General features: G+C 36.3%; 5 protein-coding genes and 2 pseudogenes across 6 annotated transcripts in view; all 7 read left to right on the top strand.

The window, feature by feature from the left end:
- Positions 1 to 1,375: 1,375 nt before the first annotated feature.
- LOC132183203 (G-type lectin S-receptor-like serine/threonine-protein kinase At4g03230) lies at positions 1,376 to 5,841 on the top strand. The gene is made up of 8 exons (XM_059596605.2): positions 1,376 to 2,768; positions 3,084 to 3,545; positions 3,866 to 4,018; positions 4,136 to 4,347; positions 4,440 to 4,650; positions 4,776 to 5,013; positions 5,122 to 5,272; positions 5,358 to 5,841. Exons 1-8 carry the CDS (start codon positions 1,394 to 1,396, stop codon positions 5,652 to 5,654), a joined length of 3,099 nt encoding a protein of 1,032 aa, XP_059452588.2. The 5' UTR covers positions 1,376 to 1,393; the 3' UTR covers positions 5,655 to 5,841.
- Positions 5,842 to 12,948: 7,107 nt separating this feature from the next.
- LOC132181685 (G-type lectin S-receptor-like serine/threonine-protein kinase At4g03230) lies at positions 12,949 to 15,450 on the top strand (annotated as a pseudogene).
- Positions 15,451 to 27,684: 12,234 nt separating this feature from the next.
- Positions 27,685 to 32,312, top strand: LOC132181683 (G-type lectin S-receptor-like serine/threonine-protein kinase At4g03230). The gene is made up of 9 exons (XM_088516568.1): positions 27,685 to 28,193; positions 29,801 to 30,033; positions 30,224 to 30,304; positions 30,509 to 30,780; positions 30,873 to 31,083; positions 31,210 to 31,450; positions 31,541 to 31,603; positions 31,690 to 31,837; positions 31,923 to 32,312. Exons 1-9 carry the CDS (start codon positions 27,685 to 27,687, stop codon positions 32,223 to 32,225), a joined length of 2,061 nt encoding a protein of 686 aa, XP_088372694.1. The 3' UTR covers positions 32,226 to 32,312.
- Positions 32,313 to 35,024: 2,712 nt separating this feature from the next.
- LOC148585266 (G-type lectin S-receptor-like serine/threonine-protein kinase At4g03230) lies at positions 35,025 to 50,104 on the top strand (annotated as a pseudogene).
- A 3,471-nt stretch (positions 50,105 to 53,575) lies between these two features.
- On the top strand, positions 53,576 to 54,007 carry LOC148585265 (uncharacterized). Its single transcript, XM_088516688.1, has one exon. The coding sequence runs from the start codon at positions 53,576 to 53,578 to the stop codon at positions 54,005 to 54,007; it is 432 nt and encodes a 143-aa protein (XP_088372814.1).
- A 2,230-nt stretch (positions 54,008 to 56,237) lies between these two features.
- Positions 56,238 to 57,227, top strand: LOC148585264 (uncharacterized). Its single transcript, XM_088516687.1, has one exon. It carries the CDS (start codon positions 56,238 to 56,240, stop codon positions 57,225 to 57,227), a length of 990 nt encoding a protein of 329 aa, XP_088372813.1.
- Positions 57,228 to 70,658: 13,431 nt separating this feature from the next.
- Positions 70,659 to 72,089, top strand: part of LOC132181679 (G-type lectin S-receptor-like serine/threonine-protein kinase At4g03230) — a 9,933-nt gene continuing 8,502 nt past the window's right edge. For both annotated transcript variants that reach the window (XM_088516567.1, XM_088516566.1), the window contains exon 1: positions 70,659 to 72,089. This exon is cut by the window's right edge and continues 269 nt beyond it. In XM_088516567.1, coding sequence (XP_088372693.1) covers positions 71,011 to 72,089 — 1,079 coding nt within the window. In that variant the 5' untranslated portion in view covers positions 70,659 to 71,010.

Below are 72,089 nucleotides of genomic sequence, written 5' to 3'. Positions count from 1 at the left end.
CAACAATCAAATTACAATTGTTTTCAAACAAAAATTTTATTAAGGAATTTAAACAATATGGATGAAAAACTACTCAATGGTTAAAATAATATTAGAAGGATTACTTTTTTAAAGCACTCTTTGCAGCTTCATTAAAATAATTTTTTAGTTATTTTGGTGAGGTAATTTAATTAAAATGACTTAAATATCTACTTTTCAGCCTCATTACTTTAATATAAAAAAGTAATGAGATAAACAATACTCACCAAATTAAAAAATTATTATTTATTCACCTATTAATTAAACAAATATAATTTTTCTCTCTCCCTTTTTGCTTTTCATTTTTTTTTTCCTTTCCCTTTTCTCTGCAGCCTCTCTCCATACTCTTTTTCTCTTCTCTCAACATTTGGCGCCATTTCTATGTGCCATTTCATCCCTTCAGTTTGAGTCTCCACATCACCATTAGAAAAATTACAAATTTTTAAAAATATTACTGTTACAATAAGACAAATATTCTTAAAATAGATATTAAGAAAATACAAACATTCAAATATATAAAAGTTAGAGAAAGAATAAACAAATCTTTGAAAAATACTATTTAAATGAAATAGTGAAAATGAATTCTTAAAATAGTGAGGCTGCTGTATGTGCTCTAAAAAGGTGTGTTGTTAAAATAATTAAAAATGTACTTTTTGTTATTTTTGTGAGTAAAATTTAATGAGACCACTAAAAATGCTCTTACAAGTGGTATAATTTTTAAAATTATTATTGCATTTAAAATAATAATTATTAAATTTTAATTTATTTATGATTTTAAAAGTCATATCATATATAAAAGAGACACAAACCCACCCTACCATTACTCCATTTTACTGGGCTTCAGAATAATTAACTTTTGTGAGGCGTGGCAAAAACTTACCAATTTTGTGCTCACCAATAAAAAATTGACACCTGAACTTAGAATAAGAAAAACAAATGCTACCCAAACATTGGATCATACCAAATTTACTAAAAAAAAAAAATCTTCTTTAACCTCAACTTCTCCAAAATTTTTTCTCCCTCTCATGAAATACTTTAGCTAATTCGCTAATTGTCTCACTTTCTCGCTCTCCAAACAGGAAAGTGTGGGCAGCGGTGGTGGTGTTCTATGCTTGCATGGTGTTTTAATGAAATTACTTCTCCTTAACTTTTTTATAACGAGATGTGGGGTTCTTCGCCACATCTCTATTATCTGATTTAGTTATGCCAAAAAAGAAAATCAAAGTTTGTGCGGTTCTAAGGGGCTTTTCAGACACGCACGGAATGTGGGAGAATAAATTTGAAGTTTACGGGAGGTGGGGTGTTCTAAGGATGAGACACTGTACTCCTAGCATTCAAAATGCGTTCTCTCTTTTTTTTTTTTAATAGATTCAAAATGCAATCCCTAAGTCTACTGATAATGGCAAGCCAAAGGAGAAAACTCAACTGCATATTGTCTGTAAGTTTTCTGTCGTCCATCTTGTTCTTGTACATACTCTTTTTGTGTTTCTGTCGTGTCGATTGCTATGCTAGAGATACTTTGAAGCATGGCGAGCGGATTACTGACGATGGAGGAGGAACAACCCTTGTCTCCAGTGGAAGAAGGTTTAAATTGGGATTCTTCAAGGCAACGGGAAGCGCAAGCCCCAAAAGGTATGTCGGGATATGGTATAACGAATGGGATCAACAAACAGTTGTATGGGTTGCCAACAGAGACAACCCAGTAACTGACCGTTCCACTGGAGTTTCTTTTGGAATTGCAGAAGATGGCAACCTTAAGATTTGGGATACTACCGGAAACGATTATTGGAGTACAAAATGTGTTGAGAATTCTTCGTCTACAAATCATACTGTGAAGCTCATGGATTCTGGAAACCTTGTCTTAAGGGATGAACAGTTGGCGAAGAGTCTTTGGGAGAGCTTCCAAAATCCAACTGATACATTTCTTCCAGGTATGAAGATGGATGAACACCTCACGTTGATTTCATGGACAGGTGATGGTGACCCGGGAAAAGGGAATTTCACGTTTAAGCAAGATCTAGGAGGAAAGGGCCACTACGTTATCTCAAAAAAGCCGTTGGATTATTGGAGAAGTTGGATGTCAGGCAACTTCTTGACCTCAGATGAAATGCCCTATGACTACTTGTTGTCAAATTTCAGCAATACCAAGTGCCCACTTTTGCCAAATTCCCCAAAACAACCTCGGCTGGATAATTACGAAAGGATGAATTATACGAATGATAGTTACGCAAGGTTAGTGATGAATTATACGGGGGAATTACAGTATCTGAAGTGGGATGTGGACGAGAGAAATTGGTCTTTGATATGGAGAAAGCCGGAAGACCAATGTGGCGTTTACCATGCTTGTGGGGAATTCGGCATCTGCAATATTAACAATAGGTTGATCTGCAAATGTTTGCCTGGGTTCCAGCCTGCTAACCCCAAGAATTGGGATTCTGGAGATTTTTTAGACGGGTGCAGGAGAAACTCGACATCATCTGACAACAGCGACATGTTCTTGAACTTAAAGATGATGAAAGTGGGCAAGCCAGACTCTGATTTCCCCGAAATAAATGAAACAGAATGCAGAAAGCAGTGCCTTGCCGTGAGCTTGTGCCAGGCTTATTCATATGAGGTAGCTCAAAACAGCACGAAACGAACTACTGGGATCGACAACTGCAGAATTTGGACTTCGGAACTAAGTAATCTCCAAGAGGAGTACACAAACCGTGCTTGTAACCTCTCTGTCCGCGTGCCAAAATCTATTATAGGTACTCCTTTTACACCTTCGAATATGCTGGGATTAATTGCATCCACACATTCTGTTGGAGATAAAGTCGTTATCGAGTTTTTATCAATAGTATATTAATATACATAGTTAAACATTATTTTAGCTAACCCAAAAGTATAAGCTAATGAGCTATGGTCCACTTAATTATATTAACTAATATTTTTATTTGTACTTTTTCAATGAGACTCAAATCTCAAGTGCACCATAACAGATACTGATATGACTAATTTAGTAAAGGTATATAAGCTCATCTTTTAGTGTTTAATTGCTACTCCAAATTTTATACCTTTTGCAGAATCAACAGTTAGGAATTGTGAGCCTTGTGGCTCAAACTTGATCCCCTATCCACTAAGCACTAGAATAAATTGCGGTGACCCCATCTACTTTAGTTTCTACTGCAACACCTCCTCGGGCCAGGTTAGCTTCAAGGCACCCAATGGCACCTATCGAGTCACCAAAATCGATCCAAGTGCACAGACATTTGTCATCCAAGTCAAATATGCAGGATATGATATAAATTCAAGAGGAACTCAACTGCTCAATGTGTCATTGCCGTTCAAGAGGAATTATAGCTCTGAAGTTAAAGATGAAATAGAGATTAGTTGGGACACCCCGCAGCAGCCAAGCTGTAATTCTTCCAGAGATTGCAAGGATTGGCCAAATTCAAATTGCAATATAGCAAAAGATGGAAAGAATAGGTGTGTTTGCAAGCAAGACTTCTTCTGGGATGTCTCAAATTTAAATTGTACTACTAAAGGTAAGGATGCTAGTCATATATATTTATCAAGATATAATCTGGCTAATTAAGATTTCTTTGTTATTGAAAAGTTTTCATTTACTTTATGTATAATCCACCTCTAATTTTACGTAGAAATTAGGTGTTTATTTCCTAGAATTTTCAAAGTCATCTTTTTAGCAATATCATGATCATGACCTTGACCAAAAAATTGTTATTATAATTGCAAAAATAATTCTGTACAATTTGTCAATTAAATTTGATTTATTATCATTTTAATATAGTGATTGGAGCTTATTCAATTTTACTAATATAATGGGTGTCCTATCTCTTTCTTGTAGAAGGTAATACTCCCCAGTCGTCTAAAAAGCCTTCAAAAAGAAAGAAGCGGTTGCTTCTATGTGAAATGGTACCTTTGATTATAAGCGTGTTTGCTCTCACATGTTCCATTACTTTTGTATATGTATGGAGAAGAAAGAAGGCCAAGGAAGAAGGTATAGGCCTCGCTTTTCATAATGCATACTGTGCAGCGTCCATCATTTGAGGTTTTGCCCCTTTGAATGAAAATAAAATTATTTATCCTTTCATATATGATTGTCTTCTTAACACAGAAAGTAGAAAAAGTAGCAGAAGAAATCGAGTATTACGTGCATTAGACACTGAAAAACATGTCAAAGACTTGATGGACTCGGGTGAGTTCAGAGAAGAGGATGAGAATGGCATAGATGTACCATTTTTTGATTTGGAATGCATTCTAGCTGCTACAGATAACTTCTCAGATGCAAAGAAGCTTGGAAAGGGGGGCTATGGGTCTGTTCACAAGGTGATTTTAACAGCATTAATTTCCATTTAATCTTCATGTAAACTAGTTTTTGGTTAGTGGTAATATTGTGAGTATGGTGACTTTGATCCCAGGCCACATTTCCAGGAGGTCAAGAGATTGCTGTAAAGAGGCTCTCAAGTGTCTCAAGGCAAGGCTTACAAGAATTTAAAAACGAGGTGGTGTTGATTGCAAAACTTCAACACAGGAATCTTGTTAGGCTTCGAGGATATTGCATAAATGGAGATGAAAAGATTTTACTCTACGAGTACATGCCAAACAAAAGCTTAGACTCATTTATATTTGGTTGGTTTCTAAACCAAATTCCTAATATATTGCACTGCTTGATAAATTTATCTTGTTTGAGTAAAAGCTGATTCATTACTATTGCTATAATTGTTCTCTTGAATGGCAAATGGATACTTTGCAAGATCAAAAGCTAAGCATGTCTTTGGACTGGGAGATGCGCTTCAAAATCATTTTGGGAATTGCTCGTGGGCTTGTTTATCTTCATCATGACTCCAGACTGAGGATCATTCATAGAGATTTGAAAACTAGTAACATTCTTCTAGATAACGATATGAACCCCAAAATATCTGATTTTGGATTGGCAAAGATGGTTGAAGGTAAACAAACTGGGGCAAACACAACTAGAGTAGTTGGAACTCAGTAAGTTTGCGTTAGACTATAGACAAGTTTCAATTCCCCAACTTTGTTTACACAAAATATATGAGTGCTATATCTCTTTACTAATGAAATATATATGTTGGTAAGCAGTGGCTATATATCTCCGGAGTACGCACAACATGGAATTTTTTCAATCAAATCCGATGTTTTTAGCTTTGGTGTAGTTCTACTTGAGATTATAAGTGGAAAAAAGAATACAGGATTTTATGAGTCAGAACTTGCCCCAAGCCTTTTAGGTTATGTAAGTTTGTTTAATTTTCTGTTGTCATTAATATCTTTTATCATTTTATACTCCCATAAAAATTGTGATTTTAAAATTGTCTCAGGCATGGAGATTGTGGGTAGAAAACAAGGTGTTGGATTTAATGGACCATACTCTACGTGAAGTTTGCAATGCAGACCAGTTCGTGAAGTGCGTAAATATTGGACTTTTATGCGTACAAAATGACGCAAATGACCGCCCTACCATGTTAAATGTTGTTGCAATGCTTGATAGTGAAGTTGGAACAATTTCAACTCCAAAACGGCCAGCTTTTGTTCCTGGGACCGACCATTCCTACGCAGCTAATTCTATTACACTGGAAACAAATATAGAATTAACTATTAGTCTCGAAGGAAGATGATTGATAATGCATGGTACAAATGCAAGATCTTGCCAGCTGTCCTTTACTACATTTGCAAAGGTTTTAGTGGACAAAATATTGGTTTCCATATAAAAGAAGGTTGTATTAGTTCTTCATCTAAATGAAACTTTTCTCCCAATACCCATTCCTTTAATTGAAACCTATTTATGGTAACTGTATTTGGTAATGATTGTAATTTCTTTTGCTATTGTGTATTAGTCATTGTAAAGTAACACATACTTCCAATAACTACTTTGGTCACTCTTCTTTTTCGAGTTCAAGTTTGCATATAATCTCTACTAATTCAAGTGTAATAATTTTTTTTTTTCTTTTTCCTTCTTTTTGCTTTTTCTGGCCGAGGGTTTGAGCAGTGTTATTTACAAGCAAGAATTAAGTTAGGTAAAGTTGAGCCGGAGTTGGCTGCCTAGTTTTTGACTAAATCAAGTTCCTCAATCCTCAATGAGATCCTAAAGCCTAAATTTACTCTTCCACCGTCTATTATTCCAATGTAATATTATAATGCCAATCAATAGTCGTTGCTTGTTTGATTCCTTTCGCTTGAGTCTCATGTTTAGTTAGCAAGACTTGGGCAAGATTGTAACTTTGTTAGATGTAGATCGTAGCTGTACGGAAGATGGAGGCCAGAAAGTAAATATATCACCTCTGTACAGAATTTAACTTTGTAAGTTCTTTCAAAATAAAGACCTATAACCCTTAAAGAATCTCAAGATATCAATTGTAAGTTCTTGTTGGCTTAATTCGGTAAGCAAAATGGTGACCAAAAGTGCCAAGATTCATCATCCATTCAATTACCGTTCGAATGAGAAGAAGTGCCGTTCGGATGCTCGAAGAATTCTATTTTTCTCGAGAGCCTCGTCTGCAATCTCGTTTGCAATCCCATCCGGACGAGCTCGATAAATAGGAATTCCCGAGAGCCTCGTCTGCAGTCTCGTCTGCACCCCGTCCGGACGAGTTCGATAAACAAGAATTCCCGAGAGCCTCGTCTGTAGTCTCGTCTGAATCCTGTCCGGACGACTTTTACTAAAAAGGTCATATCTTGAGTTTCAAGCCTCTGATTGGAGTAATCTTTGCGGCGTTGGAAAGCTAACTCAAGGATCTACAAAGTTATGTTTCACAAGGTTTAGCTAATTCCAATGTTTACTGGGTCAAAACGGGCGATAAAGAGAAGACTACGAAGCTGGGCGGAATGGCTCGTGTGCAATCTCGTCCGGACGAGATTGCAGACGGCCATGGGTTAAAAACACTTTCTGGCTGTGTTTTGTTGTCCCGTCCGGACGGCACATGTTCCCGTCCGGACGCCGCGTACCTGTAACAGTTTTAAATGAATATAAACTCTTTACTAGGTCTAGGGATGATGGGGCTATTATAAATACACCTCTATAGAAAGAGAGAGGTACGAATTTCTGCATCTAGAATTCGCTTTTGTGTGCTAAGAGGGTAGAGTCTGTTCTCTCTCTTAGAGTGATCGTTTGTGTTTACTTGTTGATTGTTGATGCGAAGTCAACCGGAGTTCCGGTGAAGGGAGATCACGTAGAAGGATTGTGCCAGCTGTCTCTGGAAAGGGCTACTGCGGTAGAAGGCAAGTGGGTCGCTTGTCTTATACAAGATCGTGTCAATTGCAAAGGTTTTGTAAGTGTGAACGTCTTGTAATCCTTTATTCTTTTACTGAGTTAGTTGATTTCCTGGGTTTGGCTGCCCCGGAGAGGTTTTACAATTAGAGAGTTCTCTAATTGGTTTCCTCTTCGTAACCAAAATATCTGTGTTGTTTATTGTTTATTGTTTCATATATTTTTGGTTGTTTATTAATTGTTAGGTCAGATCTTTTTCCGCATAAATTGTGTGAAACACCTATACATTCAAAATAGGTGTCGTTTGGAGTCGTAATATTAGGTTTTTTCATCAATGATACTAAGTTAAAACATCTTTTGTCCCCAAAATTTATGTTTATAAGAATAAGTAAATTTAATTACTTAATTATTACTTTATCAGAAAGTACAAAACAATGTTTGAGCCATAAATGATTAAAGTCTGCGTACCCTAGGTGAAATGGAATACGGCAGCTGATCGAATAGCAACTCCATGTTCATGTGCAAGAATGCGTGGACCCAGGTTCCATTTGGCAAGAGCCATTCATTATATATATATATATATATATATATATATATATATATAACTCCTAACATTCTTACTTTTAAATCACAGTAATTACTTTTTACTACTATCCAAATAAAAAAATTAGTACAATAGAAATTTTTTACTTTTTCATACCAAACACTATTACCTTTTTTTCTTTTTTTTTTTTCACATAAATGAATAAAAAAACAAAAAGAACATGTGATATTCGGCTCTGATGCTTTTTTTTTTTTTTTTTTTTTCTTTCACATAAATTCATTTATGTGAAAAAAAAGGGTATTTTTTATAAGTAGTACTAGCATCACATGTTCATATATAATTGGCGGTACGGGGAGGGGAGGGTGTGAAACCAGTGAAGACAAAGGAAATGCATCTTTTCCCACTCGGAAACCCTACATTATGACTCTGAGGCAACAGGAAGTTGTTAAAACATTTGAATAATCACTCAGCATTCCTGGCAGCTCCCCTAAAGCTGCTTCCCTTCCCTACAAATAACATTTTAATATTATAGAAAACTATAAAAAAAAAAAAAAGAAGCTATTGTAAAATATATTTAAATACGAAAGCAAAAATAGTTTGATTTCCTAAACTTATAAATACTAACGAAAAAGCTGCTATGAATGCGTACACCACAAAAATTGCTTTCAACTCAATCTTTCCCTACTACCAACGTTTCTCTTTCTCCGTCTCTGTGATGTTAGAAACGTACACTACACTAGCCCAGCTGGACCCCTCGCCGCAGCTCCTCCAAGGAGTACCGTCCCTGAACCGCTTCTTCTGCATGTAGATGCCACCAGAGGCGGGACCCACCTCTCGAGTGCTTGGACCTTGACGGTTCGGTGAGTGAAAGATGATTTTTGGTTTGATTCGGTGGTTTCTGTTTGGTTCCCTTGAAAATTGAAAAATAAAATTAGATAATAAAAAAATGTGGGCGTTCGGAAGATTAGGAAGGCTGGGAATTGGACTTTGAGGAAGTCATATATTGAAGGTGTTGTCTGCGGCTTTGTTCGGGACTAGTACTCACTAGGTATTAGCAATAACAGCATCTCCCCATCTGCGTTATATAATTATCACTTTTAGGTAATTGGATTCGCACAATTGATTACTAAGCTATTTGCATATTTGCATATCAGTTAATGAGCCTTTTAGGCTTATTTAAGACTTTTAGGCCTTCTTTGGGTCTCATAATGATTTTGAAAATGTTTTGGGCCTTGTTTTAGTGATTTGGGCTTGCTTTTAGTTTTTTTTTTTTTTTAAGCCCTAGTGTTTTAGATGAAATCCATATCTTAATTTCACATTTAAAATTAAAAATAATAAGGAAAATATAAATACCCCATGATCCAGAAAATAGAAACATACAAATTATAAAGTGTGGTCGGTGAATTTGTATATATATATAAATAAGGGTATCCAAATGCGGTTATTAATTGCAGTTGCATACTTTAAAACTACTATCCTATCTTCAAGAAGCTCAATCAATTGGGGACCATACGTCATGAAACAGAGGTCATTAGTTTAAAACCCCATTCTTCTCTTCTATGCAGACATGTCAAAACAAAAAAAAAAAATCACTATCCAAATCCACATATATAATTAGTGATTTTTACTAACCACGTATGTATGTATATGAAGGCTTGGCCTCCCCACAAATCGGCGTGAAGAAATTGGACATTCAATAGTTGGCTCGGTTTGATTGCAATCCTACTGTTGAGCCATTTTTGGTTTTTGCATAGAGCTAAGTCCATGGAGACGAGAGGGGGAACGAAATGGTGTTTTTCAAAAAATATTTAAAATATTTAAAGAAAAAAAAAAAAAAACGTCTCTTAAAGAAAAAGTAATAAGTAATAGCAACAATGAGTTCCTGAGTGATGTTCATCATTGATTCAACTAAGGCTTATGTGGCTTGGAAGGCTACGGTCCTTTGCGTAGATCTAGCTCTTCGCAATGTTATCCTCAAACAGTGGCGGAGCCAGCCATTTTATATTGGGGGTGCCACTAAATATTTTTTTGCGTCTTACAAATTTTCTTTATCCTAAAAATTTCGTAATTCACACAATATATGTATTACAAAAAATATCTATAAAAGTTCATAAATATGTGCTTAAATTAATATATTAAAAATGTAACATGTCGACATTATATCAAAAAGATAAAAATACAAAAAAACAAAAAATTGTCTAGAATTTTTTGAGGGTGCCGTGGGTTAAAACAATTTTTTGAAGGTGCCGTGAGTTAAAACAAAAAAGAATTTTGAGGGTAAAAAGAATAGAATTTTTTGTAAAAAGATTTTTTTTTTCTTTATTTTTTATTTTGAGGGTGCCGTGGGTTAAAACCAAAAATAAAATAAAAAAAATAATAATAAAATAAAATTAAAATCCTTGGGGGTGCAGTGAGGGGGCAACGTGGCTCCACCACTGATTTACTTTTTATATCATATCATTTATCTTTTACTACTATTCAAATAAAGAAATCATTATAAAACAAAAAATTTTACTTTTTAATATAATTATTTTTACTTTTTTATACTAATTATTATTCTTCTTTTCTTTTTTCTTTTTTTTCACAAATTGATAACAAACAACTCCTAGGTTTCGTTTGGCAAAGGCCTTTGAGACTTGATACTATTATCTTACTTTTTCATTTTCTCAACATTCTTACTTTTTATATTACACAAATCACTTTTTATTACTGTTAAAAAAAAATCATTACAAAATAAAAAATTTTCACTTTTTCGTACAAAACATCCATACTTTTTCATTTTTCCTAAAAAAAAAAAAAAAAAAAAAATCTTTTTTTTTTTTTTTTTTTTACGTCAAAAAAATATATTTCCACTAAAATCTCTAAAGCCTTTAACAAATGGAAAGTGAACCAATTATATACACACATTTCATTCCCTTGTTTGACAAGTTGTGTTGGTATGGGAATAGAATAAACGTGAGTGGCATTGGTCTCCTGTTATCACTCATTTCTTGAAATTATCTTTTACTGCAATAATCGTATTGGACATGACTTTTAAAAAAGAAGTCCTCCACTACCCCTATGAAAAGGATATGCACGAAAGAGGACTGTGAACAGTACATGCACGAAAGAAGTCCTCCACTGTTTCGTGCCTCACGAAAGAAGTCCTTCACTGGTGGTGGAGCCAATCATTTTATATTAGATGTGACATTAAAAATGTTTTTGCGTCTTAAAAATTTTTTTTATCCTAAAAATTTAGTAATTCACACAATATATGCATTACAAAAAATATCTATAAAAGTTCATAAATATGTACTCAAATTGATATATTAAAAATGTAACATGTCGATATTATATAAAAAAGATAAAAATACAAAAGAAAAGCAAAAAAAAAAAAAAAAATTGTCTAGAATTTTTTGAGGGTGCCGTGGGTTAAAACAATTTTTTGAAGGTGCCGTGAGTTAAAACAAAAAAGAATTTTGAGGGTAAAAAGAATAGAATTTTTTGTAAAATTTTTTTTTTCTTTATTTTTTATTTGAAGGGTTAAAACCAAAAAAAAAAAAAAATTAAAATCCTTGGGGGTGCCACGGCACCCCCAAGGGGCAACGTGGCTCCGCCACTGTCCTCAAAAGTGATGATTTGGAGATCGAACATGCACTATGTAAGGAAGAGCAATAATGGAGCAAGTATGGGGAATTTGTAGATGATTCGAAATTAATCATAAATAGTCTCAAATCCTGGCAAGTGTTGCACACTAGGAGAGAAGCAAATATGGTAACCCATCTTTTGGCAAAGGCTGCTGTCCAACAAGATGTTGAGAACATTTAGATGAACGAATATCCTATTTTTCTTTATGATACTGTCATATCTGAGAGTTGTATGATTTGATGTTTTGTCATATTTGAGAGTCATATTATTTGGTGTTTTATTAATGAAAGCATGAGATTTCACTTAAAAAAAAAATGTAATGTAAAAATATATGATGGGAGTTATAAAATAGAAAAAGAATAATAGAGAGAAAAGAGAGAGTGACTACTGAGTGAGGAAGGAAAATGAATGCATAGGCTACATCTTGTATATATATTGAATTGTTAGCTTTCAGCTGAAACCTAGTAAGAATAGAAGAAAAAGGGTTCAAATTCCGGTTTGAAAATGGAATTTTGATTTGGTACATTTTGGGTTTTGGATCGGATCTGAAGTTGTCGCCGAAAAAATCGAAGGTTTACGGTAATCTTCAGATCTGGAAAAATTTCTATAAACAAAATACAAAGCAAAATGTCTTGTCCTCCTAATTCACAGTAAATTTTTCTTTTTTTTTTTTCAAAAAATAAAAAATAAATAAATAAAATTGAAGTCTTTTTTGGATTTGGGCGAAGAGGATGCCCATCTTCTAAGTCCCAAGTCTAGATCCAAATATCTTCCTCTTTTTTGCTTTTGTGTATGGTTTTGGTTAGGGGAACAGAGGTCCGCTTGGATCTGGGCGATGAGGATGACCATCTTGTAAGTCCTTGCTCCATATCCAAATATCTTCCTCTTTTTTGCTCGTGTTTGGTTTTGGTTTAGGGTTGTGATTGGTAATGGAAATGTTGTACATGTTAGGAATTCAAATTTTATTTTCATTTCAATTATTTGATTTTCAGAGGGCCGGAAATGGAGAGATGGGAGTTTTTTTTTTTTTTTTTTTTAAAGGTTTAGTTTTTTTTTTCAATTATTATTTTATTATTTTTAATTTTTAGGACATGTAGCGTATTATAGAAGTGTCACATAGAAATTCTGTTAATTGGGACTGACGGACACTAATGGAGGTATTGATTTTTTCTTTTCCCATAGGTGAGGTATCAGATTTGTTACGTTTTAAAACCTATGGGAGAAAAAATAAAAATGTGTAAACCGAGGTATCAAAATAGTTATTAACCCTAAAAAATAATATAAAATATTTTTAACAAGTAAAATAATAAAAGTGTAAATTGTAATTGAGAAGTCACAGTCCAGACTACCCACGCCTGCTCAAGACATGCAGGTTGAAAATTGACCTCTCACATCTATGATTTACACCACACGTACAGTCTACAGATTACATTATCAAGTAACAAGTACCATACACTCCGTGAGCCTTGTGATTTTCTTCATTTATAATTTCAGTATTCAGCGTAGAGGTAGAAAATAAAGATTTGATTGAAGAAGAAGAAGAAGATTAGAAGAAAAAGCTATGCAACGTGAAGCCTCCGTAGAGGTAGAGAAACAAATACAGTGCTAGAGTGGTATGTGGAAAAAAGTTATGCAACGCTTCAATTGTCAGTTTAATCCTAGTTTCAGATTGGATTGTTAGTCCAAATTTGAGGGTACCTACTGACAGAAAATTTCCGTACATACTCAGTATGGTAAAATTTAAACTAAATTAGTTACCTGCTTTGCATGCTTTATTCGTAATGGTAAGCCATCGAAGAAAAATCAACTGTATATTGTCTGCAAATTGCTTGCTATCTTCCATCTTGTTCTTGTACATACTCTTGTTGTGTTCCTGTCGTGCGGATTGCTATTCTACAGATACTTTAAAGCATGGTGAGCGGATTACTGACGATGGAGAAACAACCCTTGTCTCCAGTGGAGGAAGGTTTGAACTGGGATTCTTTACCCCTATCAACAGCTCTAGCCACAAAAGGTTCGTTGGGATTTGTTACAAACAGGATCAACAAACAGTTGTATGGGTTGCCAACACAAAAAGCCCTATACGCAACGGTTCCACTGGAACTTTTGGAATCGCAGAAGATGGCAGCCTCAAGATATCAGATACCATTGGAAAAGATTATTGGTTCAAGTCTTTTGGTCCCTCGTCTACAAATCGGACTGTGAAGCTCATGGATTCTGGAAACCTGGTCTTTAGCGATTATAATGACCAGTCGGTGACGAGTGAGTGGGGGAGCTTCCAAGATCCAACTGATACATTTCTTCCGGGTATGAACATAGATGAATTCGTGTCAATGACTTCATGGAAACGCGATGGTGACCCGAGATCGGCGCAGTTCACGTTTAGGCGAGATCAAGCAGAGGGCTCCTACGTTATCTCAAAAGAGCAAGGAGTCGATTATTGGAGAAGTAGTTAGATACAAGGCAGCTCAGATGAAATGCCCGATTACATATTAAACTTGTTATCAAATTTGAACAGTAGCGGGAATTTTGGTTACGAAAGGTTAGTGATGAATTATACGGGGGGGAATTACAGTATTGGAAGTGGTATGTGAACAAGCGAAATTGGTCTTTGCTATGGCAGAAGCCGGAAGACAAATATTATAGCATTTACAATTTTTGTGGGAATTTCGGCAGCTGCAATATTAACAATAGGCCACTCGTATGCAAACGTTTGCCCGGGTTCCATCCTACTAACCCGGGGAATTGGAATTCTAGAGAATTTTCGGATGGGTGCACCAGAAATTCAACATCATTGGACAGCAGCGACACGTTCTTGAGCTTAAAGATGATGAACGTGAGCAAACCGGCCTATTCTTCAACATCATCATTCTATGAATCAGAATGCAGAATGGAGTGCTTTAACAACAGCCAATGCCAGGCTTATTCGTTTGATGATTACCCCTGCAGGATTTGGACTGAGTATGTAAGTAATCTTGAAGAGGAGTACACACACGGTCTTAACCTCTCTGTCCGCATGGAAAAATCTGTTATAGATACGTACTCCTTTTACGCTGGAATATGTTGGGATTAATTTCGTAGCTCAATTGCATCCATAGATCCTGATCTGGCTGATTTAGTAAAGGAATTTTATTTTATTATTATTATTATTTTGTTTTTAAATTAAAAAATCATCATTGTTGGTATGGGATTTTGTTACAAACCTTGAGTAGAACTCACCCTTAAAAACTGGCTTACAAGGGAAGAGTGCCCAAGAGCTTATATACATATGGTCAAGATTAGACTTAACCTATGTGGGACACTAAGATCGTAACAGATTTTAGAATCATAGCACTAGCTAATCTTTTTTTTTATGCTTCACTATCACCTTCACCCTTGGGCTGTCAGGGTATTTACACAAGTATTTTACATATCAAGCAGCTCGCTACCATGTTATATTGATAGACAGGTTCATAAAACTACAACTCTACAGTTTCATTTTCAATGTTTCAGACTTTATATGTTTGCAGAATCAACTCCAAGGAATTGTGAGCCTTGTGGCACAAACCTGATCCCCTATCCGCTGAGCACTAGGCCAAATTGTGGCGACTCCATGTACTTCAGTTTCTACTGCAACAATTCCACAGGCCAAGTTAGCTTCAAGACGCTCAATGACATCTATAGAGTCGCGAGTATAGATCCAGGTACACGGAAATTTGTCATCCAAGTCAAACACGCAAGAAATGATACAAATTCAACAAGAATTTTGCAGCTCAATAAGTCATTCCCGTTTAATGGGACCATTGATTCTAGCAACTATAGTTTTGAAGTTAAAGATGAAATAGAGATTAGTTGGGAGCCCCCCTTAGAGCCAAGCTGTAATTCATCCAGAGACTGTAAGGACTGGCCAAATTCAACTTGCAATGTAGCAGGAGATGGAAAGAGGAGGCGCATTTGCATTAGAAACTTCCAATGGAATGGCTCAAATTTAAATTGTACTAAAATAGGTCTGAATGCTATTTCATGTGCCTCCTGCAGATTAAGATCATTCTATTAGTGAAGAATGAATTAGACCACTAAAAAGGAGGATCTTGTTATATATATATATATATATATATATATATATATAAATTAGTTGTGATAATCAAACCCCATACCTCTTTCTCCATTGCATTTCATCAGCTTTCTAAAAGTCTTCTTTTCCTTTGTGTATAATCACTAGCTACTAATAGTACGTTAGAAATTGGGAGATTTTTGGTAGAACTTTCAAATCCCCTTTAGCAATATCATGCCTACCTTGTACTGTTAATAGACATTATAATTATGAAAATTAATCTAAACAGTAAATCAGTTGAATTTGACTTATTAGTATTTTGATTTTTCTATCAGAGTTTGTTCACTGTGAAAAAAATTATGGAGATTCATTTTCATATTTTAAATATTTATGTGAGAGTAGTCCTCTTTCTTTCTTGTAGAAGGTTCTTTGTCTTTAGAAGGAAAGATATCATCGACTCTGATTGTCATGATACCTCTGATAGTAGTGTTTCTTCTCACAAGTACAATTGTTTGTATATATTTGCGGAGAAGAAAGATGGCCAAGACACAAGGTAACTGCTTTGCGAAATGCACTCTACCTTGCACAATTTGTCATATTTCCATTTTAATCAAAATAAAAGCCACTTTTTAGCTATTTCATTTAATTAATTCTCATGTAAGTGTAATTGATTATATATATATATATATTGTTTTCTTTCGAACTCAGAAAATCAAAGAAAGCGAGCACTTCGTGCATTAGACAATGAAAAACATGTCAAAGACTTGATAGACTTGGGTGAATTCACAGAAGAAGATAAGAAAGACATAGATATACAATTTTTTGATTTGGAAAGCATTCTCGCAGCTACAAATAGTTTCTCAGATTCAAACAAGCTTGGAGAGGGGGGTATGGGCTGGTTTACAAGGTGATTTCAACAACATTAGTTGGAATTTAATCTTAATGTAAACTAGTTTTTGGTTAGTCGTAATTGTTAGTATGGTGTCTCAAGGCACATTTTTAGGAGGTCAACAAATTGCTTTAAAGAGGCTCTCATGTGTCTCACGACAAGGCTTACAAGAATTTAAAAATTAGGTGGTGTTGATTGCAAAACTTCAACAAAGAAATCTTGTTAGGCTTCAGGGATATTGCGTAAAAGGATATGAAAAGATTTTACTCTATGAGTACATGCCTAACAAAAGCTTAGACTCATTTATATTTGGTTCGCCTCTAAACTGAATTCCTAATCTCTTGCAGTGCTTCATAAACTATATATATCTTGTTTGAGTAAAAGCTCATTTATTACTATTGCTAAAAATATTGTTCTCTTGAAGATCAAAACTAAGCGTGTCTTTGGATTGGGAGATGCGCTTCAACATTATTTTAGGAATAGCCCGTTGGCTTGTTTATCTTCATCATGACTCCAGATTAAGGATCATCCATAGAGATCTGAAAACCAGCAACATTCTTTTAGACAAGGAGATGAACCCCAAAATATTTGACTTTGGCTTGGCAAGGATGATTGAAGGCAAAGAAACCGAGGCTAACACAACTAGAGTAGTTGGAACTCAGTAAGTTTACATTACAATGTAACACAATTTTCAATTCTCCAACTATATATGTTTACAAAAAGAATATACAAGTGCCTACCTTATCCACCGATAAATATTATTATACAGTGGCTATATGTCTCCGGAGTATATATGTATTACATGGACTTTTCTCAGTTAAATCCGATGTTTTTAGTTTTGGTATAGTTCTACTTGAGATAATAAGTGGAAGAAAGAATACTGGATTCTATCAATTGGAACTTGCTATGAGCCTTATAACTTATGTAAGTGTGTCTAATTTTTTATAATCACTATTATTTAGGCCATTTTATGCTTCATTCCAATTCTGATTTTATAATTGTCCCAGGCATGGAGACTGTGGGTAGAAAACCAAATGTTGGATTTAATGGACTCAGCTCTACATGAAGTTTGCAATGCTGATCAGTTTGTGAAGTGTGTAAATGTAGGACTCTTATGCGTACAAGAAGACCCAAATGATCGCCCCACCATGTCAAATGTTGTTACCATGCTTGATAGTGAAGCGGCAACAGTTCCAACTCCAAAACAGCCAGCATTTGTTCCATGAAGAGGCCATCCTATCAGAGCTAGTTCTTCTAGTGAACTGGAATTAACCAGCAGTTTAGGAGGAAGATGATCAATAATGTATGATATCAATGCAAGTTCTCGTGAGTTTGTCCTTTACTACATTTGCAAAGGTTCTATTAATGGACCAAACATTTGATATCAATTCTGGTAGAGAGACCAAGCTGCTCGTAGATATGGTGCTTACCAGAAAAATCTCATGTAGTATTTTGGACCATGGGTTTATCATTCCTTTGCTTTCAATTACCATGGGAATAATATATATATATATAATGAGCAGCTTTTTATATCAACCATATCACTTTACAACTTCTGAAAAAAAAAAAAAAATGCAGAAACCAGACATTGAAACAAGTTTCAAAGACTCACTCAAACAACCACTCAGCGTCTAAGCAAATTAACCAACCATAAACAAATACATGCAAAAGAACTATATATACTAAAATCTTTGGATCAATCCCCTATTTACAGCAAAAGCTCTCCCTACCCCTTTTGTCCTTTTGAATCTTCCCTTTCCCATGAGACGGGCTCTAACCTCTCTGACAATTTAGCCCAACCGTCCAAAAGGAATTACCCAACTCACAATTACCCATCAATCACAGCCCCTGATATTCGGCCAACCCCCGGAGAAAAAAAAAAAAAAAAAAAAAAAAAGCTGAACCAAGAACCTTCAGAAATTTTAGCAAGTGCCACGCATCAAGAGCAAATTATTGAAATCTAAAACAAAAGACCCCAAATTTGCTCCTCCACCCATACTCGATCAGGCCACCCAACTAAACACCCAAAATTTTCCTTTCATAAATCTGCCAACATCCAGAAAATTAAACAATAAAACTACTTCAACTAAAAAGAACAACCCAATCGGCTATATAAAACAAGGATCCAGCATAAATCAACCAAAAATGATTCAATTTCTACCAATTTAACCAATGGGTAACCCAAAAAGGGAGCTGTAATCTCATGGGTATCATTGAAAACCGAATTTGTAGCAACCCAAATACCGTGGAGAAAATTTTTCAGTTTACAATCTAAGCTCTCAAAGTTTATAGGGATTTTAGCTAAATCATTAAGTGGGTATAACCGAAAATCATCCATATATACTAAGCTATAAATTTTCCTCAATAATCAGTCAATATAACAGAGAAAATGAAAGAAAACATGAAGGGGGTTTTCGGGTAAGGGGAAAATCCACAAGAAGAGAAACTAGAGAGAGGGAATTTGGGCTTATACCTTGCATTGCAACCATGAAAAATCTTCGTCCAAGCCCTCTATCGTCTGCTCTCTCTCGTTTTCTCCTACGCTCCCCCTCTCACGGCTCTCTCTGGTTTTTCGTCTCCTACGAACCCCTTCTGTGGCCCATTCTTATCTTTGCATCTTAGCCCGTTGCCAGCCCATAATGTGAAGCCGGCTGTTTGAATTTTAATGGACCATCGCAGCTATGTATAGCATTCAAACAATTCCCACGGTTCATCTGATTCTTGTGATCATCTTTCATTTTGATGATTGTTATCATGATTAAAGTTAGGACTGCGCCAGCGAATGTATGTTTCAAAGTTATGTTTGGTTTTCTAAAATGGGCTGCACGTTGTTTCAAGTTGCAGCTGTCTGTCTTCGGAGCCCAACATTCAGATGTGTGTTTTGTTTACTATGTAAACAACTCTACTGTATTTTGGAAACTATGACAAGTCTAAAAGGGGCTCAAAATACTTTAAAATTGGCCCTAAAAAGAGGCCCAAAGAATGTCCATTACTTGGCAAGCAGTTAGCGGTTAATAACTGGCTTTCAACAACTACATAACTGTCGGTTATTAGCGATTAACTGCTATTACTAGCTCTAACGAATAATTAGGACTCCTTAAAAATAACAACCGCTTAAAGCGATTGTGGTTGCGGTTCTTTCCACCCCTACTTGTACTTGTCCAACTGTTAGAACTTTCCACTCACTATTGGAATGGCCATGCTTAAAAAGAAAAAAGAAAAAAAAAAAATGTTGGCAACTCTTATGGCCATTTTGTCAACATTCCCTTTACAAATAAGAATATCTGATCAAAATTTTAGCAACTTTATTGATAAATTTTTGGGGTGACTTCACTTAAATCCTTGAATTATTATGCGATTTGACAAGATCTCCCTAAACTTCAAAAGCTCTTAATTTGAACCTCTAAACTTTCATTTACAGTCAATTTACCCCCTCCGTCAATTTTTGCATTTAAAATCCCTAAGAAAACAAAATTACCCTTTAATTTTCATTTTATTAAAAAAAAATGAAAAAAAAGGTCACAAGGTGGCCCAACCGTGGGTCACCTGGTGATTTTTTTTTTTTTTTTTTTTTTTATAATAATTTTTTTTTTAATTTTTAATTTGAAATTTTATAAAAAAGTCAGGGATATAAACGTTATGTCTTACTTTTAACGTTTAAAATCTGACGAAGTGGTTCAAATTGATTGCAATTGAAAGTTCAGGGGTTCAAATTGAAAGGTTTTGAAGTTTGGGGGGTTACTTGTCAAATCGCGTGGTAATTCAGGGGTCTAAAGTGAAGTTACTCCTAAATGCTTTTTAGTACCTCAACATCTTTCCAAAATTTCGAATTGGGACATTTAATTCAACTTTTTTAGGCCATTTGCCCTTACTTTAGAAATTCTACTTTAAAAGAGTCAAAAATCTATTTTCGAAAGTTAGTTTGGTATGACGAATAACTATTCTATTAAGAAAATGAATAGTTTCTATTGAAAATTAAAGAACATGGAATGAAATAGCTTTGGAATAACAATTCTTGTAGCGGGTGAGAGAATGACTATTCCTTAAATTAAGGAATTGCTGCAAGTGTTAAATCCTTATTATATACTATAGCAAGTAGCACCAATGCTATTCTATATTCTTCTACTCCTAATGAAAACTATTTCTTTTTTTAATGGAATAGTTATTCTGCGTACCAAACCTAATCTAAGTTCATTGACAAATCCCCACCTAATTGTAGGCTTGACCCAAAGATTTGATCTCTAATTTATTTTTCCAAAATCCTCTTATTTATGAGCTGGGTTAACAACTTTACTTGAAACTTCTCTATGGTAACTGTATTTGGTGATTATAATTTCTTTTGTTATTCTATTTTAGTCATTGCGAAGTAATCTATATGTAAGATTTAAATATTTATTCCTTTACTCGAAACTTCTCTATGGTAATTGTATCTGCTGGTGATTGTAATTTCTTTTTCCTTTGTTATTCTTATATTTTTGGGAAAAATTCACTTTACTCCCCTGAAAATTCAGGAGTTTTTCAATTCGAACCTTAATATTTAAAAATTGGCAATGTATCCCCCTTAATGTTTTAAAAATTTTCAATTCAGACCATCTGTTACTAATTTCCGTCTAATTGGATGAAAATCATTTCACGTGCATCATACGTGGGATTTTGATGCACTTTATTCTAATTTTGCCCTCATTAAAACCTATGAAATTACGTAATTACCGTCATTAAAACCTATGAAATTGAGGGTAATTACGTAATTTCATAGGTTTTAATGAAGGCAAAATTGAAATAGAGGGCATCAAAATTCCACGTGAGACGCACGTGGGATGATTTTCGTCCAATTAGAAGAAAATTAGTAACGGATGGTCTGAATTGAAAAATTTTGAAACATTAGGGGGGTACATTGCCAATTTTTAAACATTGGGGTTTGAATTGAAAAACTCCTGAATCTTCATGGGAGTAAAGTGAATTTAACCCTATATTTTTACTTCAAGTTTGAATATAATCTCCTTTGATACAACCCTTCCTTTTTTGTTTTTTTAGTGGGCTGGGAATTTGAGCAGTTTTATTCACAAGCAAGAATCAAGTCAAGTGGTATGGCTCAGTCGGACTTGCGGGAGCGTCTGCAGTTCTCACCGTCTAGGCCCCTCTTATGCGGCTCCCAACGGATAGGTGCTACTATGGTCACGCCCAGGTAAGATAACCACAATTGGCCTCCCCGGCCTACCTTTTTTGCTAAAAAAAAAAAGAAAAAGAAAAAAAAAAAAGAATCAAGTTAAGTGAAGTTGAGCCAAGGTTCGTTGCATAGGTTTTTTACTAAATCAAGTTTCTCATTCCTCAATTAAATCCTAAATCCTATATTTATACGTCCACCGTCTATTATTCTGGTGTAACATTACAATGCCAATCAATAGTTGGTAATTTGATTCCTTTTGCTTGATTGTACCATATTAGTACACACTCAAAACATAAGGAAGGTTTGACAATCATTTTTTGGTATCTAAACAAAGAGAATAACTTCTATAAGGAGGTGGTGTAAACCATTTCCTTTGTGCCTACCAATGAGCATTTGACAACTAGGAAAATCACACACTTTCAAATGAGATGAAAAGCACTAGATTAAAATCCATTCTCCCCCCATCATTAAAAAAAATAAAAATAAAAATAAAAATTCTTCTTAAACCCATCATTTTCTCTCTCTTTCTCTCTCTCTCTCTCTCTCCTCACTTCTCCGTGCTCTCTCTTTCTCCCTCTCTCTCTCTGGCAGCAGCAGTGACCACCGCCAAGCCTAGCCCAGAGCTGTCGTTGAAGGTGCCGGAGTGCAGCCCAAAGCTGCCGGAGAAGATGCCGGGGACCAGACTTCTCCGGTGCTCTCTCAATCTCTCTTTCTCTCTCTCCAGTTCTCTCTCTCTCCGGTGCTCCATCTCTTTGATGCTCCATCTCTCTCTCTCCTTCTCACCGGCGAAGAAAAAAAATCTGGTTTGGTCGAGGCAAAATTTTTGTTTTTGTAAAAGGCAAAAAAAAAAGAAAAGAACCACAACAATCAGTATTAAGATCATGCAGGAAATTATAAGTTTCAGTGCATAAATTCGTTCTTTTTGGATCTGGTTTTAGCGTCAAATAATCTAGGCACTGGCTTCTAGTCTCCGGCGTCGGGCGGGGCTCTGACAAAATCTAGGCTGGACTCTGGCGTATTGGACTCCAGCGTCTTCAACGGCAAGACCTCTGCTGCCGCCGGAGAGAGAGAGAAAGAAAGAGAGGGAGGGAGAGGGAAAAATAAGGGTTTTTGTGATTTTGGGAGAAATAATTTTTAATCATGTGTTTTGCATCTTATTTTAGTTGGTGTAATAATCTTAGTTGTCAAATGCTCATTGGTGGGCACAAAGGAGGTGGTTTACACCACCTCCTTATAGAAGTTATCCTCCTAAACAAAACTATCATGTAACGCCCCCAAAATCAACATTAGCTAACCTAGCAGGGTTACTAGCAATTACTCCAGTTTAACCAACTTGTGGCTAAATGAGAAATCGTTCCTGTAAGCATTATCGGAGTTAATGCATATGAAGGTGAAATAAAATCTAAGAAACTATTAAATTGTCAAATGGATAAGTAAAATCCTCAAACTCAAAGACATGGAGCATCTAACGATAATGTAAAACAAACCTGATAGCAGCATGAAAATTCTAAAGCAAGGTCCGTAGTTGCACCCATGCCACTCTTGGGTTTTAGTGACAAACTTCCTAAAAGGGTAATAACAGCGTAAGTCTAACGACTAAGTAAGTAAACCTCACAATTAGGTATGGAATGAGCCAATTTAAGCATAAATAAATGTACAGTTTTAGTAAATATTCAAAAAGAGGTATTGGCCGTTAATACACCATAAAAGTATTGTTTGGTTAATATATAAAAGAGTGGTGTACTCCCGGCGGCAATTATCTAAGTATTTTAATTTAGAAAGACTAGTGTTTTATAGGTCATAACTCTCATATATGGTCAACCCGAGATATTACCCCTTCTCAGCAGGGTTGGTGCTGTCCCGAGGGACCTGTAATATAATGCTGGTGCCTCGACCATTGTACGCTACCGTCCATCCCATTAGTGGCACGACCAAGTCCGAGCTCGGGTGACCCACACCACTAATGATGTACGTCCTATAGTGACCAACCATTAGGGAATGGTTGCACCGGCCACAAAACCATTGGATCCAAAGCCCACACACCCACACACTTGACCATAGAATGAAGTCTATATAGTAAGCCCATGACCATTATTCCACACGTACTGGTGCCCATGTCATACGATGCGTCTTATCAACTAGTTTTTAAAGCAGTTACCAAGTTATTACGAAAAGTAGACATGCTCATATCATACGCGTGGTCAGTTAACTGACATATCCCACGTTTCTAAGAAAGTGTTCTTAAGTGTTTACTTACCTCGTACGCTCGCTTGAATCCTTCGACATTGTTAAATCTCACTATAACGAAATACGACACATCGTTATGCGCAGTCTAGAGGACCCTTACGAGTAAAATACTAAGCCTTATCTAACAAAAGGATTGCTAGTTTCTATAATACATGTGAGTGGGGCTTAAGGGCGGGTGCCTAGCTTTCTGCGAGTGGAGTTTTCTTACGTACGTCCAAGCTCGAGGGCGTACGTTCGGTTAGTGAGTTAGGCAATCCGTCAAAAGCTCCAAACGGTACTTTAAGGTTTCTACAAAATCTATAGGCTACTATATCCCTTCTAGGGTATTGAATAAACGTAAGAAAACTCAATCATTATGCAATACAAGGAATCAAGAAAGCTTTTGAAACACTTTTGAAAACATTCTTGGTTGGTAAGGAAATGAGTAAAAAGCTTGACATAGTGTCTTTTGAAAACTCATAGCATTAATAAAGCAATAAGAACAATATTGAGAGTGTAAAAAGGGGCAAGGGTTTACCTTGAGAGGTGGCAAGAACACCAAGCTTTCTTTGTTCTCTCTCTTAAATTAAAACTCACAAATCATTCACACAGAGGTTTTTCAGAGAGTCTGGGGTGTAAGAATGGGTTCAAGGGGGTTGGTATTTATAGGCCAGAAAAGTAGCAGACGTCCGGTACTATTGGGGCGTACGTCCGGTACTATTTACTCAATGGTCCAAAGGGTGCATCATAGGTACAGTCATTAAATAGTGGTCAACCCAAAAGTAGCGTACATCTGGTGGTCCCCTGTCGTACGTACGGTGGTTCCCTTGCGTACGTCCATGAAATTTTTGCAGAGAGTACGTATTGTGGTTCCTTGGCGTACATCCTCACTAAAAACAAAGGCGTACATCCGGTAACCCTTGCGTGTGTACGGTCAAAAAGGTGGAAATTTAGGTTTTGCCTTAAGGCTTTTCAGCTAAGTACGAGGGCTTCGGTCTTTTGTTTTAAAACTGGGTTTTATGAAATATGAGTCCCAAAATAAAATGATTGTTTTTATCGGGGTACTACACTCTCCCCTCCTTAAAAGAATTTCGTCATCGAAATTTGGTTTTAGTAATAAACAAGATCCTCCTGGCGGAGAGGGTTTCAAAAACAATTAAAAGTTTGGATAAAAGAAAACGGTTTGAAAGAAACATATGGTCTTGAAAAGATCAGTAAGGTTTAGTTATGCATAATTAAATCCAAGGAAAGAAAGAAAAGAAAAGAAACAATCGCATACAAATTGCCATCACAAAGCATAGCAAAATACATACAAACAACTAACCAAGCAAAAATCTATAGAAATCGTCCTATGAATGAGGTCTTCTACGATCTGCTAATCTTCGAACCGAGTGCCTTGCGCACGAGGGCTCACTCTTCCTAGGTTGATGCTTGGGCTATGAATGCCGTAATCTCTCACGTCGAGCATGGATCCCGTCAAGTGACTGTGAACCTGCTGGAGTGATCCTGGAATGTCGTCTGGAAAGCCGTCAATAGTTTCTCAAGCTCCGAGGTGAAACTACCTACGGACTGCTGAAATCCACTAAATGTGCTGTAGATGCGCTCGAGATCAAAGTCGCTTGCTATTGTAGAGGAGGAGGCTACTTTAGCTGCGCGTCAACCCTGGTGCAGCTCTCAGTGTTTGTGGCGCTTGTAGTCGATGATGCTCATAGTCAGAAGGGTGTAAAGGTAAAGAACCCTATCCTACGTAACAATGGCGAGATTCTTGATCGAAAGAACTCGGTTGATCATCACGTGGTATACAAGCCGGTCATCGTGCTAAAGGGCAAGTGGGTTTGCGTAAAAACTCTCGAACTAATTCGATGGCGGCTGGCCCACGACGGGCATATCCATCCTTCTCTCTACAATGATGTTGCAGCCGCTGTAGAGAGAGTTGTATCGACGCTCCGCTTTGGCGACCCTGAGGTGTGTGCGGTCGTAAGAAAATCGGGCGTCGTCGCTGTTAGTGCCTCAGCTGAAACATCCTAAGCAGATCTGTGAGCTAATGACTCGTCAGAAATGGCTTCTTCCTCCGCCTCCTCCATCTCCAAATTGAAGTCGGAGTCGGGATCCTGAGCCTTCTAGAGTTGGGCTTGAGTCCTACGGAATAGGGTTGGAAGAAGAAGACAACATTGCCGGGCTTGCTCTTGATCGTGCGAAAAAGCATCACTACTAATTTTAAGTGTAACCTTAATAATAACTCACCTAACTATAAAAAGTGGTAGCCTAGTTCTAGAAACTGAAATCCCCTTAGGAAAATTGCAAGGAGATATCAGGAAACATTGGAATGTCTGAAATGAAAACTCAGGGGTGGGTTCGTAGTTCAGAAATTTGGTCAAATGCTCAGCAGCATAGCCAGTGGATTCGGTTTCAAGGGTAATCACGTCATTTCAAACTCTTAGGCCAAATACCTAAGTCTAACTAGGTGGGAGTTGGTAGGTTCTAAATGTCGAGGTTGAATTCAATCTCAAGGTTGTCAAGAGGGGTCTTTAATAATAAGGATGCCCTTAGGGGTGAGAGGTGGGAAATATGGGGTCGTAATCGGGTTGTGTCAAGTACCTGTTTTGCTAGCCCTACTGATACGTGGGGTCTCCCTTGTTATTTATACTGACTAGGTCCTATTGAAATGTATCTTTTGACCCCACAAATCTCGAGATTAGGGGTGTGAGGTGGCCATGGATGTAACATTGAGTAGTGATGTGTCAACCGCAAGGGCGGATCCAAGGGGGGTCAAGGGTTGGTATATGGGCTCAACTCCTAAAAATCTCCCTTACCATAGTAAAAAAAAATTTTATGCCATTATTATGCATTCCCTCAGCCATGATTATGCCCTCCATCCTCATGCTTCAGCACCATGGACGCCGGTTATTAAGTTGAAATTTAAAAGGTTTTAGAAAAATTTTAGAAACTTGCTTGTTTCAGAAGAATGAAAGGTAGAAGATGATGAATAGTTCAAAATGGTGAGTTTTGTCATTTGTGTCGTGTAGCCTCAAGTGTTTGGAGATGGGACAACCTTCAACTCTCAAGACAAAATAGAAAAAAAAAAATAATAATAAAAGGCTTTGAAAACAAAGAAAGAAAGCCGACCAGCGTGCATAGGTAGAAGAGAAATTAAAAAAAAAAAAGGTTTTGAACAAATAAAAAGGGTGCAATGAACTGTACAAGACAAATAGAAAAAAATAAAAATAAAAATAAGAAAAAGGCTTAAAAAAAAAAAAAAAAGACCAACCGTGCAAGTGAGCAACTGTACAAGACACAATATAATTCTTTTTATATTTAATTATTTATGAATTTATATAGTTTTTGTTTCATATTTTTATTGTAACTTTGTATAAATATATAATTGTAATTATTTGAGATTATCGAGAAAAATAACGATTTTATTGAGCTTCGATCAAGTTCTAAACGACCTGATATTGAAGTAGATTTAGTAAATTTGTCCAAAGATCTTTGCTTAAGAAAAAACAAAGTGCGATTATGGTTCTAGTGATAGAGATCAAATCTAAAGAGCATATCTATAAATAGGGGCTTGTCATTTTTTATATTTAATTATTTTTTTTAATATTTTTAATTAATTTTATTTTTTTATTCATAAAAAAATCCTCCCATGAGGGAAAATTCTGGATCCCCATTGGTCAACCGGGGAATGTTCCGCGTACTCTCGTGTAAGACCATGGGATTTGCCGATGAGTGTGGAGGTCAAGAATTGTGGGTGGTGGACTTTGTGGGTTCCAGGGTTGGGTTAAGTATTTCCAAGTTGGAACGTGAGGGGGGGGGGGGGGGGGGGGGGGGGGGGGGGGGGGGGGGGGGGGGGTTTGGTGGGGTGGGTTGCAATTAATCCCAACACTACTTATGCGTTCAACAATTCACTCAAATTTTTCTTGTAGTCTTGCATACATAGAGGACATTTCTTCCGATGGTGGACTTCCACGGAGCCTCTTCCTCTTCTTCTTCTTTCCCCTCCTCTTCTATTCTCAGGTGGGCTTACGATGCATTCTTAAGTTTTAGAGGAGAAGATACTCGCAAAGCTTTTACTGCCCATCTATACGCAGCTTTACGTCAAAACGATATCAACACCTTCATGGACGACAAGCTAAGAAGCGGAGAAGAAATTTCACCAGCACTTCTTAAAGCCATTGAAGAATCACACATTTCAATAATTGTACTCTCTAAAAACTACGCATCATCTCAATGGTGCTTGGACGAGCTGGTGAAGATCCTAGAGTGTAGAAAAACAAGGGGCCAACAAGTTCTACCTTTGTTCTATCATGTAGATCCGTCAGAAGTACGAAATCAAACCAATAGTGTTGAAGAAGCATTCAATAAAGTTGAAGAAAGGTTTAAGCATGATCAAATGAAATTGCAAAAGTGGAAGACAGCCCTATCACAAGTGGCCAATTTGTCAGGGAAGATTTTGGGTAACAGGTATTTCTTCTAAATTCGTAAACTTGTCATTTACATAAGGTTTAAATGCCCTTTTGGTCCCTAGATTTTAACAATTTTATGTTTTTCTACCTAAGTTCCATTGTGTATCATAGATGATAACTCTCTTAATTGGTAAATACGAATATGATACCTTCGTCAATCTTCCAACAATGAAACTAATGGAAGTACAAATGACCGCAATCAGAGGTTGACACGTGGCCATATGTCTCATTAAAAAATTAATGAAATTATAAAATTATAAAACTAAAAACCTAAAAATTATAAAAACATTATTAAAAAATAAAAAAAATAAAAACATTAAAAATAAGAGAAGAAGAGCAGGGGCACACGAGGTAACCAGTGCCCATTTCCTCAAAATTCCATCTACTCGTAAACAAAACAAGTGCACCATGGATCATTCTTCGTTGTTTCTTTAAATCCCTCAACCCTCATGCCTACAAACAGAAATGGTATGTCTTCCAACTCGCCTATGCCTCAAGACAGATATATCACCTCAACTTTACAAACCAAACCCCAAACGATTTTCCCAATCCACAAGAACTCTTCATTTTCACAACAATAGTCCCAAAATTTTCGTGCATGGAGACAGACTTCCAATTCTTCGGGGATCTCTGTTGCAATATTAATATTCCAGCAACTCTAACGACATGCAAACTATCAGTGACAAAAGAAGAGATCGAGGAGCTAAGCAGAGGCATCTCAGGGTCGTATGTAAAAGGTCGTGCTGCCAGGCAACGAGATTTGAATTCTCCAACCATTACAAACAACTACCGTTTCTGAATCGACTTCTTCCATAATTAGCAACTCACAGTGCCAATTCCTCAAAATCCCAAATGTTTGTTCCTCATATTCCAGTTAATTTTGGGTGATTGGGTTTTTGGCGGTTTCAATTGATTTGTGATTTTCTATGGCTGTTATTCTTGGTGGTGGATATGGCTGGTTTGGGTGAAATGAGAAACATTAATTCTTGATAAAGTTAAAATCGGATAAAGGACAAATCTGAAGCCTCTTGAACTCCTGGTCTCACGGTCGTTGATAGTTTGAGAACTAAAACAACCAGATCTAATCGGATCTACAATGAATATGGAAACCAATTTACAGAGCCAATCGATCTTCGCCTTTTGGTAACAAAGCGAAAGATGAAGTACCGAATCCCCATTTGTGTGAGAGAGTAATAGAAGAATCAGTTTTATAGAGTAATGTAGAGAGAATCAAGTAACACATACGAACAAAGAAGGGAATGGAGCAGAGGGTTGAAGAAGAACGAATAAAGCCTTTTAATTTTTTGTTCTAGTTTTTTTTTTTTTTTTTTTTTTTTTTTTTTTTTTTTTTTAAATAATATCAATGTGTCATGTTTTGAAGGGTAGCCACATGTACGTGCTTCCGTTAGTTTTATTGATAGAAGTACCATATCCGTGGTTACCCATAAAAGAAGTACCATGTATAATACAAAATAAAACTTATGAAGAAAAAATAAAGTTATTAAAACCTAAGGATCAAAAGAGCATTCAACCCTTTACATTCAGATTATATTTTGCAAATTAGTCATTTTTAACGGTGTATCTTTACAAATTTTGTATTGATAGGTATGAACCAGAATTTATTAATGAAATCATTGAATGGGTGAATTCGATATTAGTAAAAAATACATGCTTCAAAGTTGCACAGTCTCCAAAGTCCCGTGTACGATATGTGAAGCCACTTTTAGATATACAAGAAAGTGACAATACATGCATGGTAGGTATCTTTGAAACTGGTGGAATTGATAAGACAATTATCGCCAAAGCCATCTACAACTCGATTGCCTCTCTAACTGAAGGTAGTTGTTTTATCATTAAAGAAACTTCTAGCCAATCCTTTTGTAAAATTCTTGATTGTTCTTATTATGTGGTTTAATAATGGACACCGTGCACAATCTGAGGTTTTGTCCCTTTGAATCAAAATTAAACTATTTATCATTTCATGTCATTATCATGTAGCTAATATTTATGGCTGTCTTCTTAACCCAGAAAACATAAGAAGTGACAGAGGAAATCAACCAATTCATGCATTAGACAGTGAAAAACAAGTCAAAGACTTGATAGACTCGGGTGAGTTCTTGAAAGCATTAAGGAAAATTCCAGCCAAAAGGGTTTGATTCATTTGCAAAACTTTCAATTGTTCTAATTTTGTGGCTTTTAATAATGCACACCGTGCAAAATTTGAGGTTTTGTCCCTTTGAATTAAAATAAAACTATTTATCCTTTCATGTCATTATCATGTAACTAATATCTATGGTTCTCTTGTAAACTCAGAAAACAGAAGAAGTGATAGGGGAAATCTAGCTCTTCGTGCATTAGACTATAAAAAACTTGGAAAAGGAGTTAACCATTTTTTTTTATTCATCAAAAAAGTTGTCAAAGACATGAAAGTTGTCAAAGACATGATGGATTCGGGTGAGTTCCTAGAAGATTATGAAATGGGCACAGATGTGCGCTCTTTTGATTTGGAAAGTATTCTAGCAGCTACAGGTAACTTCTCAGATGCAAGCAAGCTTGGACTCGGGGGTTTTGGGCATGTTTATAAGGTGATCATTTCAATAGCATTAATTGGTATTTAATCTTGATGTAAACTAGTTTTTGGTTAGTAATATCTTGAGTATGATGACTTTGGTCGTAGGGCACATTACCAGGAGGTCAAGAGATTGCGATAAAGAGACTTTCCAATGTCTCACACCAAGGCATAAAAGAATTTAAAAATGAGGTGGCACTGATTGCAAAACTTCAACACATAAATATTATTAAGCTTCAGGGATATTGCATAACAAGAAAAGAAAGGATTGTAATCTACGAGTACATGCGGAACAAAAGCTTAGACTCATTTATATTTGGTTGGTTTCTAGTACAAATTCCTAATATCTTGCAATGCTTGATAAACTATATCTTGTTTAAGTAAAAGCTGATTTATTACAATTGCTAAAATTGTTCTCTTGAATGGAAAATGAAAACCTTGCAAGATCAAAACCGAAGCACGTGTTTGGATTGGGAAATGCGCGTCAACATCATTTTGGGAATAGCTCGTGGGCTTCTTTATCTTCACTGTGGCTCTAAATTGAAGATCATCCATAAAGATTTGAAACCCGGCAACATTCTTTTAGACGAGGAGATGAACCCCAAAATATCTGACTTTGGCATGGCAAGGATTATTGCTGAAGGCAAAGAAACCGAGGCAGACGCAACTAGACTAGCTGAAACTCTGTAAGCACAATTTTCAATCCCCTAACTTTGTTTAGACAAAGAATGTACCTAGGCCTACCTTATCCACTAATGAAATATGTTGGCATGCAGTGGCTATATGTCTCCGCAAACCATGGAAATCGAGCAGAAAACTTCTAGAATTTGTGGAACTTAGTAAGCACAGTTTTCAATCCTCTAACTCTGTTTACACAAAGAATATACAAGTGCCTACCTTTATCATAAAATATGTTGGCATGCAGTGGCTATATATGTCCGAAGTACGTGCAAGATGGATCATTCTCAACAAAAATTGATGTTTTTAGCTTTGGTGTGGTTCTACTTGAGATTATAAGTGGAAAAAAGAATTATGCGTTGTTTGATGAAGGCAGGACCTGCCTTATAAATTATGTAAGTGTGCCTTATATATTTTGTAGTCATTAATTTCGTTGGTCATTTCATACTTCAGTCCAATTCTATTTTAAAATTGTATCAGGTGATGACATTGTGGGTAGAAAATAAGGTATTGGATTTAATGGACCAAACTCTACGTGAAGTTTGCAAGGCAGATCAGTTTGTAAAATACGTAAATATTGCACTCTTATGTGTACAAGTAGACCCAAATGACCGCCCCACCATGTCAGATGTTGTTACCATGCTTGACGATGAAGCTGCAGTAGTTCCGACTCCAAAACCACCAGAATTTGTTGGACAGATCGGAGGCCTTGCTAACGAAGCTAGTTTCTCTATTAGACTGGACACATGTATGGATCTAACTAGTAGTTTAGAAGGAAGATGATCAATAATGCATGACACTAATGCAAAGATTCTAGTAGACCAAACATTTGATAGCATATGGTAGAGTAGCCAAGCTGCTTGTAGATATCGTGCTACCTGAAAAATCTCAAGTAGTATTTTGGACCGTTGGGTTTAGCATTCCTTGAATGAATCAGACGTTACTTTTTTATGGGCCAATACGTGTGCAACCATTACTTTGTTAAGAAGCACTTTACGCTTTTCCAATTACTGAAAGACACTCAAGATTCTACCCTCAAGCGCGTCAAACATTCCGCAGCTCATGCCAATTTTCTATGTATAGTTTTCATCAGTAGGAGTTTTAACTCAAATAAATGATGATTTAATAATTTATTCATATTTACGTCACTAAAGGAAGGCTCAGAACCTCATAGCTAGGGGCATGGTGGCCATAAACTCTAGAGGAATGCCTTGAGGATAGTGGCTTTGATGTTTGAGCAAGGACTGCAGGTAATGTAGGGCTGAGGCCTTAGCCATGGCCCATGACCTTTTAATTCACTTCATATTCCAACTTAAAGTGACACATGTGGCCTCATCCACCTAGAATGTTAGGTCCGTTCCTAAATATCTTTAAACGGGAATGCTAAAATCATATTAAAATATTTGTTGAAATTTCAACATAAATCTGTTTGGTCAAGGTACTATATATGCTTTTTAACTTTGTAAATTCTTTCAAAATAAAGACAAATCTCTATAAACCTTAAAGAATCTCAACATATCAATGATATACCAAATTAAATTACCACTTATCTAAAATTTTTAAACTTATAGTTAATAAAATATATGTAAATTTAATCACTTAATCATTACTTTATCAGAATAGATAAAAAATACATTTTAGTAATTTTGATAAAACAATGTTTGAGCCATAAATGATCAAAGTTGGGTACCTAGGTGGAATGGAATACGACAGCTGAATAACGACTCCATGTACATGTGCAAGAGTTCGTGGACCATGGCTACGTTTGGCAAGAGCCATTCATTAAGGCATCTTTTCCCACTCGGAAACCCTACACTATGATTAATCTAAGGGTGGCCGCAGGATGTTGATAAAACATTTGAATAGTCGCTATTACTTATTGTACACCACAAAAATTGCTTTCAACTCAATCTTTCCCTACTACCACCGTTTCTCTTTCTCCCACTCTGTGATTTTAGAAACACTAGCCCAGCTGGACCCCTCGCCGGTTACCACCGCTGCAAGCCCGCAAGTAATGCAAGGCCAAGCTCCTCCGAGGCGTACTGTCCCTGAACTGCTTCTTCTGCATGTATTGTGGGCGCCACCAGAGGCGGGACCCACCCCCCGAGTGCTTGGACCTTGACGGTTCGGTGAGTGAAAGATGATTTCTGGTTTGATTCGGTGGTTTCTGTTTGGTTCCCGAGAAAGTTGAAAGATAAAAAATTTAGAATAAAAAAATGTGGGCGTTCTGAAGATTAGGAAGGCTAAGAATTGGACTTTGAGGAAGTCATATATTGAAGGTGTTTTGTCTGCGGCTTTGTTCGGGACCAGTACTCATGACTAGGTATTAGCAAAAACTGCATCTCCATCTGCACTATATAATTATCACTTTTAGGTAATTATATCGGCATAATTGATTATTAACTGCTATCCATGTGGTTACTGCGGTTATCGACCGCTATTTGCATAATAATGAGTCTTTTAGGCCGATTTAGGACTTTTAGGCCTTCTTTGGGTCTCAAAATGATTTTGAAAATACTTTGGGCCTTGTGTTAGTGATTTGGGCCTGCTTTTATTATTTTTATTTTTTCTTCTAAGTCCTAGTGCTTTAGATGAAATCCAACTTAAAAATAATAAAAAAAAATACAAATAGCCCATGATCGATCCAGAAAATAGAAACATACAAATTACAAAAACAAAAGTAATGTACTAATGTAGAAATATATGATGGGAGTTATAAAATAGAAAAAGCATAATAGAGAGAAAAGAGAGAGAATGCGGAAGCAGAAGAATGTGTAGGCTATATCTTGTATATATATTGAATTGTAATATAATAATATAATATAAATTTTTATTTATAGAGAGAAAATGATAAATTAAAAAATCCTTATACTAAATCAGGTAGAAAATAAGCCTAGAGAAAGAAAGAACATAAGCCTAAAAAATAGTATAAAATATTTTTAACATGTAAAATAATAAAAGTGTAAATTGTAATTGAGAAGCCACAGTCCAGACGGCCCGCGCCTATACTCAAGACAGGTTGAAAATTGGCACTTCAAATGAACACCTCTCACATCTATGATTACAATTCCAACACAAAAATACAACACCTCTCACATCTATGATTTACACCACACAGTCTACAGATCGACTACATTAACACGAAATAACACCATACACTTCCTGAGCCTTTTGATTTTCTTCATGTATCACTTCAGTATTTAGCGTAGCAGGCAGCCGGTTTAGAGGTAGTGTTGGGAGATAAAGTGGTTATGGAGTTAAGTGTTGATAGACATAATTGAACACAACTCTAACTTAAAAGCCTAAGCTAATTGGTTAAGGTCCACTTAAATATATTAACTATTCTTTTCTTTTATATTTTTTTCGATATAAGATACAACACTCACAAGTGCACTCATAACAGGTAAAAAATAAAGATTTTATTGAAGAAAAAGAAGAAGAGTAGAAGAAAAGGCTATATATGCAACGTGAAGCCTCCGTAGAGGTAGAGAAACAGATACAGTGGTAGAGTGGCAGGTGGAAAAAAGTTATGCAACCTGTCAATCGTACTTCTAAAAATAATTATTGAATTTGTAGGCTATGTATGGACCCATATAGCCCCCTAAGATTCATCTCTTTAGGTATAGAAGGGGAATATTTTGCAATGATATGATAAGCATCCTCTGGTTGAAATGATAGAAAATTTCAATTAAATCAGTTACATGCTCTGCATCCTTTATTCGTAATGGTAAGCCAAAGAAGAAAAATCTACTGTATATTGTCTGCAAGTTGCTCCATCTTTTCCTTGTACATACTCTTGTTGCGTTCTTGTCTTGTGGATTGCTATGCTACAGATACTTTGAAGTATGGCGAGTGGATTACTGACGATGGAGGAGGAACAACCCTTGTCTCCAGTGGAGGAAGGTTTAAACTGGGATTCTTCAATGCTACGGGAAGCGCAAGCCCCAAAAGGTATGTCGGGATATGGTATAACGAATGGGATCAACAAACAGTTGTATGGGTTGCCAACAGAGACAACCCTGTAACTGACCGTTCCACTGGAGTTTCTTTTGGAATTGCAGAAGATGGCAACCTTAAGATTTGGGATACTACCGGATACGTTTATTGGAGTACAAAATGTGTTGAGAATTCTCGTCTACAAATCGTACTGTGAAGCTCATGGATTCTGGAAACCTTGCCTTAAGGGATGAACAGTTGGCGAAGAGTCTTTGGGAGAGCTTCCAAAATCCAACGGATACATTTCTTCCAGGTATGAAGATGGATAAACTCCTCGAGTTGATTTCATGGACAGGTGATGGTGACTCGGGAAAAGGGAATTTCACGTTTAAGCAAGATCAAGAAGGAGAGGGCCACTACGTTATCACAAAAAAGCCATTGGATTATTGGAGAAGTTGGATGTCAGGCAACTTCTTGAGCTCAGATGAAATGCCCTATGACTACTTCTTGTCAAATTTCAGCAATACTAAGTTCCCACTTTTGCCAAATTCCCCAAAACAACCTCGGCTGGATAACTACAAAAGGATGAATTATACGTGAAAAACCTATATACGACTCCAAACGACACCAATAAGGGGGTTGAATAGGTGTATGCAAATAATACGCAGAATTAAAAATTAAACAATCATACAACCAAATTATGTAGAACAATAGATCACAGAGACACAAATATTTTGGTTACGAAGAGAAAATCATTTAGAGAACTCTCTAAAATGTAAAACCTCTCCGAGGCAGCCAAACCCAGAAAATCAATCAACTATAAAAGAATAAGAATTACAAGAAGTTCACATTTACAAAACCTTTGCAATTGAAACTTCCTTGGATAAGACAAGCGACTCACTTGACTTCTACCGCAGTAGCCATTTCCAGAACATCTAGCACAATCCTTCTACTTGATCTCCTTTACCGGAACTCCGGTAGACTTTAGCTGTATATGATCTGTGATGAAGACACAACCTTTAACTCTAAGAGAAACTAACTCTAAGAGAAACTAACCCTAACACTCAATATCTTAAACGCTCTCTTAGCACATGGAATTCTTATGTGGAATCCCTTACAATTTCGTACATAACAGCTCTCTATATATAGACTACAAGAAAACCTAGTGCTAGTTGAAATGGGAAGAAAAACTAGTTCTAGTTGGAATAAAATTCATCCAAATTTTCTTCCTTATCTTGTGAGATAATTTTGGCATTGCTAACTTTCAAATTTTGAAAATCTTATTTCACAAAGATTTGTAGAATTGTGTGTTAGCTTTCCAATGCCGCTGGTTTCACCTCAATCCGATTCTTGAACCGAAAGTTATGGTCCGAATACTGATACATGTGCAGGATACAAAATTTAATCAAATCCTATTTTAACTCTAATTAAAGAATTTCGATTTGATTAAACTTAACCATATCATATAGGTCTTCTATTATGATTGGTTAAGCTTAACCACATCTTCTAGGTCTTCTCTTGATACAACACCTCGTATATATGCACTGCTGACGGGATTGTTGATGAATGTATTTTGTCACTGAATTTGGTAATTCAAAACCCAACAAACTCCTCATTTGACAATTCTGTGACAAAATTTACAAGATACATTTGAATAGATAACTCCTGTTTCCTGAAACACTCACAAAACATATTAAACGTATGTGGAATAAAAATACCCAATGTACCAATAATATAATAGATTTGAATAGAATATAATCATGAATAGCTCACCAAATCTGTTAAAACACAAAACAAATATCTTTCATAGATGCAACAAGTATATCAAAATCAAAATCATCTATGGTGTTCTATCTATTCCCAGTCTGCACTCTCTAAAACTTTATCTCCCCCTTTTTGTCATGAATGGACAAAGGGCAATAAAACACCAATAAGCCCAAGGAAAGTCAAAGAAACATAAACATGATCAAAACTATGAATGCATAATGAGTGAAATGCAAGATCATGATAAAAAAAAATTCTCCCCCTCAATGTATGACATAAGAAAAATGTCAAATATATACATGATAAAACATAAAAGACTCATGTATTAAGCAATGATTATCCGGTAATATCTCATAATGTCCAAAATATGCATGAGAATAAAAAGATATGAAACAAAAGTTTCTTCAACATAAGCGAAGCAACATGTTCCACTCAACCCATGCTTGTATGTTGTGTGTGAAAGCTAACCATCAAGTAAGTTTAAGAACTTATACGGTGAGGGGATAGGCTAGCAAGTAAAAACGTACATTACCTCATGGGAAGATTGACATGTATATCTAAACAAAAGTCAAACCTTGCTAGGGCCGTGTCACCCTCATCCAATACACTTCCCATGTAGTAATAGCACATACTCAAACATTGTCCGGTAGTGACCGTCTCTTTCCACAATGAATATGGTCACGACTATTTTTATAGGGACAAGTTGAGCACAAATAAGACATAGTGAAATAGATTCCTTTTGGAATATGTTCATTTGTTTTCTTGTTTCACTATTTTTCTCTTTGAGAATGTGTCTTTAATCATTTAGTGCTTAAACCAAATTAGAGGAATGCTGGAATTTTTAGGTCCTAGGTTCAACTAGCATTTGATCAATTTGATAGACACAACTAGTCAATCTTCCTCATATAGTTGCCTAACATAACTCACCCTTAAGGCCAAATTCATACTCAATTTAAGCTTAAATGTGCACAAGAGTTTAAGCATAGGTAAAATGTACCATAGAAGCATAACCTTAGGCAAAAAAAAAATCAGTCCATTAATAAATATTCATCCCATGTATAGTAAGCACATTTTGAGATATAAGGAATTGGATCCATGAAGTATACATGAGAAATTTATGGACTATCAAGGTGCATATGACAAAAATAAGGAGACAACCTAAAAAATATATTTTTGTCTTTTTGAATTTTTTTTAAATAAAATGTACAAAATTAATGCAATGCATATATATGCAAAACTGAAATTAAAAACAAAAAAACAATAAATGCAATGCAATGAATGCTACATGCTCTAGGATATGAAGAAATATGCAAGACAATCAATCCTAAGCATGTTATGGACCACCTTACTCTAGGTGAGTTCACCACCACTCTCCCTCAAAGGGTGAATGGTATCGACCTTCCTAACCCAAACCTTCTTAACCCTAGGTACAGATTTGTGACTCTTGTCAAACTCATCTAACCTAGATAACACTCCCTTCATCATTATGCATAACCCCTCAAAACCTTTCCTACCCCTGATGCAACCCGAGTTTGGGACCTCGTCACCATCTTTCGGGGTGTCTTCATGCCATCATCTATTTGGTTCTTCCTTATATATTCCCAAGCCTTTTGGTCTACATCATCCTCCCCAGGTTGGACAGAATTTGACCTCGAATTCGGATCCTCATCTGACGAATCACCTGTGAATGGAACAAAGTGTTTGACATTGAAAACATTAGACGTCTTGATATGGCTAGGTAGCTTTAACCGGTAGGCATTTGAATTGATCTTCTCTATAATCTCTATCGGACCAATCTTGCGGGCAGCCAACTTGTTATATTCGCCAACAGAAAACCTATCTTTAGTTAACACAGCCCACACAAAATCCCCCTCCTTGAACTCTATGGCACGACGCTTCTTATCCGCATCCTCCTTATACTTTGCGGTAGATTTCTGTAAATTATGGATGGTGAACTTGTGACCTTCTTGTATCTAGGGTATTAAGTCTTCAGCTGTAGCATGTGTTCGCTTCAAATCTGGAAGAGGTACCAAATCCAATGGGGCATGAGGATTACTCCCATAAATGATGGTAAATGGGCTAAGGCCGGTGTTCTGGTTAGTGGAACGGTTGTAAGCGAACTCGGCTTGGAACAATTTCTGATCCCATGACTTGATATGCTCCCCCACCAAACTCCGAAGTAAGGCTCCCAATGATCGGTTAACAGCCCATGTTTGCCCATCCGTCTGTGAATGATTTGCACTACTAAAATCGAGCTTTGTATGTGATAACCTCCACAAACATCGCCAGAAGTGGCTAAGAAACCTTGTGTCACGGTCGGATATGATAGACAATGGTAGGCCATGGAGGCAGTAAACCTCTTTGAAATATAATTGTGCGACATTCACCGTGTCGGCGGTCTTTTTACAAGCAATGAAATGCACCATTTTTAGAACCTATCAACAACTACAAAGATGGAATCATTACATTTTTGGGTTTTAGGTAAGCCTAGCATGAAGTCCATGTTCACGTTGGTCCATGGCCCCTCCAGAATAGAAATGGGCATATATAACCCGGCATTAGTAGCCGGCCCCTTGGACACTTGACATACTCTGTAGCTCTTCACAAGTTTGTCTACCTCTTTCCGCATACTCGGCCCATAGAACTGGTCTGCCACCAATTGTAATGTTTTATCCCTTCCCATGTGACCTTCATTATAGTGCTCATGGATGATTTTCAACCTTAGACTACCTCCGGGAATGCACAATTGAGTACCTTTGAAGAGGAACCCATTATACAAATTGAAGTCTCTTCGCACGTCCGATGACACCTCCTCAATAATAGGATCAAAAAACGGGTCACTAAACAAAGAATCTTTTAATAATTCAAAACCTAGTACCTCTGACTTCATGGTGACTAATAGTGATGATTTCCGGCTGAGGGCATCTGCCACTTTGTTCAATGCTCTTGACATGTGCTTGATTGTGAAGTTGAATTGTTGGACAAAAGCGGCCCATTTAGCATGTCGAGATGATAGTTTATCTTGACTGCTAAGGTGTTTTAGTACTTCATGGTTCGACTACAAAATAAAGTCGTTGTAGGCGAGGTATGAGCTCCAATGTTTCAGTGCTTGTAAAATGCGTAGAACTCAATATCATAAGTGCTATAATTGAGTTGTGCGCTCTTCAATTTCTCACTAAAATAGGCCACCGGTTTGCCCTTTTGGCTGAGTACTGCTCCAATGCCTATTTTTGATGCATCATAATGCAACTCAAAAGGTAGGTCGAAATCTGGAAGGACTAGTAATGGAGTGGTGGTCAATTTGACCTTGATCAACTCGAAGGCGGTAGTGACTGCTTCACTCCACGAGAATTTACCCGCCTTCATACACTCCGTAATCGGTGCAAATATGGTGATAAAGTTGTGAATAAAGCGCCGATAAAAAGATACTAACCCATGGAAACTGCGTACCTCATGTAGCGTAGTGGGGAAAGGCCAATCCCGAACTGCTGCTATTTGTGACTCATCCACCGCCAACCCGTCTTTAGACACCACATATCCAAGGAAAAGAACTGATTCCGTCATGAAATTGCATTTTGGTGGGGCTGCACAAATATTCTCCATGCGCAAGACACTTAGTACCTCCCGTACATGTTGAATGTGCTCCTCAGTGGTAGAGCTATAAATGAGAATATCGTTGAAGTAGACGACTACAAACTTTCCAATGAAAGGGCGGAATGCCTGATTCATAACCCTCATGAAGGTACTAGGGGCATTAGATAAGCCAAACAACATCACTAACCATTCGTAGAGTCCTTCGCGTGTCTTGAACGCGGTCTTCCATTCGTCATCAACCCGTACCCGAATTTGATGGTACCCACTCTTCAAGTCTAAGTTTGTAAATATTGTTTCCCCACTCAATTGATCTAGTAAGTCATCCAATCGAGGAATAAGAAATATGTACCTTACTGTGATCTTATTGATGGCGCGGCTATCGACACACATTCTCCATGATCCATCTTTCTTAAATGTAAGCAAAACTGGAACTGTACATGGGCTCAAGCTCTCCCGGATATGTCCCTTGGTTAGTAACCCCTCTACTTGTCGGCGTAGCTCTTCATGCTCCTTGGGACTCATGCGATAGTGTGGTCGGTTGGGGAGACTAGAATCGGGCACCAAGTCGATTTGGTGTTGAATGTCGCAAAGAGGCGGCAGCTCTTCGGGTAATTTTTTCGGGAACACATCGGAAACCTCCTCCACCAACCCCTTGATTGCTTCTGGGACCTCCTCCTCCGTGGGAGTGAACTCCTTCCCAACTAGGACATATACTTGATTGAAATCTCGCATCTCCTTAATGAATTCCCTCTTAGCCAAGAGATTTTGGCCCTCCCCTTTAGAAGGTTTAGGTTTGTCTCTCGGATTAGGCAAAAGAGTGAGTTTCACATTGTCCACCAAAAAACTATAGGTGTTCTTCCTTCCATCATGATGAGGATTCCTATCATATTGCCATGGCCTCCCTAGTAATAAGTGGCATGCGTCCATGGCCACCACGTCACGCCAAGTTTTGTCTTTATATTTTGATCCAATTGAAAAAGTCACAAGGCAACGTTTGGATACTATTACCTTGTTTCCCTTCTTGAGCCACTCCAAGCGGTATGGTGTAGGATGTTTCTCTATTTCGAGGGCTAATTTCTGGACCGCTTCTTCTGCCACCACGTTTTCACAACTACCTCCGTCGATGACAAGCTTGCATACTTTTCCCCCTATAGTGGATGTGGAGTGAAAAAGATTATGGCGCTGCCCATCGTCACCCTCCTCCTTACGGGGTCTAAAGCATATTCTTCGTACCATCAAAGAGGACCGTCATCTCCGGTTACAAATTCTCCATCATCTTCCCCATGGTTGTCAACGGTAGTGTCATACTCCTCTTCCTCACCTTGTTCATCAAAGGTGTCTCCCAACTCAATAAGTAAACGCTTACCAGATTTGTCCCCTTTGCGGCAATTCGCCATCCGGTGGCCCAGTTCTCCACATCGAAAGCATTTAGGGCCGCTCGTAGTTGCTCCTCAATTGGATGGACCTGTTGTGGTTGGGGTCCGATTTTGATTTGGGGGTTGTGTGGGGCTTTGAGCCGTGAATGGCCCGCTTGATCAGTTTGCGCTTCCTCCGGTTCCACGGCCAAAAACTCCATAGGACCCTCGTGAGGCCGTCTTCTCTAGCAAAAGTGCTCTTTGATGGGCCTCTCACACATTCTTGGGGTCAAAGAGGTTTAACGAATCCTGAATTTGGTGACGTAAACCTCCAATGTATCGTGACACTAGTTGCTCGTCGGTTTCGGTTAGATCAACACATGTTTGATGCCCTTGTACTCCGCGCCTTGTAAAGGGTTCCTAGCTTCCTTTTCCATACGTTGTTCGTCTTCCTCCTCAGAGCTGGGCAGTGAGGGTTGTCGACGGCGCTCGTGGTGACCCTCCAGATTGGCTGCTCGAGCGTTGGAGGCCGCAAGTTGGGCCTTCAAATCAGCGATCGTTTCCTCCATGAGTTGACACTGCTCCTCCGTGCGTGTTTCACCGACTGCTTCCTCACGTTCATACACGTCCTCCAAATTTGCAAAGCGGTTGCCCCTTCTTCTTGTGTTTGGCGGTGCCATGGAAAGAAAACTGGAGCTCTGATACCAACTGATGCAGCGTAGGATTGTAGTGAACAAAAAAATATCAAGTTGAAGGGGTAAATATTCCTAAGATTGTGAGACTATCACAAGAATCAAAGAAATCTTCTCAAACAATAGAGACTAGCTATGCTTTAAGGGAAAATAAATGAAGAAACTCAAATCTGAGTATTCTTTATTGATAAACAAAATAACTAATGAAAACTGAATTGCTAAAGGCTATAAGCATATATTTATAGCCAAGACTCCTAACCCTAAAATAACAATGAAATAAAGTTAGTTTAGAAGCCTATGAAAGAAGATTAAACCAAATAGAAGACTAATAAAGAACCTAATTTGAACTGAAAAATTGAAAGATAAGATAGAATAACAAACTAACAAAGAAACCTAGTTTAAACAAAAGATTTTTGTTTTTTTTTTTGTTACAAACTGAATGCCATTAAAACATAAGAGAGTTATAGGACAGACACATTAAGCTAAGCAGCTTAGACAGATTAACCCAATCCAAACAGACCATAAACTCCTCAAAGAAGGTGAAGATGGAAGACATCTGGGAATGCAGCCCGAAAAAACCCTTGTTGCGGCGCAATCTGATGGACAAAACTATCGGGAGTACGAATACTCCATAGAAGCATCTAAACAGACTTTCACAAAAGCCATGGAAATTTAGATGCACGGTAACAGTGGAAAAGAGGTTTCCAAAAAGAAACCAAAAAGAAAGGGAAAAAAAATCCACAACACTTATGAAGAGTCTGAAACCTAATCGGATCGGGGTTAACAGAAAACAAAACAAGCATGTTACAGAATATAAACACAACAGCGTTACAGAAAATAAAAGCAAGCTAAAAAGCAAAGTAAAATGTCCAAAAACCAGCAACGACAAAGAAGTCAGAGACGCTCGGGCCCACGAATCGGAGAGGGAACCAGAAGATCGGCGTAGGAGGTGGGTGGAGGTGGAGCGGCGAGAAAGAGGCCTCACATGCCGGTGCGTGGGGGACACGCGCCCGCGAGTAAGATCTACTCGCAGGCGCGTGGAGGTTGGATGGGCAGATCGCTGGTGGCAGGCAAAGGCGGAGACGGCCAGGAAGCCTGTGGAGTGGCTCGTGTGCATCCATGACTTCCTGAAATCAAGAGAATAGATTTTGAAAAAAACATATCCAAAGATTTCTAGAAAAAAAGTAAATCCAGACTTGGAGCGGCTGAAAATTTTGATGGTCGAAGGTTTTGCGGTGAAGGATGGACCGTTGTAATTTTTGGACAGAGATAAGGCCTCCGAGGAGGCAGATAGGGTCTCCAAAGAGACAATTTTAGCCTCTGATGAGGCTAGAAAGGGTGGGAGAGGGATAGAGAAAAAAGGGGAGGGGGGGGGGGGGGGGAGGAGAAAGCCATCACTCCTCCAAGTCTGCTGAGAATGAGCTTGGGAGATGTTTCTGGAGGAGAGAGAAGAGAGCGTTTTACTTGAATCTTATGGAATCCTCGAAGACACCATTTAAACAAAAGATTAAAAGCTAAGATAAGTGTCTCTGATATCCATCTGCGGAATAGATGTGCCCGAGTGCGCTCGATCGCAAGCACAGGGGCGATCGATTCTCACTACCATAGAAGGGTGAGCTCGATCGTGCGATCGATCTCGCTCACAGGGGGTAATCAGTCGCAGTTCCAGGGACTATCATCTTAATACCAGGACTTGGGCGCTCGATCGCAGTCAATGTGCGATCAATCGCAATTCCAGAGACCCCTGCTGCAGAGCGAGTTTGAGATCTCGTCACCATCTTTTGGGATGTCTTTTCCCCATCATTTGTTCAGGTCTTCCTTATATATTCCCAAGCCTTCTGGTCTACATCAGATACTCTGAAGCTGGGCAAGTGGATTAATGACAATGGAACAACCCTTGTCTCCAGTGGAGGAACGTTTGAAATGGGATTCTTTACCTCCTCTAACCATAAAAAGTTCGTTGGGATATGGTACAAATGGGATCGACCAACATATGTATGGGTTGCCAACAGAGACAACCCGGTAATTAACAGTTCCACGGACGTTTATTTTGGAATTGCAGAAGATGGCAACCTTCAGGTATGGGATATCGCTGGAAAGGTTTATTGGAATACAAGTGTTGAGAATTCTTCGTCTACAAATCGATCTGTGAAGCTCATGGATTATGGAAACCTGGTCTTAAGGGATGATCAGTCGGCGACGAGTCACTGGGAGAGCTTCCAAAATCCAACGGATACATTTCTTCTAGGTATGAAGATGAATGAAGAGTTGACATTGACTTCATGGATAGGTGATTGTGACCCGGGATGCAGGAACTTCACGTTTAAGCAAGATCAAGAAGGAGAGGGCCACTACGTTATCTCAAAAAAGCCAAAGCCACTCGTTTATTGGAGAAATTGGATCTTGAATGAAATGCCCAATACCATAGCTAACTTGTTATCAAATGTCACCAAATTCAACAGTACGGCCATTATTAGCTGCAAGCAGTATCAGAAATTGCTCGGGCTGGCGTATGCCAAGTGAATAGCTGATCATTACAAGAATTTTAATAATAGTTGCGCAAGGTTAGTGATGAATTATAATATATACGGGGGAATTACAGTACTATCAGAGCAGGGATTTGACATGGAGGGAACCGGAAAACGAATGTAGCATTTACAATGCTTGTAGGAATTTCGGCAGCTGCAATGTTAACAATAAGTTGGTATGCAAATGTTTGCCCGGGTTTCAGCCTGCTAACCCAGGGAATTGGAATTCTAGAGATTTTTTGGATGGGTGCACCAGAAATTGGAAATCATATGACAAGTGCGACAAGTTCTTGAGCTTAAAGGTGATGAAAGTGAGCAAACCAGACACTAATGTGGAGGCAAAAAACGAAGCAGAATGTAGAAAGGAGTGCCTTGACTACAGCCAGTGCCAGGCTTATTCATTTGCTCTAAGCAGCTCGCAACGAACTCGCGGGACCTACAAATGCCGGATTTGGACTTCGGATCTAAGTAATCTTCAAGAGGACTACACAAAAGGTGGTAGTGACCTCTCTGTCCGCGTGGCAAAATCTGCTATATATAGGTACTCCTTTTACACATAATTGGAATATGTTGGGATCATCCGGCTAAACTAGTAAAAGTCTTTTATTTTTTTATTTTTTTTATTAAGAAACTAAATAAATAATCATTGATGTTAAAAAGGAAGTGACAAACCACCTCTGCTGGTATGGGTTTTTAAAATCACAGCACTAATCTTTCTTTTTATGCTTGACAATGACATTACATTACACTCAAAATCCATGGTTCTGTTTAATTTTGTTGGGTTTTGAATTGCCAAATTCAGTGACAAAATACATTCATCTGCAATCCCGTCAGCAGTGCATATATATGAGGTGTTGTGTCAAGAGAAGACTTAGAAGATGTGGTTAAGCTTAATCAATCATAATAGAAGACCTATATGATATGGTTAAGTTTAATCAAATCAGAATTCTTTAATTAGAGTTAAAATAGGATTTGATTAAATTTCGTATCCTGCACATGTATTAGTATTCGGACCATAACTTTTGACTCAAGAATTGGATTGAGGTGAAACCAGTGGCATTGGAAAGTTAACACAAAATTATAAAAATCTTTGTGAAATAAGATTTTCAAAATTCGAAAGTTAGCTATGCCAAAATCGTCTCGCAAGATAAGGAATAAAATTTGGATGAATCCTATTCCAACCAGAACTAGTTTTTCTTCCTATTTCAACTAGTACTAGGTTTTCTTGTAGTCTATATATAGAGAGGTGTTATGCATGAAATTGTAAGGAATTCCACATAAGAATTCCATGTGCTAAGAGAGCGTTTAAGATATTGAGTGTTAGGGTTAGTCTCTCTTAGAGTTAAAGGTTGTGTCTTCATCACAGATCATATACAACTGAAGTCTATCGGAGATCAAGTAGAAAGATTGTGCCAGATGTTCTGGAAATGGTTGCAAAGGTTTTGTAAGTGTGAACTTCTTGTAATCTTTATTCTTTTATAGTTGATTGATTTCCTGGGTTTGGCTGACCCGGAGAGATTTTACATTTTAGAGAGTTCTCTAAATGGTTTCCTCTTCGTAACCAAATATCTGTGTTCTTGAATGTTTATTTCATATCTGTATTTGGTTGATTTTTAACTGTTAGGTTAGATCTAATTCTGCATAATTTTTGTTAAATACCTAGACAGTTGATTAGGTGTCGTTTGGAGTTGGTTTTAGAATTTTCAAATTTTATTCGACAATTTGAAAAAATAAACTCGTCTGTACATGATCACTTGTCACTACTCGTGGGCTGCCACGGTATTTACAGAAGTACTTGACATGTCAAGCAGCTTGTTACCATGTTATAATGCTAGATAGCTTCATATAAACTACAAGGGCTAAACTTCTTTTAGTGTTTAATTAATGTTCCAAATTTTATACCTTCGCAGAATTAACTGTGAGGAATTGTGAGCCTTGTGGCACAAACCTGATCCCCTATCCGTTGAGCACTGGACCAAGTGTCGGTGACGCAATGTACTTTAGTTTCTACTGCAACAATTCTACAGACCAGGTTAGCTTCAAGACACCCAGTAGCACCTATCGAGTAGCCAGTATCGATCCAAGTACACAAACATTTGTCATCCAAGAAAACCACGGAGAACATCCTAATCCTAGAAATTCATCAGGAAATCTGCGGCTCAATTGGCCATTTAATGTGACGGTTCGAAGTTTTTTTGGCAACAATAGTTCTGAAGCTGAAGTTGAAGCTGAAGTTCACATCAACTGGGAGACCCCACAACCGCCAACCTGTATGTTACCCGAAGACTGCAAGGACTGGCCAAATTCAATTTGCAAAAAAGCAAAAGGTGGAAAGATGAGGTGTCTTTGTACTGAAAACTTGCAATGGGATGGCTCAATTTTAAATTGTACTAAAGGTTAGGACACTATTTCATTTGCCTCTAGCAGATTAAGATTGCTCTATTAGTGAAGGAGCCTCTCCTATATATATTCTTTTTTAAATTAGTAGTGATAATCAAACCCCGGACCTCTTTCTCCATTGCATTTCATCAGCGTTCATAAGAGTTTGCCATGTTCAGCTAAGGATTTGTGCAGCTTTCTAAAAGTTTTATTTTCTTTTATGTATAATCACTTCTAATTGTACGTTAGAATTTTGAAGGTTTTTGGAAGAACTTCCCAATCCTCTTTAGCTTATTGAGAGGTCTAGGTTTTTGGTATTATGCTTACCTTGTACTAACAATAGACATTAAAATTGAGATAATTAATCTAAAGGTAAACAGTATATTTGTGGAATTTGACTTATCATTTTGATTTTTCCATCAGAGCATGTAGGAGGCGATTTTCCTCTGCCTTCTGAAGAGCATTCAAAAGGGAAGATATCGTTGACTTTGATTATTATGATACCTTTAATAGTAATGTTTCTTCTCGCAAGTTCAATTGTTTGTATATATTTGTGGAGAAGAAATATGGCCAAGAGACAAGGTAATTGTTTTGAAAAATGTGTTAGAATATAAATTAAATGATTCAATTCATCAATTTCTATCTGTTTAAGCTTTTGGGATAATTGTTAATTTTAACAAAAAACAATATACCAAGCACAATCTTGAATCAAAATAAAGCCATTTACTAGCTCTTTTATGTAATTAATTATCATGCAACAGTAATTTATATATATGGTTATCTTCTAAACTTCGAAAACACAAGAAGCGATAGAAGAAATCGAGTACTTTGCACATTATACAGTGAAAGACATCTCCAAGAATTGATGGGCTCGGGTGAGTTTAGAAAAGAAGATGAGAAAGGCATAGATGTACCCTTTTTTGATTTGGAAAACATTCAAGCAGCTACAGATAACTTCTCAGATGTAAACAAGCTAGTTTGGACAAGGGGGCTATGGGCCTGTATATAAGGTAATTTCATCTACATTAATTGGTGTTAGTGTTCTTGTAAACTAGTTTCTAGTCATTGGTAATATCGTGAGTATGGTGTCTCAGGGCACATTTCCAAATGGTCAAGAAATTACGGTAAAAAGGCTTTCAAGTGTCTCAAGACAAGGCTTACAGGAATTTAAAAATGAGGTGGTGTTGATTGCAAAACTTCAACATAGAAATCTCGTTAGACTTCGGGGATATTGCATAAAAGGAGATGAAAAGATTTTACTCTATAAGTACATGCCCAACAAAAGCTTAGACTCATTTATATTTGGTTCGTCTCTAAAATTAATTCCTAATCTTTGCTAGAGCTTGATTAACTATATATATGAGTAAAGGCCGACTTGTTTATGCAATTGACACTATTCTTTGAATGGAAAACTCGCAAGATCAAAAGCTAAGCATGCGTTTGGACTGGGAAATGCACGACAACATTGTTTTGGGAATAGCTCGTGGGCTTCTTTATCTTCACCACGACTCCAGATTGAGGATCATCCATAGAGATCTGAAAACCAGTAACATCCTTTTAGACAAGGAAATGAACCCCAAAATCTTTCACTTCGGCTTGGCAAGGATTGTTGGAGGCCAAGAAACTCGGGCAAACACAACTAGAGCAGTTAGAACTTAGTAAGCACAATTTTCAATCCCCCAACTTTGACTACACGAAAAATATACAAGTGCCTAACTTATCCACTAATGAAATATGTTGGCATGCAGTGGCTATATATTTCCAGAGTATGCATTAGATGAACTTTTCTCAGTTAAATCCGATGTTTTTAGCTTTGGTTTAGTTTTACTTGAGATTATAACTCGAAAAAAGAATACAGGATTTTATCGGTCAAAACAAGTCATGAGCCTTATAGGTTATGTAAGTGCATTTAACTTTTGGTAGTCATTAATTTCCTTGGTTATGTTATACTCCAGGAAACTCTAATTTGAAAATTGTCACAGGTGTGGAGATTGTGGGTTGAAGAGAAGGTGTTGGACTTAATGGACCCGGCTCTACAAAATGTTTGCAATGCAGATCAATTTGTGAAGTGCATAAATGTTGGGCTCTTATGCGTACAAGAAGACCCAAATGACCGCCCCACCATGTCAAATGTCGTTACCATGCTAGATGGTGAAGCTGTAACAGTTCCAACTCCAAAACAGCCTGCATTTATTCCATGGAGAGGCTTTTCTAGCAAACTTCTTCTTCTAGTAAACCAGATAGTACATATACAGAATTAACTAGTAGTGTAGAAGAGAAACATGATACTACTTGATACCAACGCAAGTTATTATGACTCTGTCCTCTATTGGACTTGCAAAGAGTCTGTGAATATCAGACGCTACTTTCTTATAAGCCAATATGTGTGTAGCTATTAACATTAGTCCATATAGGAAGTATAACTAACATAGGTAAAATTAAGAGGCACTTCATGCTTTTCCAATTATTGAAAGACAGTAAGCTTTGTTTGTTTTGATGGATTTTTCCTATTTTTTGTGTTTGATATAACCGAAAATTATGGACAAATCCAAAATATTTTTGATTGGCTAGAAAAATCTAATTTATTTTGTAAAATGGTTACCCTTTTTTAAAATTGTAGACAATTTTTTGAGTTAGAGCTTCTATTTCTTGCACCCACTCTCTTTTAGTTCACTCAGATGCTGCCGGAGTTTGCCGAAATCCATTGCTTGAGGTCGCCGAAAACCGCTGCTAGTCGGCTGCCAGTCACTATACAGAGTTTGCCAAAATTCTCCACCAATGTTCATAGGAAGTCATTGGCCGTTTTGGGTCGCTGTCAAAGGACATCAGCTATTGTCCGCCTTCACCGATTTTTCGTACAGTTAAGCCAAACAAAATATTCCCCAGCTTGTGCCAATTTTCTATTAGACAGTTTTCATCAATAGGGGTTTTAAACAAAATTTGTGCTTCTTAGAAGTCAAACTAGGGAAGAGTGGAAAGTATTACACCCGAAAATTAACAATTTGATTAAATCAAAAATTAAGAGTGCTCCTTTACCGTTAACCTCAAGATGTGAAGGCTCCGTTTGGCATTGGTCCGGAACTGTTTAGTGGCTTGAAATTGTAGCAAAAATTGATTGATATGAAAAAAAGAAAAAAAATAAAAAGAAAAGTAAGAATGGTATGAAAAAGTGAAAAATTTTTGTTTTATAGTTATTTTTTTTATTCGAATAGTAAGAAGAAGTGATTAATGCATATGATGTAAAAAGTAAGAATATAGTAAGTTGAATTTTTTTGATAAATAGTGACTAGCTCTTGCCAAATGGTGCCCAACGCTTCTGGAGCACAAGATTACAACGTCGTAAAGGCATCCTAGAAGATTTTCCTTTGACGCTAATCGTCGTAGGAATCCCCTGTCAGCCGCCAATCACCATCAGAGTTCGCCAGAGGTTGCCATCGGTGTTTGTAGGAAATCGCTGGCCCTTTTTGGCTACTGTCAAAGTTCATTAGCTATTTTCTGCCATCGCAGATTTTCGGTATGAACCAAACACCGAAAAATATTTTTAGAGAAATCATTTTTTTCCTAGAATGAAAACCATTTTATCAAGAACACAACAAGGTTATATGATTGATAGGATTTACCTTGAGAAGATAGGCAAAAAGAACAAGAATTTGGGAATGATAGGGAATGTTAGTATCGGGCTTCTCTCACTTCTCCTCTTCACTCTCACAACAGTGGTGGCTGAATTTTAGACCTTACGAAGTCTTTTAGGGTTTTAGTGTTAAAAAGAGGCCAAAGGTCAAGTTTTTAGGGCTTTGGGAGCTAAAAATCGAGTTTCTGTTGCATTATGACCGATCCTAGCTAGAAATTGGAGGACCTATCCTTTTTGGTTAAATCATCCTGCTAAATTGAAGAATCGATCATCTCTCTTTATTTATTTATTAAAATCATTAAGTCATTGTTGAAATAAATTTTGTTATGTAAGAATGTGTATTGTAAACTAGATTAAATTTTTAAAAAGGATTTTATTTTTGAGAATATTAATTACTCCGTCCACACAAAAAAGCGAGAGTGCCAAAGCAAATCCATGAGATCAAGGATTTCCATGTTACTGTAAAACGAAAGGATGCACTCACTGTCAAAATCAAGAGGAGGATTAAGGATGTCGTGAAGTTTAAAGTAGCTTTACAATTTGAAGCAATCCCTTACTCCAGGTTTGAATGTGCTGGAACTGTGAAGAAATTGATTAGCTACTACCAAAGACCCTAATATTTGCTCAAGTTGTTCGGCTTATTGTACCCTATTTCAGCTTATTATTGTGAAAAGCCTATGGTAGTGATAATCATAACACCAGCGTGAGTGAACAGTCACTCACGCTGATGTATTTTATAATATTATTTTTTTATATTACTCTTCAATTTTTTTTTTAATAATATAATAATATTATAATACACCAACGTGAGTGACTATTCACTCTTTCCGTTTGGGGTTTGTGTCTCCTTAATATTGTTTACTACATCTTCTCTAGTACGTTTTTAATTGCACATTTCTATCTCGTAGCAGGATGCTTGTTAGGAACCCAGGGCCACTGCTTACCAGCAGCTTGCAAATTAGATGTTATGACAGTATACATTATAGGTGTGCAGATTTCAGAATCATCACATGCCCACTAATTACTACTCATGCAAACAATATATATATATATATATATATATATATATATATATATATATTGCTGTGGATTTGATTTGGCCAAACTCATCGTTTTGCGTTTTTTTTTAATATCTATTTTTAGCTTTTAGTTTTTTGTTTTTTTTTTTTTTTTAAAGAGTATTTTTATCTTATTGAAAAAATTTTGTAAGACTTTGGAGACATTGACAATTTTTTTTAGTTTGGAGTTTTGATAAGATATTATCAATTAGATAGTAGTTTGAGGGACCGTGGAGCTTTGAATTTAATGTATTACTCTATAACCTTTCTTTTCTTTCTTTCTTAATTATTTTTCATTAGCTATTCTTTTCTAATCATTTTGAAAAAATAAAATAAAAAATAAATAAATAAATAAATTAAATTATAATGTAGTTATTGAAAGACGCGTGATAGTTAGAAAATGAATAATTAAGTTGTAAGCCAAAGATTATCACTAGAGAATAGATTATAATTTAGTCCAAATATTCTAATGACAATAGATTATCACTAGAGAAATTTTTTTGAAGTAGTAATGTACAAAAAATAATATGATATTACCTCCACGATAACCAAACAAAATTGTAATGTACAAGAAATTTTAGTCATCCTCAATGGTTTTAGGATGACTAAAATTGTTAAATTAGTCAAAAAAATTCCAATAGTTTCTTACTTGGGTGCATATACGTTCAAATAGTGTGCAAAAATGTCACTAAGGATAGTTAATAAAAAGTAGGTTGAAACAAAACAATCAAAATTTAATATATATATTATGGTAAAATCTGTGGCAAGTAGTATTTATAACTATTTTTTATTGTTTAGTGTTCGTTTAATTCAATCACCCAATCGTCACCTTAAGACAGAAATCAACAATTGTTTAAATTTAATGAATTTCTCTATAAATTTTCTTTTGTTTTTATTAATACTATTTATATTTTTTTGCTATTTATTTTGAAGACATTTTTTGCAAAAAAAAAAAAATTAAATAAAAATTAAATTATAATGAAAAATTTGCTCTTAGCACACAGGTTATAGCCTATTGTACATATTTCCATGTCATTCAATTTAGAGTAATATTATAGCAGGTTTGGTGTGAGGCATGGAGTTTGCTTAGACATATTGCCCGCTTACAACCGGGACCGTGGTTGTGTGTGGGTGATTTCAACGAAATCCTCGACACATCGAAAAAATTTGGTGGTGGTAGGAGAGCTAGGGGGTTGATGGAAGATTTCAAGAACACGCTAAACTTCTACGAGTTGGCTGATTTAGGAGCTCGGGGACCAAAGTACACGTGGCAAAATGGCCGGGAAGGGGATGCTTTCATCCAAGAAAGGTTAGATCGGGTGGTGGCAACGTCCGAATGGCGTGAAAAATATCCCAATGTGGAAGTTTATGTTGAAGGAGCTCTTAGCTCCGATCACAATCCGATACTAATTAATCTTAATGATAATGGAGGTCGAAGAAGGGCTAGAAGGAGGTTTAGATATGAGGCACAGTGGGGACTAGAAAAAGAATGCAAAGAAATTATTACCCACGTATGGAGGAAAAAATCCCATCATGGGGACAAATGGCACAACCTGCATGGGAAACTTGCTAGCTGTAAAGGGAGCCTAGCTTTTTGGTACTCAGGAAAGAAGGGTCAAAGTGAGTAGGAAATAACAAGAAAAAGTGAGTTATTGACTGAGCTTCAAGGAACTGAGGACCTCATGGCCAAAGACCAAGTGAAACAACTTCAAAGGGATTTGCATTCCCTTCTTGAGCAAGAGGACATACGTTGGCAGCAAAGGTCAAAAGAATTGTGGCTCAAAGAGGGGGATAGAAATACTAAATTCTTTCATGCTAGTGCAAATCAGAAGAGGCAACAAAATTGTATTCGAAGTATTCGCGATGAAGGGGGTCACATGTGGATGAAGCAGGAGGAAATCGGGGCAGCTTTTGTTAGTTACTACAATTGTTTATTCACAACCGAATCCCCTGGGAATATGGAACCTTGTTTGCTTGGTCTGGCAGGGAGAGTCACAGATGATATGAATAGTACTTTGCTGGCAGATTTCACCGAAGGAGAAGTGCTCACAGCCCTTGGTCAAATGTCTCCTTTAAAGGCTCCGGGCCCGGATGGTCTCTCTGCAGGTTTTTATCAGGATCATTGGGACATTGTGGGAAAAGAGGTTAGCGAAGTTGTTCTAAACTCACTTAATTCGGGATGCATTAGTAGTGATTTGAATTTTACTTATATTGCTCTTATCCCGAAAAAGTCTAATCCCTCATGTGTGACTGACTTTAGACCTATTAGCCTTTGCAATGTCCTTTATAAAATTATCTCTAAGGTCTTGGCTAATAGACTAAAGAATGTGCTACCTGTTATTATCTCCCCCTTTCAGAGTGCGTTTATTCCAGGGCGTTTGATAACTGATAATATTTTGGCTGCGTATGAAACTCTTCATACAATGCATTCTAGAATGTATGGTAAGAAGGGATATATAGCAGTCAAACTTGACATGAGTAAGGCCTATGACAGGGTGGAATGGAATTTCTTGGAGGCCATTTTGAGGCGAATGGGATTTGCGGAGAAGTGGATCAATCTATTGATGATGTGTGTGAGAACCACAAGCTATTTAGTGCTTGTTAATGGTGACCCGGTGGGACGGATTTTCCCTTCTCGTGGTATACGTCAGGGTGATCCTATTTCACCGTATCTATTCCTGATTTGTGCAGAAGCCTTGAGCTCTATGTTGTCAAGGGCAGATGATGAGGGCCTATTGATAGGGGTTCCGACTTCAAAAAGGGAACCTCGTATTAATCATTTGTTCTTTGCAGATGATAGCCTTTTTTTTGTAAGGCGGACCATACCCATTGGACGAGATTATCCTCTTTGCTCAGCACTTATGAGCAGGCATCGGGGCAGCGTTTGAATAGGGAGAAGACTGCTATATTTTTTAGTAGGAATACCCCTATTGAGGATAAAAAGAGAATTTTGGAGGTAGCGGGGATTCCCTTGTCACAAAGATATGATACATATCTAGGCCTTCCGGCTCTTGTGGGGAAGTCTAGAATGAAAGCTTTCAAGAGTATCAAGGATAGGGTTTGGAAACGTCTTCATGATTGGAAGCTAAAATTCCTATCCCAAGTAGGCAAGGAAATCCTATTGAAGGCGGTCATCCAAGCCATATCTACCTATAGCATGAGTGTGTTCATGCTACCGAAAGGTCTTTGTAATGATATCAACTCCTTTATGCAAAAATTTTGGTGGGCTCATCAAGCAAACGACACTCGGATTTATTGGATGAGTTGGAGAAGAATGGGTATCCCGAAGGCACGGGGGGGAATGGGGTTCCGAGACCTTCATTGTTTTAACAAAGCCCAACTTGCCAAGCAATGTTGGCAGTTGTGGAAGGAGGAAAACAACCTTATTGCTAGAATTTTGAAGGCGAAGTATTATCCAACTAGTTCCGTCCTAGAGGCACAAGTGGGAAACAAACCTTCGTTTGCATGGAGAAGCATTCAAAGCACTTTGTCACTTGTAAAAGAGGGCTTAATTTGGAGAATTGGGAATGGGGCCAGTGTGCACATCTATGGCGACAAATGGCTTCCTACACATAGTACCTATTGTGTCCAATCTCCCTAAAAACCATTGGCAGCAGACGCAAGGGTCTGTAATTTTAATTGACCCAGAAGCCCATTGGTGGAAGCAAACTTTATTGGAGGAGATTTTCAGCCCAGAAGAGGTGCGGGTGATTCAGAGTATTCCAATTAGCTTAAGTAATCAGCCTGATATCCAAATCTGGAGAGGCTCTACTAAGGGAGAATTCTATGTAAGAAGTGCCTACCACATAGCAAAGGAGTAGGAATCATTATATTCTGCTGAGTGCTCAAGGAGAGTTGATGGGAGTGATATATGGAGAAGGCTGTGGCAACCGAGTATCCCAATTAAACTCCTGGAAGAATTTCTTTTGGCGGGCATGTCACAATCTACTGCCCACACGGGATAACTTGGTGAGGAGGAAAGTAATCAATGATCCATCATGCCCTTTCTGTGAGACAGAAGCTGAAACTACTTTCCATGTTCTCTGGGGATGCATCGCAGCAAGGGATACTTGGGGGGTTAGTGAGAAGATTTTCCAGAAAAGTTGTTTTCCCACTTCTGATTTTTTCCAGGTTGCTGAAGGCATTTTTAACAAAGGGGTGGGAAATGAAATTGAGATTTTTATCGAAACTGCTCGGCGGCTTTGGTTCAGAAGAAACAAATGGATGCACGAAGGGGTTTTCACACACCCCACTGACCTCGTGCTTGCGGTTGGGGAAGCAGTAGATGAAGTCAAGCAGGTTAATATTGCCAGTTCACCAAAGCATTTTCTTCAGGTGGAGGCCCAGCAACAATGGAAGAAACTACCTGAGGGGTGGTTTAAAGTAAATTGTGACGCTGCCCTTGATCTGAGGCTTGGCCGGATCGGAGTGGGTGTTTTGGTGAGAGATCATGAAGGCCGAGTAACGGCTAGAAGAAGTGTCACGAAGTCTGGTTTCTTGGAACCCACTGCAGCTGAGGCCATGGCTTTGTTTGAAGGTGTTCGGTTTTGTAAGGATTTGGGCATTCACAGTATAATAGTGGAAGGTGATGCTCAAGTAGTAATCAATGCCATTCAGGCAAGGGACCCGACGTGCAGTAAATTCGACCAGCTTGTGGACGATACCAGGTCTCTCCTAAGCGATTTTTCTAGATGGCAAATCAGCTATGTGAGCAGGAATGCCAATAATGGGGCCCATAAACTTGCCAAGGAGGCCACAAGAATGATCATGGATCACATTTGGAATCTTTCAATTCCGGACTGTATCTCTGATCTTGTTTCAACTAAGCTCTCTGCTCATGTTGATTGATTTATTATGAATAAGATTACTCAAAAAAAAAATTTTATAGCGGGTTTGTTAAATACCCTCCCACCCCCAAATACTATTCATCTCACTTTTTTCAAAAAATAAACATTAAAATATTATCATTTTTTTATATCATATTATTTACTTTTTATTATTATTCAAATAAAAAATTCACTACAAAACAAATATTTTTTTATTGTTTTAATACTACTTCTATATCGGTTATTACTCTATTTTTATTTTTTCAACAACTCATTTTGGACGTGATATGGTATTTTTACCAAATAACGCCTATGCATATATCCTACTACGCTGACATGGTTATGACAATTCAGCTTTAATTTATTATTATTATTATTATTCTTCACAATAGATGGATGGTGAAAGGGTGTGTCGTGATGTAATTTGCATTTCCCAAGTCAATAAATGTGTGGGAGCACATATGTCTTTGCGTTTTTAATTGGGGTCAGAGGCCAATTTTCCACCGACAGGAAATTGGAGGTTTTTACTGCAAACAATAAAAGTTTGACTACTTGAGAGATTTTTTTGCATTAATTATCATTATTGAACGTTCCTCTCTTTAAATGGAGCCGCCTGGACGGATAAAACCTACTTAGAATTGAATTATATGACCTTCGAATTCAACTCCTACAGTGACTTCATCACTGAAAAATTACTTCTTCAGTTATTTTTATTCCTATTTCCTACGACAACCAAATGGAAATAAACTCCTATGACTAGATAAAAGATAAACTTCTAGTCTCCTACGCCCCGATCCATATTTTCAGCCAAAATAATTAAAGGAGGAAGTTCATATATTCCTATCAAATTACCACTCAATTAACAATGTCTCTTTAAATTTTTAATTGTGACATTGTCCAACCCCCCAAACTACTAAAACTTATCAATATTTTTTCTAATAACGAAATTACCCTTAGTAAAATAAAAAAAAAATAAAAAAACTAAAACTTCTAGAAAAACCCAAAAACTAAAAAAATATATATATTAAATCCAATGGGTGGCCAAATTTAAAAATTAAAAAAATAAATAAAAATTTTCATTTAAAAAAATAAAAATAAATTCGTTTTTTTAAAACTAAAATTAAAAAAATTAAATAAAAGTTTAAGTTTTTTTTTTTTTTTTTTAGAAAAATTTGTTTAAAAACATCGTTAAAAAAATAATAATAATCATTTTAAAAAATATTCATTTTAAAAAAAATTTAAAAATTATATATATATATATATATATATATATATATTAAATTTATAGAGGTATTTTTGTCTTATTGAGAAATCTATAAGAGTATTTTTATCTTTTTGCTAACTTTGGGAGACATTGACAATGTTTTGGTAATTTAAGACGGACATTGTTATAATTAAAAGTTTAGAGGGGACATTGTCATAATTAAATGTTTGAGAGATTATGTGGACTTTACCCATAATTAAACTAAAAAGACTCCTTGTGTATGCAATATAGTTCTTCACGTCATCTCATAACAGTATTGTATATTGTTTCAAAAAATAAAATAAATAAATAACAGTATTATATATAAATCAAGTAGGCCAGGATTTGTATTATATTGTAGCTGACTTTGAGCCATTACAAAAGAAGCAATATATAGGTTCAACCCTTTACCCTTTGAAGTCCCGACTGAAAGGGAGTTTCGGTGATTTCACTTTCTTGTTCCCTCGGCATCCAAAAAAAATAGAGAGTTTTCTTTTTTTGTTGTTTTTTTTTTTAAGTATTATTAATGTGAAAGTAAGATTTTAGTATATTATAATTCTTCTGTAAATATAAGTCTGTTAAGCCGAAGGTCATAAATCCTAAATTTATTTGGTCGCACAAATAAAGTAGATTACCAATGATATGCAAACATAGTAAAATAGTAATGAGATATTGATTTGGTATATAACATTACCCTTTAATTTATTGGAACCCATGTTAATCATCTAGATTCTAGATTATTCTTTCTCACAACGGGAACATGAAAAGTAAAGCCGCCAAGACCATAATATAGATAAATGGACAAATTGGAGTGCAAAATAATGAAAATTGCTGATGAGGCACTACAAAAAAAAGGATATTTTTTTATGTGGCAAAGAGTAACTTATGTTTGCCATGTCAAAACATATTGACGTGTCGAAAAAGACACGTCAACAAAGATATTTTTGACGTGGTGCATTGTAACACGTCAAAAGTTTTTGACGTGTGGAATTGACACGTCAAAAAGCTTTGACATGGAAATTCACACATCAAAAAGTTTTGATGTGTCACAATGGCATGTCAAAAACTTTTTGACGTGTCAATTCCACACGTCAAAAAAAATTAACATTAATTTTGATATAAAAAAATATGCATTAAAAAACAATTAATGTTAATTGACATAAAAAATTAATTTTTATTGTCATTAGTATAAATTATAGTTTATTATCATTAGTATAAATTACTTACTATATATGTATGCGTGTGTATATATATATATATATATATATATATATATATATATATATATTGTGTACCAATTAATATAATTATTACATGCAAGCATATAATTCAACCATTTCATTAATATTAATTTGAACATCATATATATATATATATATATCATGCATGCATAAATCGATCAGTCTAGTAATATTAATATGATAGCTAGCCATATTATTTTTTAAAAAATATATAAAACATACTTGATACATTTATTTTATAAGACCCGCAAACCTCACATGAACTCGATAAACACAACATATGTGGTCGATCACATTGATACATCTAATTATCTATACATTTAGAATATTAATTTATTTATTCTCTAATTAATTGTAATTGGATAATGTGTTATATAAGAGGAAAAAATTATATGATAGAGTAAATATAATTTTAATAAAATTAAAATAAATATAATTTATAATAATTTAAATAACATAATATATATAATTATTTATTATAAGTTTTTGACGTGCCATACTTTTGACGTGTCATGCATGGCACGTCAAAAAGTTTTGACGTGTCATGCATGACACGTCAAAAACATATTAACTTTAATTTTATATATATATATATCAAAACTAATTTTAATTTTGATATAAAAAAATATGTATGAAAAAAAATTAATGTTAATTGGCATAAAAAATTAATTTTGATTGGATAGGAAAATTATAGTTTATCATATTAGTATAAATTACTTGGTATATATATATCATGCATGCATAAATCGATCAGTCTAGTAATATTAATATGATAGCTAGTCATATTATTATTTTTTTAAATATATAAAACATACTTGATACATTTATTTTATAAGACCCGCAAATCTCACATGAACTCGGCCAATACAACATATGTAGTCGATCAGTGGATACATCTAATTTTTTTTTTTTTTGACCTAAGATACATCTAATTATCTATACGTCTAGAATATTAATTTATTTATTCTCTAATTAATTGTAATTGGATAATGTGTTATATAAGAGGAAAAAATTATATGATAGAATAAATATAATATTAATATAAATTATATGATAGAGTTAATATAATTTAATATATAATTTTAATAAAATCAAAATGAATATAATTTACAATAATTTAAATAATATAATATATCTAATTATTATTGTAATTTTTTGACGTGCCACACATGGCACGTCAAAACGTTCTGACGTGTCATGCATGGCACGTCAAAAAGTTTTGACGTGTCATGCATGACACGTCAAAAAAATATTAAATTTAATTTTATATATATATATATATATATATATATATATATATCTCAAAATTAATTTTAATTTTGATATAAAAAAATATGTATTAAAAAACAATTAATGTTAATTGGCATAAAAAATTAATTTTTATTGGAAAGGAAATTATAGTTTATCATATTGGTATAAATTACTTAGCATATATAAAATTAAGATTTCAATTGGTATAAAAAATTAATTATATCATATTAGTATAAATTAATTAGTATATATGTGTATATATATATCACATGCATGCCAATTAGCTAGTATTATAATCATATACTATTGTACAATTAATATTATTACATGCATATGAATCAAACATTTCATTCATATGTTATATGAAATTCTCATCCATAAATAATTCTAGCTAGTAATATTAATTAAACAAATGAATTTTATTATTTGTACGTTTAGAGTATTAATTTGTTTATCATTTAATTAATTTTAAGTATATTGTATGGATAACGTGTTATACAAGAGAAAAAATTGATATAATAAATAATGGTATAAATTAAAATTGTATATTTTTGAAATTTAAATTTAAATTTTTACAAAAAAAAAAGGAAAAAAAAATTAAAAGAGTTCTTGACGTGCACACGTGGCACGTCAAAAACCTCTCCTCGGGAAGGGGCGGGCGCGCCTTCCCTTTTTTTTTTTTTTTTTTCTCCCTTCTTTCTTCCTTCTTCCCTCTGTTTCTTTCTCTCCCCCGCGCAACTCAGGCCAAACCCATTTTCCTCCGCCATTTTTTTTTCTTCATCAGCCCCCTCTGCGCGCAGAATCTCTCTCACCCGCGTGCTCTCTCTCAACCCAGCCATTCACGCTCTCTCTCTCTCTCTCTCTCTCTCTCGGTGGTTCTCTCTTTCCCTCAGTGGTGCTTCTCTCTCTCACCGGCGTCCGTCTCTGCCGCTGCTCCCTCCGGCAACCAAGCCTTTCCCGATCAACTCTCAAAAATCAGGTATATATATACCTGATTTTAAAATTTATATATATATATATATATATATATATATATATATATATATATATATAGAAAATATATATAGTTATAAACTAATTTATTTATTTATTTATATAAATTAATATATAGATTATATATAGATTATATAAATATATTATTATATATTGTTGATGTAGTTAATTATATTAGCAAATTTAATTTTTTTTACATGTTAGCTAATTAATTTATTTGCTTAAGATTTATGTTATGTAATATTACTTGTTTGACATATATGTTTTGTATATGGTGAAAATATTGTTTAATGTATTTCCATGCATGCATGCAAAATTACGTACCCTCATATATAGTTTGAAATTAGGTTTTTTTGTATAGAATTTTGCATTTACATTTAGACCCATATTTGTGTAGGTTTTTTTTTTTTTTGCACATTGTCGTAACCAAAAAAATATATATATATACAAATAAGAAATGCATATCTACTTTGGTCGATCGTTAATTTATGATTAAATTTTGTAAATTTATAATAAGTATGTACATGCTAAGATCGAAAAAAGAAAGTAAGAAACGACTAACATAGGTTGCTTGATTTGTTTTATATACACTTCCCATACAAATGCATAATGTTATAATAAGAGGACAAAAGAAAACCAATATTTAACCTAGCTAGGTATATCTAATTTATTTAGGGTCCCCCTATATAACAAAATAATTAATTTAGGTCTTACAACTTCAGATTATGTAAATGTCATAAAAAACGAAAACAAAAAATTTGCAACAAATAAGATAGCCACATATATTTTATCTAGGTTCCCCATGTAGCATGTCAAATATTTTTAAATTTTGACTTTAATTTTATTTAGGTTTTGCAAATTTTGATTCTGTAGATGTTATAATTAATACTTAATGTGTATGTTTATTTGTAAAAAATATGCAAAAAATTGTAATGATGTACTTAAACAAATACACAAAAGAAAAAAAAATAACATCTAACTAACTAACTTAGATTTATTTTATTCAGTTAGGGTTACAGTAACTAAAGCTATGGACAAGAATTGGATAACAAAGTCTAGGGGTACGAGGGAATACAGAGACGGGTGTAGATCATTCGTGGAGTTTGCAGTTAGGAACTGTACAATCCCTAATGGAAAAATTCACTGCCCCTGTAAGGTGTGCCGTAATAAGCAGCGCCACCCGTCGGATTTGGTATTTGACCACTTGACAGGAGGTAAGGGAATAATGATTGCATACAGAACTTGGTATTATCATGGGGAGAGGCCTGTTCGATCTTCTGTTGCAGTGTCTACTTCGACTCCCACGATCATAGATCAAGGTATAGGCACAGCACAAGGTGAAACCATGCAGTCAATGTTGCGTGATCTATTCGGCATGCACAGTGTCGTGGAAGACAATTGTGAGCCTGAAGTGGCAGTGCAGGGGAATGAAGAAACTGTGAATGAAGCAACTGACGATGGTGACGTACTAAAGCACAATAACTTGCTTAAGAAGGCAGAGAAGCCACTTCATGATGAGACCAAACATAGCAAGCTTAGTGCTACTGTACATCTGTACAATTTGAAGTGTGTTGGCGGACTTAGTAACGCAATATTTTCATCTTTTCTTGAGTTCATCAATCAGTTGCTGCCTCCTAGTGATGAAGCTTTGCCAGCTAATACATATGAGGCAAAAAAGTTTCTAAGGGACATGGGCCTCGGGTATGAGAAGATCACGGCGTGTCCTAATAATTGTATGTTATTCTTGAAGAACAATCAGGATTTGGATACATGTACTGTTTGTGGAGTATCTAAGTGGAAGGATGAAATTCAGTTGGATGAGAATGGGCAACCCATATCATCGAGTAAGAAATGCCCGGTCAAGGTGTTGCGGTGGTTTCCACTAATACCACGGCTACAGAGATTGTTTATGTCAGAGCATACTGCTCCTTATATGAGGTGGCATGCAGAAGGTCGGACTAAGGACGGTGTATTGAGGCATCCGGCTGATGGTGAAGCATGGAGGGCATTCGATAATTTGCATCCAGACTTTTCGGCGGACAGTAGGAACGTCAGGCTTGGACTAACCTCGGATGGATTTAATCCATTCGGGAACATGAGCACATCTCACAGCACTTGGCCTGTAATGCTTGTACCGTACAACTTGCCTCCTTGGACGTGCATGAAACAAATATCATTTATACTATCTCTGATAATCCCGGGCCCAAAGTCACCTGGAATGGATCTAGATGTCTACCTACAACCCTTAATTGAGGAGTTACAAGAATTATGGACTATAGGTGTACGCACATTTGACGTGTCAAAAAAAAAGAACTTTATGCTGCGGGCACAGTTGATGTAGACAATTAATGACTTCCCAGCATACGCAAATTTGTCTGGGTGGCCTAACAGGGGTGAGAAGGCATGTCTCTGCTGTATGTACTCGATGAAGTCCACGCGGTTAAAGCATGGCAGAAAATTTTGTTATATGGGGCACAGGCGATACTTGCCTATTGATCATCCGTGGAGGATGAATAAAATAACATTTGACGGGAAACAAGAATTTGAATGTGCCCCAGATGTGCCAAGTGGAGATGACATTCTTAGACAATTACAAGATATGGCATATGGAGATGAGAATGCCGGTAAGGCAAGGACAGACCCATTATATTTAGTTATTGGTTCATAACAACTAACAAAACTAACTTTCTTATGGTCAATTGTACGTATGTGCTAACAGGTCGATCGATTGGACGATCGACAAAGGAAGAAAATAGGTGACAAACTGGTAACGCATTGTAGAGGGTCAAAGGCCACAGCGACCAGATATAACAGATATGTGGTTAACGGAAAGCTGTTTCGCACTATTGCATTTGATGCTGAAAAAATGACCCAGAACAGCGGGGTGTGCGTGCCAACTGTTGATGGCAAAACGTACTATGGGAAGTTGACGGAAATAATTGAGGTGGAGTACTTCGACAGGACTAAGTATGTTTTGTTCAAGTGTGATTGGGCGGACAACACGAGAGACAGGGGGTACAAAGTAGACGAGTATGGCATACTGCTTGTCAGCTTCAAACACCTTGTCCATCGGGTCAGGAAATTACTGATGAACCATATGTGCAAACGTCACAAGTTGACCAAGTTTTTTACGTCCAAGATGAAAGGGACCCTGATTGGGCTTGTGTTGTAAGGACTAAACCTAGAAACGTATACGACGTTGGACAAAGTGAAGGTTTTGATGATGAAAGTGTCAACTACCATGAGTGTGAGTCGCTCCTATTGACCAGGAATAATGAAGTGGATCCGCTGGATGGCACTGACTACATCCGACAAGACTTAGATCCGTATGTAATTTAAAAAAATTTAAAACTTTAATAATATATATAGTTCACATTATTTTCACATATTTAATGTTATTTCTTTATATATTGATTGATTATTGTAGTGTATTTTTTATCTATTATATACATAATTAATTGGGTATATTATGTGTTTTGCAGATTAATATGAGTACGAGGGGGAAGAGTAGACGACGGGGGTCCATACAGATAGACGACCAGGGGTATAGACCCTTACTTCCTGTGCATGGGGAAGGGTCTTAGCAGGTTCCGTATCACATGGATGCATCATATGATCTTGGAAGACAATATCCTACCATGAGCGAGTTGGGGGTATGTGAGCATGGTGAGGTAGAGAGGATGTTTCTCCCTGAGTTGAACACGAGTATCCCATACAGTGAGCCATCGCCTCCAGATGATAGCGAGACACAGTATTATGGGGAGGACGCGGATGATGGCTCAGGGAACTTGGAGGCTGCTGATCCCCCAGAAGAGTTGGGCATTCGCCAGCTCCGGACAATAAGTAAGTATATATGCTTTAAATACCCATATTGAATATGTATAAAATTTAAACATTAAATTTCAAACAATTTAATTCTACGTAGTTACTATTAAATTTCAAACAATTAAAATTTGCAATTATTAATGTGTTAGGGATCGGGGGAGACGGCAGCACCCAATTTCAGGTGGTGGACATCCCACCATCGAACAAGAAGTGGGAGGTCCTCCCAGGGCAAAAAATCGTCTGCGAGTACAATAAGGCGTGGCAGCCCGTAGGATTTAGTGGGATGAAATTCAGAAGGGAGACCGGCAATGTCATAAGGGCCGAGACTTATGTTAGGCTCCGGGATGAATGGGAGCATGTACATCCCCGTGCGAAGGAAGATGTATGGGACGCCTTGATGGTATGGTTAAATTTTTTTCTCATATTTTCGCATGTGTTTTTTTAATATTTTAAACGTTGTTAATGTGTGCAATTATACGCTTAATTTTTACTTGGTATATATGTAGACTCAGTTCTACATGCCGCCTGAATACGATCTTCAGGCGATTAAAAGAGAGGCTTTTAGAGATATGGGCTCGAAGCTGAAGAGTTGGAGACACGCTGTAAAACGCAAGTTAAAAATCAAGGAGGGCGATACTCCAGACTCAGTGCAGGCGAGAATGGGTGAGGCTGCCATTAGGAAATACGACGCCGAGGACTTGAATGTCTTGTTGGCGAGATGGTGTGACCTGAAAAATCAGGTTTGTCCGGAATGTTTTTAGAATATGTCTTCTTGATTGGTTTGCTTTAATTTGTTCATAAACTTGTGATGATCAATCTTTCATTGTTGATTATTGTCCATATAGTAAAAAAATATATGAATACATTTGAATAGGAAGACAAAATGAGCAATTGGCTAGTGGAATTAATTATAATTGTTTAGTTTCATTAATTATAATTGGGTTAGGCTTGACATTTTAAGAGTGATACACATGTAGGAGTTTGCTGCCAAGATGAAGGAATTGCGAGCAAAAAACAACACACCTCACTGCATCGGGTTGATGAGTTACGCTAAAGCGACATATCTAGAGCTATTTATATATCTTTACTGCATATATATATATATAATTGGTTGTTTAGGTCTATGTTTTTCTTAATTTTTTTTTGTTTCTGTTGTTGTATTGATATATTTTCTATGCAGACCGTAGCCAAGGGCGGCACTTCTCCAACTCGAGCGGAAAGTTACGTCACTACTCACACAACGAAGGATGGTGGCTATCCGAATGACGTGGTCAGGGAGAGATGTGTAAGTACTCAAGCATATATATTTTGATAAATTACTTATGATTAACGTTCCTTATACGAGATACTAATTTGTTTTTTAATGTACAGGAGAGGATGAAAGAATTGATGCCCACTGACCCGGCAAATAGTAAGACCATGATGGAAGGGACGGTACGGTGGACACCTGATGACCCGTATGCTCAGGCGCATGGAAATAAGCCTGAGTATGCTGACAGGGTTCGCCAGCTGGGTCCAAATGTGCTGCCGGTGCGGGGCAGCATACATTCATACTATACACCGTCCCAGACACGGTCTCAAAATTCTTGGAGCTCCTCATTCTCACAGATGACGGATAGAATTAGAGAATTTGAAGAGGAGCGGGCACAAGAAAGACGTGTGATGGAAGAAGAGCGGGCAGCACAAAGAAGGGCAATGGAAGAGATGGCGAGACAGATTGAAGCACAAAAAGCGCAGATAGCAGAGAAAGATGCTATGATTGACGCTCGTTTCCGCCAGATCAAGGCCATGTTCGGGTCGACGTCTGGATTTGCACCCCACAGAGGTAATGATATATTTTATTTTGTTTTTGTAACAATTGTTAACTGTTAGAAACAACTGTTAGAAACTCCTAGTTACAGCGGTCCATTTTAGAACTTACGTATATTTGCATCATATTACATAGTAATTTTAAATTTTTGTATTGATTATTATTGGTTCACAACTCATTTGCAGATAATGCAGATTAAGAGTTAGGGGATGATTGTGTTGAGTTGGGCGCCACACGTCGTTGATCATCACTGTTTGAATACATACTACTGTTTATTGTTTTGTATATAGTTAGATCAAACTATAGGTTTGTTGAGACACATTGAAACTTATTTCTAGTAGATAGTCCAGATGTGTTTTATTGTATATTTGTTTTGCCTTGTGTTAGAACGTGTTTTCGATGTATATATATGTTTTGTTATGTGTTGTGTTGGAATGTAGTATGTGTGTTGAAATTTTGGTTAATGAAGTATGTGTTGGATATATATTATTGGATATTGGATATTGGATATATATTATTAATAAAGTTGTGTTGTGTTGGATATATATATTGGATATTGGATATTGGATTTTGTTTAATGAAGTTGTGTTGGATATATATATTCTTTGAACCTCATAGTATGTTCAAGATGCGTATTATGTATGTGGATTATGGATGTGGATTATGTATTAGATTGGATTATGTATTGGATTGAATTACGTATTAGATTGGATTATGTATTGGATTGGATTATGTATGTGGATTATAGATGTGGATTATGGATGTGTATTATGGATGTGGATTATGTATTGGATTGGATTGGATTACGTATTGGATTGGATTATGTATGTGGATTATGAATGTGTATTATGTATGTGTATTATAGATGTGAATTATGTATTGGATTGGATTAGGTATTGGATGTAGATTATGAATGTGTATTATGTATTGGATGTGGATTATGGATGTGCATTATGTAGGTGGATTATGTATTAGATGTGGATTATGTATTGGATGTAGATTATGTAGGTGGATGTTGTATTGGATGTGGATTATGTTGGTGGATTATGTATTGGATGTGTATTATGTTGGTGAATTATGTATTGGATGTGGATTATATATTGGATGTGAATTATGTATTGGATGTGGTATTGAATTGGATTATGATTGAATTGGATTATGGATTGAATTGGATTATGGATTATATTGGATTGGAAGTATGTGGATTAGAAATATTGGAATTATTGTATTGGAATATCAGGAATTGGAATATTGTAATTATTTTTTATTAAAAAAAAATTTATATATATTTTTTGACGTGTCGGTTTTGGCACGTCAACAATTTTTTGACGTGTCAAAGCCAACACGTCAAAAACTTTTGACGTGTCAAAGTTGATACGTCAAAAAAAAAAAATTTGACGTGTCTCTCCCAACACGTCAAAAATTCGGAATTTTTGACATCCCCCTTTTTAACCGTTGCTAAACGTAAAAAATCACACGTCAAAAACCTCCAGTCAAAATTTCTCACGATTTTTGTAGTGAGGAATTTATTAAGGGCAAAACTAAAATAATAAAATGAAATGACAAATTAACATTTTTTTGTTATTTTTATATATTATGTTTTTATTATAATATATAGGGTTAAATCCTTTAGGGAAATGCTAAATATCCAAAAATTTTGTTCCAAAAGTTAATTTTCAAATGATGTGTCTTCATCACGTGAGTTGGTGACACATTTTTCAAAATAATAAATCTCATGAGATGGTGATACATTATTTGCGAACAAACTTTAGGGAAGAAAATTTGGGATGTGTAGCACTTCTCAATACTTTATTGATACCTGGGTTTGCAGATTTTTTTTTTTTTTTTTTCACATGAGGTTCAAATCCTATCATAAATGGTACTTAACTTACGGAAAAGATCAACTTAGTACCTCCGTTAGGTTCCGTTAGCCTAAACTAACCGAATGCCACATGTCTTGAAAAAATAACAAAAAAAACTAAACCTAAAAAGAAAAAAAAAAAAAAATTGAAAAATTCGTGGGGTGGCCGGGCACCCCTTTTTTGGCCGGTCTGGGGTGGCCCAACCACCCCCAATGACCAAAATGGGGGTGGCCGGCCACCCCATGAATTTTTCAATTTTTAATTTTTAAATTTTTTTTGAAGGTTTAGTTTTTTTTTTATTATTTTTTATTTTAAATTTTTAGGACACGTGTCATTTCTATGTGATGACACGTGTGACGGAACCTAACTGAGGTGCTAAGTTAGTCTTTCCCCCTAAGTCAGGCACAATTTATGATATGATTTGAATCCTAAGTATGAAAATATAAAAATCTGTAAACCAAGTGCTAATAAAACATTTAACCCTAATATATAAGATATAGTAAACAAAATTTAAAATAGAAAAGAACAAATAATAACAAATAACATACTTGAATATAGTAAAAATTTATTGATGACTATTGGCAAAATTCTAAAGTATCAAGAACTTATCAAAAAAAAATTGTTAATATTACTTTAGAATAATTGCAAAATCAATCATTATGGTTGAACTAAATTACAAATCATTGCTTATGGTATACCAAATAATTAAAAAGTCCTCGGCCTAAATTACAACACGGACTATATTGGCAAAGTTATAACAAAAAAAGTGTTCATAAATTTCATTTGATTACAAATATGTCAAACAAACAATCAAATTTGACTGAATCATCAGAATGCATTCAGATAAATAAAGATAAATCTTTTTTTATTTTTAATGGGTTGGTGTAAATGTTTAAATGTAATTTATAGCCTCTGTTCACTGAGTTCAACGCATTTAATTCATAGAAAACGTGTAAAAGAGTAAATGTGCAAATTGTAATTGATAATTGAAATCCACAGTCGACAAGGCCCACATGCACCTACTCAACTCAATCACTCGTACGTATAATAATGAGTAACGTGCTTTTTTCTATTGAAAATTGAAAGTTTCACAACACCTCAGATGCATCACACGTACATATATCAACGGTCAACATATTACATTTAATAAGCAATAACTCTACACTGAGTGAGCGTTGTGGGTTACTCTTTCAATTATCACTTCAGTCTCCAGCGTAGCAGAGGAAGAGATAGCAGAAATGAAGAAGAAGATTTAGAAGAAAAAAATATGCAACATGAAGCCGGGGATATACGGTGATAGGGGCGTGGTAGGTACAAAAGGTTATGCAATGCGTCAATCATTACTTTAATTTTAGTTTTGGATTGGTTTGAATTAGTTGGAATCTCTCCAAGTTTTAGGGCAATTCAAAAAATTAACATGTTGTAGGAGTTAAAAAGCATGCAAGAACATTGTGGCTTTTTTTGTACCAAGAAATCTTGAAGGGTATAGTAGTATAGAACCAGAATGTTTTGCTATGAGATGATAAGCATCCTCGGTGTGCTTGAAATGATATAAAATTTCAGTTAAATCAGTTACCTGTATGCATGCTTTGTTCGTAATGATCATGATAAGCCATAGAAGAAAAATCAACTGTAGTATATTGTCTGCAAGTTGGTTGCTGTCTTCCATCTTGTTCTTGTACATACTCTTGTTGTTTTCCTGTCGTGTGGATTATTGCTATGCCACAGATACTCTGAAGCAGGGCGACTGGATTACTGACAATGGAAAAACCCTTGTCTCCAGTGGAGGAAGGTTTGAACTGGGATTCTTTACCTCCTCTAACCACAAAAGGTTCGTTGGGATATGGTACAAATGGGATCGACCAACATATGTATGGGTTGCCAACAGAGACAACCCGGTAATTAACGGTTCCACAGACGTTTATTTTGGAATTGTAGAAGATGGCAACCTTGAGGTATGGGATACCGCTGGAAAGGTTTATTGGAAAACAAGTGTCGAGAATTCTTCGTCTACAAATCGATCTGTGAAGCTCATGGATTCTGGAAACCTGGTCTTAAGGGATGATCAGTTGGCGACGAGTCAGTGGGAGAGCTTCCAAAATCCAACGGATACATTTCTTCCAGGTATGAAGATGGATGAAGAGCTGACGTTGACTTCATGGATAGGTGATGGTGACCCGGGACCCGGGAACTTCACGTTTAAGCAAGATCAAGAAGGAGAGGGCCACTACGTTATCTCCAAAAAGCCAAAGCCACTCGTTTATTGGAGAAATTGGATCTTGGGTGAAATGCGCGATACCATAGCTAACTTGTTATTAAATGTCACCAGATCCAACAGTACGGCCAGCTGCGAGCAGTATAAGAAATCGTCCTGGTTGGAGTATGCCAAGTGTATAGCTAATTACAAGAAGAATTCTAATGATAGTTGCGCAAGGTTAGTGATGAATTATACGGGGGAATTACAGTGCTATCAGAGCGGGGATTTGACATGGAGGGAACCGGAAAACGAATGTAGCTTTTACAATGCTTGTGGGAATTTCGGAAGCTGCAATGTTAACAATAAGTTGGAATGCAAATGTTTGCCCGGGTTCCAGCCTGCTAACCAGGGGAATTGGAATTCTAGTGATTTTTTGGATGGGTGCATCAGAAATTGGAAATC

Source organism: Corylus avellana, chromosome 5 (genome assembly GCF_965113065.1).
Source record: "Corylus avellana chromosome 5, dhCorAvel1.hap1.2, whole genome shotgun sequence".
In the NCBI taxonomy this organism is placed as follows: Eukaryota; Viridiplantae; Streptophyta; class Magnoliopsida; order Fagales; family Betulaceae; genus Corylus; species Corylus avellana.
The sequence above is the reverse complement of the archived record's forward strand: the minus strand, read 5'-3'. Positions and strand labels throughout refer to the sequence as shown.

Coding starts and splice junctions, on each gene's coding strand:
- LOC132183203 (XM_059596605.2), top strand. CDS start 1,394: ATGCAATCCCTAAGTCTACTGATAATGGCAAGCCAAAGGAGAAAACTC. Junction 4,651..4,775: donor CTTAGACTCATTTATATTTG/GTTGGTTTCTAA, acceptor ATACTTTGCAAG/ATCAAAAGCTAAGCATGTCT. Junction 5,014..5,121: donor ACTAGAGTAGTTGGAACTCA/GTAAGTTTGCGT, acceptor GTTGGTAAGCAG/TGGCTATATATCTCCGGAGT.
- LOC132181683 (XM_088516568.1), top strand. CDS start 27,685: ATGGTGGACTTCCACGGAGCCTCTTCCTCTTCTTCTTCTTTCCCCTCC. Junction 30,781..30,872: donor GTTTTGGGCATGTTTATAAG/GTGATCATTTCA, acceptor CTTTGGTCGTAG/GGCACATTACCAGGAGGTCA. Junction 31,604..31,689: donor TCTAGAATTTGTGGAACTTA/GTAAGCACAGTT, acceptor GTTGGCATGCAG/TGGCTATATATGTCCGAAGT.
- LOC148585265 (XM_088516688.1), top strand. CDS start 53,576: ATGGAAGATTTCAAGAACACGCTAAACTTCTACGAGTTGGCTGATTTA.
- LOC148585264 (XM_088516687.1), top strand. CDS start 56,238: ATGGGAGTGATATATGGAGAAGGCTGTGGCAACCGAGTATCCCAATTA.